General features: G+C 32.2%; 4 protein-coding genes across 4 annotated transcripts; 2 read left to right on the top strand and 2 right to left on the bottom strand.

Annotated features, from left to right (window-relative positions):
- Positions 1-2,285: 2,285 nt before the first annotated feature.
- Positions 2,286-4,643, bottom strand: LOC25482942 (calmodulin-like protein 11). Its single transcript, XM_013611556.3, has 4 exons — positions 4,444-4,643; positions 4,105-4,262; positions 3,934-4,014; positions 2,286-2,616 (listed from the first exon to the last, which is right to left on the bottom strand). The coding sequence occupies exons 1-4, from the start codon at positions 4,517-4,519 to the stop codon at positions 2,479-2,481; spliced, it is 453 nt and encodes a 150-aa protein (XP_013467010.1). The 5' UTR covers positions 4,520-4,643; the 3' UTR covers positions 2,286-2,478.
- A 7,640-nt stretch (positions 4,644-12,283) lies between these two features.
- On the bottom strand, positions 12,284-16,361 carry LOC25482941 (uncharacterized). The gene is made up of 4 exons (XM_013611555.3): positions 15,882-16,361; positions 14,083-14,780; positions 13,446-13,636; positions 12,284-12,904 (listed from the first exon to the last, which is right to left on the bottom strand). Exons 1-4 carry the CDS (start codon positions 16,291-16,293, stop codon positions 12,523-12,525), a joined length of 1,683 nt encoding a protein of 560 aa, XP_013467009.1. The 5' UTR covers positions 16,294-16,361; the 3' UTR covers positions 12,284-12,522.
- A 3,800-nt stretch (positions 16,362-20,161) lies between these two features.
- Positions 20,162-20,692, top strand: LOC25482940 (non-classical arabinogalactan protein 31). Its single transcript, XM_013611554.2, has one exon. The coding sequence runs from the start codon at positions 20,162-20,164 to the stop codon at positions 20,690-20,692; it is 531 nt and encodes a 176-aa protein (XP_013467008.1).
- A 3,274-nt stretch (positions 20,693-23,966) lies between these two features.
- Positions 23,967-28,494, top strand: LOC25482939 (F-box/FBD/LRR-repeat protein At4g26340). Its single transcript, XM_013611553.3, has 4 exons — positions 23,967-24,906; positions 25,000-25,152; positions 25,235-25,524; positions 26,675-28,494. The coding sequence occupies exons 1-3, from the start codon at positions 24,184-24,186 to the stop codon at positions 25,517-25,519; spliced, it is 1,161 nt and encodes a 386-aa protein (XP_013467007.1). The 5' UTR covers positions 23,967-24,183; the 3' UTR covers positions 25,520-25,524; positions 26,675-28,494.
- Positions 28,495-57,868: the final 29,374 nt, after the last annotated feature.

Here is a 57,868-nt window from a genome sequence, read left to right as displayed (position 1 = left end):
AAAAAAAAAATCAAATATTTCAAGTCTTTGCTACAAAGTCAAGAAAATGACAAACTCAAATGAGAATTGCTGTTCCCACATTACATAAGGTTGTGTCACACGAGTAAATGACGTTTTTATCCCTGCAGCAGTTAAATATTGAAGTTTAGAACCGGCTGCGGTTAACTACCGAAGTTCCTTCGGCAGTTAACTGCCGAGGAACTCATCAAATTTTTTTTTCCTTTTTCCTGATATTGTAGAAACTCATCAATTTTATTGTGCTGATATTGCTTTCATTCCTGATATTCCTGGAAAGAAATATGCAATAGATTCAGACGCTGCCCTTGATTTACCATCAAAACCTGAGAAGATTGCCATTGTTGGTGGGGGTTTGCCTTGGAGTTTGCTGGTATCTTTAATGGTTTGAAAAGTGATGTTGGAAGTACCTTTATTTTAAAAAAGGAAAAAAAAAATTGATGAGTTCCTCGGCAGTAAAGTGCCGAGGTTTTTTTTATTTTACTTTTTTCGTCGGCAGTTAACTGCCGAAGGAATTTCGGTAGTTAACTGTAGCCGGTTCCAAACTTCGATAGTTAACTATCGTAGGAGTAAAAATGTCATTTACTCGTGTGACAACCTTATGTAATGTGGGAATAGCAATTCTCAACTTAAATACCATATAATTTCTGATGATAAATCATGTGGTCAAATCTAACCATGGCTTTTTTAGTCAAAGTCCAAGAAGATGAGCCAAAAGTGTTCCCATTCAACATTTAATGCCTCCACCAAAAGGTAGATGCTGTAACCCCACAATTGATTTTCATAAATGTATATATGTACTTTTTCTTTGGTGGAATGTATATGTGTGTTTGGTTCTGAGGTGTGTAGAATTGATTCTGACAGAATTGATTCTGAAAGAATTGATTTTGACAGAATTGATTCTGACAGAATTGATTTATGTTTGGATGCAATAATGCAGAATTGATTAAACAGAATGATTGTTGTTTGGATAGTTTTGATCAAAATTACTTTTGAATGTATAATTACCAAAATAGACATAGTTAAATACAAATAAATAGAAATTACTAAATTAAGATAATTAAGTGCAATATAGTCCTAAAATATAAGGTATTACAATACTAACATCATGAAAATAAAAATTACAAATAGATAATAGAATTTAAAGTGCAATAGAGTATTAAAATATTATTACAAAACTAACATAATGTGTATTATAGTACTAAAATATTGATATAATAATTTAAAGTACAATACTAATTATTTTGCCTGTGCTCAATAATTTCATTGCGGATTATGTTTCGAACGCGATCCATCTCTGACGACGAAACTACATTTAAAACTTGTGATTGATCCAAGTTAGATCCAAGTTGATCGGTTGGAGAAGGGTTAGAAAAATTAATGAGGGCAGGGATGGAATTAATAGAATTGAGGGTGTAGAATTGATTCTAGGAAAGTAAGAAGCTAGGAATTGTAGCTTCAACTAGAATTGCTTTTGGAGGATAAAAGCTATTTTGAAAAGCCAAACCAAACATGTTAAATATTGCAGAATTGCTTTTGAAATGCTCCAGAATTGATTCTGGCTTTGCAAAAGCCAAACCAAACAGAGGCTATATGTGCTTGTACCATTAAATAGTGCAATAATATATTTTTAGATTATAAAATAGGAAAAGGCTAACCAAATGTTACCGATTAAAGAATCAAATATAGTAATATTATATTGAAAGTTGTACTGTTAATGTCTCAAAAAGTTTAAAAAATGTGATTTTCAATTTAAAATTCCATTTTTTGCTTTTCCTAACAATGTCCTTGAGGTATTGATTAAGAAGGTAATAATTAGTTTAGTTTTCTTATATAATACACCTTTCGATCACATTTATAAAAAAAAAAAAAAAAAAAAAGTATTTTTTAGATTCATTGAATATGTAATGTATAATACTCCCTCCAGTCACATTTATAAACAAAAAAATATTTTTTAGGTTCACTTTTAAACGTGAACGAAGGGAGTATAAGTGAGAAGTATCCTCTGCACACATAATTGCGATCTAAATGAACGACAAACTCTCCGTAAGGGCTTTAACGTTGTTGCATGCTTAAGACTGTATTCAAATCCAAAAGCTTAGTTAAGATAGAAGAAACTTATGTCATTTCATCTAAACGCTATTAAGTTTATTAAGTTCTTGAGTAATTAAGTAATACTAAGTAACTAGTTTGAAAAACATTAAATGATACTATTCAACTTGACTTTAGAGAATAATCGTTGGTCGTCTAAAAAAAAAAAAGAATAATCGTTGGAGTTGAACAAATCAAATTATAATGGGTTGGTCATTACAATTTCAAGTAAAATAAAATACCACAAACAACAAATAATAAAACATTTACTATTTCTTGAAAGGGGAATGATTATGAGATTAATAGGAGCCAAATTAAAAAATTTGAATGACAAATGAAATGATATATATGTTAAATGGTGGATAATTTATTTCATCCAATAGTCATCATCATCTTAACAAACTCTTCAAAGTTAACTTGTCCATCACCGTCCAAATCTGCTTCTTTAATCATCTGATCCACCTCTTCATCAGTTAATTTTTCACCCAAATTGATCATAACGTGTCTCAACTGCACAACACATAAATGCACATAATTTAATTTAATATATAGACACACATGTTAATTGTATTTAGTAACAGATAATAAAAACTGAAAAACAAGATTCTCTTTAGAAGAATACTCTAATCAAAGTCAAACCCTAATGCACTTTTTTTATAAAAATCATACAGCTATTATTCATCGATTGCGGAAAGGTACAAAGTACTGTCCTATAGTTTGATTGAAGAAGTGTGCATCATGCACTGAAAATGTGCACAGTCCATGTGTGAAATTAATGTGCATTTTTTTCTCTTTATATATAAATTAGAATTTAAATAAATGTTTGTGACATACTGTTTTTGTACAAGCAACAAAATTCCATAACTCTATACCCTCTGGTCACAAATATAAGCAAAAATCTATGTTTTAGATTCATTCAATAAATGATGTATGTGGTCTTTATTGTAGACAACATACATCATTTATTGAATGAATTTAAAATATAAATTTTTGCTTATATTTGTGACCGGAGGGTGTATGCTTCAAGAAAAAATGTCATAGTTTTAATGGTTTGTTAAAATGCCAAATGTTATAATTATAAGCGAACAACAATTAAAAAATGCTTTATTATATTTTGTAGAAACGTATAAATTGAGCAAAAGTGTCTTTTTGTTTTTGTTTTTGTTTGTAATGAGTAATTCCTTTATTGAGTGTGTTAGTGTTATGCATGTCTAAAATAAGTGGCAAGTATATATATGTTTAAATTTTATCTAGATTTTTCCAATCCTATAACAAAGAAGTTATTTTATACTGTAAACTAATGGGGGCCATGAAGATTTTTTTCCTTTCTTTTTTATGAAGGAGGGAGCCATGAAGCCTATCACAATGTATCGATTTCTATACATCATGTTTCCTTTTTTCCATATACAAGAAAAAAATTTGTTTTCCCTCGTAAAGAAAAGTGTAATGGGAAAGGATAAAAAAAAAAGGTTATGTTAACCGGTGCTTCCGGAGTACTGGTTAAGGAATCTAAAAAAAGAAAAATTAAATTAAAAATGACACTTTTTTTACTTTTGAGAAATTGATTACACAGTTTTCGATGCAAAAGTTGCTATATTTGCTTCCTGGTTAACATTTCCCTAAAAAATTATCAATACTTTTATCAAAATAAAAATAAAAAACAAAGAAGATTGCTAACAACACTTACATGACCGCATGATAACGAGTTTCACATAATTACGGTGAGAATTTGATTTTGACAAAAAGTTTCACTTTATCATAATATATTTCATGAAACTCGTTGTGAATCTAAACATGCATTAACCGGAGGGGAAAATATTTATATACCTCACTAGCGGAAATATAACCATTTTGATCTTTATCAAAAACCTTGAAAGCCTCTTTGAGATCTTCATCAGCATCAGTTTCCTAAATGAGAGGAAAAAACAAAGCTGAATGAGTCTAAGAGAACTAAGAAAAAAACATTATTTTAAAAAATTAAAAGGTTAGAATAATTACTTTCATTTTCTTGGCCATTAAGTTCAAGAACTCAACAAATTCAATGGTTCCATTTCCATCTGCATCAACCTCGTTTATCATTTCTTGGAGTTCTTCCTCTGTTGGGTTTTGATCCAATGACCTAATTACAGTTGCAAGTTCTTCCACAGTAATGCAACCTATTAAAGATTAATAAAAGAGACACATTAATATTATAGTATAAGGTAAGAACATTATATTTGTGAAAATAATTGAAGCATGATCATAAATATTGGCAACAATCAAAGAAGGGTTATAAAATTATATAATTGAAATGAAATATGGTGATATTGTAAAAAGGATATAAATTTTTTTGCTTACCATCTCCATCTTTGTCAAACAAGCAAAAGGCTTCTTTGATCTCAACAATTTGGTCTTCATTCAAAATTTCTGCCATTTGATATGCTTGTATATATGCTTGTTTTTCAAATCAAAAAACTCAACACTCTTTGAAGTTTGAAAGCAGAGAGAGAGAGAGAGAGAGATTTAGAGAAATGTGTTGAGTATAGCTCAATCTTAGCTGGCCTATATGTAGATTTCAGTGTGGGAAAGTCTATCAAAATTTCTGTTTGAATTGTATGTAATTTACTTTTACTTAATATATAAGGGTCAATGCACGCTTATGACTACTTTTTGTGGTCATATACAATATATATTTATCTCAATTTCTAAATATAAGTTTTCTTTTGAATTTTTTTATATCTCAATATAAGTTTCATTTGAAATTAATAGATACATTCATTTAATATGTTTTGACAAACATTCATATATTTTTTGATAAATAGATACAATTTCAATGAATAAACATAGTATTAAGTATGGATAGTATCTTTTTTATTTTGGTAGAAGAGGCCAAAGATATGCATAGTTTTTGTCAAGTAGAGTAGTTGGACTCGCCCATTTTTAAATGTGAATAAGTTGAGAATTTGAAGTTCGAACCTCAATCCATACATATTATTATCTTTATAGCTATCAATTGAGATATAGGTTCTATTTGGTAAAAATAGCGGATGACTGATAAGCTAGCTGATAGCTTATAGTTTATAGCTGATGGCTGATAGCTGATGACTAGTAACTGATAAGCTACTTGAAGTGTTTGGTAAAATTAGCGGTTCAATTAACTGATAGATGTAAAATTACATAAAAGGACATTTTTAATTCATAATAAAGTTTATATCAATTAATGTTTAAAGTATTTAAAAATTAAAAATTATTAATTTAATATTATTATTAAATTAATTTTTAATTCCTAAATGTTAATTTATATTTATTTTCATTTGCCTAAAAAAATTAGATATAAAGTGTAAAAAATTTTAAACGTAACAATAAATAAAATATAGTTTGTACAAATATATATATATATATATAGTGAAGGTAAACGTAACGTTCTCATTTTTTTTTGTTGGAGAAAATTATTGTCGTTGTTCTTATTCTCTACAATTCTGATATATCACACAAAAATAACGTGTCATTTCGCAAAAAAAAAAAAGATTACATTAAATATTGATATAGTCCCACAAAAAAAAACGTAACAATTGTAAAGAAAAAAACTTAAACGTAACGGTAAAAAAAATATCTTTTTCTATTGAGAAAAAAAAGGATATTTCATTCATAAAAAAATAGCATTCATATTTAAAACATATGTGTTTTAATTTATAATATAATAAATGATTAAGGGTAAAAAACGAAATTTAGTAAGAATAATAAGGGTAAAACTGGAATTAAAAGTGAGAAGCTATAAACTATAAGCTCAAACGCTACTTGGAATAGCTTCTGAAAAATAATTTATAAGCTCGTGAAATAAGCTATAAGCTCATGGTGAAAAAGTGTTACCAAACATAGTTTTTTTTATCAAACGAGCTTATAAGCTATAAGCAAAGAGCTAAAAGCTCTTTTTTGGATGTTACCAAACAAACCCTATACTTAAATTTCCTTATGGACATCTATTCCTGTTAATATTAGTGGAGATTTAGTTAAGAATAGACTAGGTCTTTCCTACCATAGGTTTTCTTAATCTTTAAGGGTTTGGTTTAGCCCCTCCTTTTTTGTATTATCAATATTGTTTAATACTATATTTTAGGTGCTGCCCTCCTTAGACACATCAGTTTTAAAAAATAAAAAATAAATTTGATATATACTTGCATGACATATGAATAGTTTTTTAAGGTTATGCTAATAAGTGCCCTAAAAATACTTGTTAAGAAGATAAAAGTGGAAATAATTGATGAGTTTAATAAATCAAAAATCAATTTTTTAAGTTTCAATACAATGCATGTACAATTTTTAAAGATAAAAGTATTTTTTATTATGGATACTTGTTAGCATTTTCTTTCTTGTAATAAAGCGAAAAGTTAATAGTTTATGCATTATTATGGAAAAAAATAAATAAAAGAATCAGATTGCAACTCTTTTATATCTATCCAAATACATTGCGAGAAGGTGGGGGATGTAGATTTAATTAAATTCTTTAATAATATCTTGTCACATATGAATTTGAATTATATAATGGGGGAGAAAAAATGTATAGCTGGAAGGTTTGATATTTAGGAGACAAAAGACATTAATTAGAAGGGTAAGAGGCAAGAGGGAATGGACTATATGAACTTTGGATTATGGGGAGGTGTGTGATTATACAAAGTCATCTCTCTATTGTTTTCAACAATTTCAATGAAATTCCACCCACCCAAAGACCACGCTTGTTTGCCTACAAGAATTGAGATCTAGAAGATTTTTTTTTATTTTTATTTTTTTTGAAACCTAGAAGAAGTTCTTATTTGGAATTTTGAAAAGTTGTTTTCCTTAAAGTATAGATCACTATCAACGCGCTTGTAGGGGAAAAATAATGAAAGGAAAAACTAAAACAGAACACGCCTTGTGTTGTACTTTCCAAAGGAAAATATACATATACTATTACCATGTATACGTGTGGAAGGAGTCAAGACATTAGAAAATAGAAATAGTACCATAACCTTTGCTTGATTTGGGATTTGGAAGTAATCCTTCTCCTCCATATTATAAAAAGAAGAGTTAATAGTACTTTTGTCACTATAATATGGTTTAACATGGATTTAGTCTATCCAATTTGTTTATTATATTTTGTTTATAAGTCAATAATTAATATTTTTAAGAGTTTATTTTAATTTATTTTATTTAGATTTTATGTGTTTTTATTCACTTTATAGAGTTTTGTTACTTCAATTGCTTGTTATTTAATTTCAGGAACAAATATGGTGAAATATTGAGTCTTGGAGCAAAAGAAAGGGTTTTGGAGCATAATTAAAGGATGGAAGGATCTAGAGCATAATTTGGAGCTGATTGAAGACAAAAATATAAAGATCCTGTGCAAAAATATCAAGCATGGTCGTGCCTGACAATGGCACCGGCCATGCCTCCAAGTTATTCAAAGGAGGCCATTTTCCAGAGAAGTTGGCACGGCCCGTGCCTGTGGTGGCACGACCGTGCTCGATGCCCCAGCTCCCTTTTGCTGCTTTTTCTTACAAGACTGGCACGACCCATGCCAAGGTTTCAACTGTTATTTGTTATGTTTTTGGCCTAAAAGCTCATGGATTTCATTTTGGAACATTATAGTGATTTACTTCTTAGGACTTAAGTCAGTTTTAGGCTATAAATAGAGCAGTCACCAGACATATCTCATCATCTTTTGTTCTTGGGAATTCTTTGTGACAATTATTTCCATTGAATCAAATTGATCAAAGCTTTATTTTCTTGTTCTTTAATTTCTTGTTCCTTTACAATTTTGCACTTTTACTTTCAGCCATCTTTTGTTCTTGGGAATTATATGTGACAATTGTTTCCATAAATAAAAGTTCTTCTTTTTATTTCTTTTTATTCTTGCTATTTCCTTTCATATTATTCTTCTTCTTCTAAATGTCTACAATGAACATGAGTAAGTAGACTTCTTTATCTTGGGATTGTTAGATGAGTCTAATGACCTAATCTTATTCAAAGCAAGCCTAAAACTCTAATTTTATGTAACCCTATTTTCTAATCTAATCTCACCGTTTTCAAAACTTAGTAATAAGTATTAAAAGAAGGACCCGAATGTGATGTTTAATAGTTGTTATTTCATCATCTCAAATACTAACCGAAGGATCGAAAGATGAAAGATTAGTATTGGACATGTGAGATTAGACAAGGTTTCCGAAATATGAGAATAGTCTAGAAAACATTGAGACCTTAAAGTTTTGTTCTTAAAGGTGTTTTAATAACAATCAACCATGAGAGTAGGTGTGGTTGTTATTGAAATACATTCATTGAGATCGAAAGGAGACCTCAGAGAAACTTGTCTTTAAAAAATAGGTCCAACATAAGATTTATGTATAGGATTTGGTTTGTGAAAGATTTGTTATTAAGATGAACCAATAATCCAAAGAAGCTTTTATTATTATTAATTTTCAATCAATAAAAATCTCAAATTTTAACCTTTAAACTTTCAACTAATGTTTTTTTTAATGGGCTAGCTCTTAACCTAGTGGGTCAGCCAAGGTCGACCATGTTAAATACATGCGCAGTAGGTTAGGCAAAAAAAAAATACTATCTCCTTTTTCGTGGTTTATTATAGTCTGATACATGATAAATACAGGTTTGATGGACCAACCCGATAGGTCAGATCCATTTTAACAACTCTATTTATGATGTTATAATGTACCGTTTTTAATGACATTTATCAATGCAAAAATTAGGTGGCAAACAAATAGCTTAATTGTATTTTTTTTTTAATGCTTTTAGTCTCTACAATGTTTGTAGATGATGTTCCTATAATGATATTCCTCCACTTATTTAGTTATTCAAAACATCCCTCATTTTGCATTCTAATTATTTTTCTTTTTTAACCCAACATAACATTTCCCACCTTTCTTTGGGTTTAGGGGTAAGGAGGATAAGAAGATGGTGGAGGTAGAGATAAGGTAAAGGAAGAAATGATTATGGTGGGTAGCTGAGAAGATGTCAAAGAAGGCGAGGAAACTTTATTTAGATGTTTTGGTGAGGTTGACAAAACCACGGTGAGCCAGCACTATTTTAATAAAAGTTATTTTGAAACTTCAACGTAATCACATTGTCATCTTTGTATTTTTAAACTCACCTCCAATCAAACCAAATACTATGCCTAGGAAACAACTTCCTCAAAACCTATACAACATCCCACCCCCCTCCCCCCTCTCCATTTAAAGATTGCATTATTTTGCTTCTTTCTTCTTCTTTTTTTTCACTAAAGGTTTGTTTCGTATGATGTATTTTAGTATTTTATCAAGTCTTTTATAATTTATTTTAGGTTTTTCTATATGATTTAGAGTGGGTTATCCATGGTTTTAGGAACAAGTTTGTAATATTATATTTAAGTCATTATGTGTCTTGTAATTACCTAATCATACAACTCTATATGGTGTTTTAGTCTTTTTGGAATAAGTTAGTGGGTTGATCTGATCAGAAGATGTTTGGTATAAGTTATGAAAGCATGAAGACCAAGCACAATGAGGTATTTGAAGTCTATGCAACTTAGGTAAATTTTGTCCCAAGTCCCAAGCACACATCAAAAGTTAAAGTCAACGAAAAGTGAACGAATACAAGGAACTCAACATCAAGTCCATGAAAGAAGGAATTTCTCTTGGTTCTCGTGCTCCCCAAGAATTCCTTCACACGCTTCGTGCTTACTGATGATAGAGAGAATGAAAGTTCTAGTTGAAGCCATATGCCTCGCGCGTGACCTTATGCGCTACACCTAATGGATCATAATGATCACATAAGAATTTAATGCTCCAACTTGATAGTTGTTCAAATAATCATCACATTGTAAAGGTCTTCCATGTGTTCTCTACCTCAACACAAATCACTCAAACAACATGCTAAAGATGCTTTTGCTCGATTATAGTCATAATATCATACTTATGTTCTTATCATTGCATCAAACTAAGCAAGAATTTCTCAACCAAAAAATTGCTCCAACTTGATAGTTGTTCAAATAATCATCACATTGTAAAGGTCTTCCATGTGTTCTCTACCTCAACACAAATCACTCAAACAACATGCTAAAGATGCTTTTGCTCGATTATAGTCATAATATCATACTTATGTTCTTATCATTGCATCAAACTAAGCAAGAATTTCTCAACCAAAAAATTTCTTGTCTTCGAGGACACAATAAAAATATATATTCTCCACGGGAAACGTCTTGGCGACACAAACTCTTTGCAGAAGATGTCTTCCACCAACAAATAACTTCACACAAAAAAAGGCTCAATGCATGAGTTTGACCCTTTATTAACACCCTCTTCAAATACTTCACTAAAACAACTATCCACGTAATTCGACAAGCCTTCTTTGTACTTACATTGCACAAAGTCATCACTCATAGAAAGTAAATGAAGACCAGGGAGCAACTGTTATGGACGACGAGTTAATAAATTGAACGTTGTACAACATTAATGGTAGGAAGTGTTACAAATCTTAAGGATCATAAGCTTTAAGACCGTAGGGAATGTTAGGATAGTAGGGAGTGACGGATGGAGCAACCTTAATGTCTCTTGGGATAAACATAATAAACATTCTAAATTTAAAAAGCAGAAGTGAAAGCAGTCAGAAAGATAAATGGCTAAAAGTGCAAAGATAGAATTGTTTGATTGATTGTGTGTCTTGAAATGAACTCTATAATAAAGTATTTGAAGACAAATCTAGTCCTATTGGTCAAAGCATCGTGACCTACAAAATCTAGCCTTAATCGACTATTTTTGCAGAAAATATATATTTCTTCCCATTGATTAGTGTACTTGGCGCCCTTTGGTTCATTTTTCTCTATCTCACGACATTTCCATTTTCCTTATCCACGAGTGCGCTATTGTCTCTTACCCACCTTCGTAAAAATAGTAGTTCTAGTTAGTGACACTGCAAACATGGAACACGAGAAAACAATAAATTATCAAGTTTCACGTGTTTTTGACCGATTATGACATTCTCACACCCTTTGTAAATCTTGATCTACTTTATAAAGATTTGTCTATTTCGTGTTAGACAGTTTCTAATTTGACTACTCTTTATTTTGCTCCTGGGGCTTCCGCTAATCTTAATTTAATTGTTTGTCATATTCGTCTAATAAGTGTAAAAGTAGTTCATTTCCTCTTTTCTATTTCCTAACCTTATGTTTTTCTTATTCCCAAAATCAATTAAATTGGGTCTCATGTGTGTACTTATGTAACTTACTCATCACCACAAGAACTTAACGACAAGTGACATAAATTTTATGGCTGTCCACACGCTTTTCTCTTTCGGTCGCTGTTCAGATAGATATGGTCCGAAACTATTCAAGGACACACTGTTTAAACATATGCGGAAGCTGTTCTAAAAATAGTTTAAACATACTTTCTTAATCTCAAAATTTAAGTAAAAATGAGTAACATAAGTTGATGTATTTAATACAATTTTTTAATCAAATTTATTGACTTTTGTTGACCAATTTTTATTTATGTTTTGAAACGGAGAAATTATATCTAATATATTTAATCATTGTATCACTTTGTTATCTTATTTATCTATGTAATATTATGTAATTAGTAGAAACATGTGTAATTTTTATTTTTTTGACATTGACAATGAATATCAATTAAACTCAATACTTCATCCTATCCTATTTATAAGAAATATTTGATTTTTTTGATTCATTGCATAAATGATGTATTTGGTCTATATTCTAGACAAGATACATTAATTACACAATGAATCTAAAAATTCAACTTTTTCTTAGATCATCTACAATGGTGGGTGCTTCACCTATTTAGCACCACATTAAATAAGCACCCCATTGTGGAGTATAATACATGGGTGGCTATGGAAGCACTCTCTCTCTTCATTTTTCATGGGCCACATTTAATAAATTTTAATAAAATAAATAAATTTTGTTGAAATATAATGATATAAAATTATTTGTAGGACCTATTTAATAATTTATTTTAAAGTGCTGGGTTGAAGAAAATTGGTGTTTATTAAATATTACAGTAAAATGAGTGATGTGGATATATGAGTGATCTTTTGACAACTTTTTGCATTTTTTTTAATATATGCTTGCATAAACCTAAATCGACACTCATTTCAATACAATGAGTTGTGTCAACCAATCTTAAAGATTCATATTAATCTTGCAACCATTATGTTGTCTTAATTTGGCTGCATATTATATCATTATATTTCACATTGTTCATTTGTTACTGATCACTAACTTGATACATATTGCAAAAGCCACTTTCTGCATAAATTGTAAGTATGCATATTATATCATTATTACACACCATTCATTCCTTAGACTTTCAGAAGAGCTTGATATGATCAATCATATACTCAGTATACTATAACTTAAATTAAAGTTCCTATATTTCATATGGTTTCGGCAAATTAGGGTTCTTGCCTTTCCGAAGGTTTTTGTACTTCCCTGAGCTGAACTGAGTTTTCAAAGCAGTGAAAGAAACCAAAATGAGGGAATCTTTCATACCAAGTATCTTGCATTTCGTGCGTGTCCCAATGTTCACCACTACTGCTCTTTCCGTACTTGTGAACCCATCCAGAACCATTGTGTTGCTCACCCCAGGTCCGGTTCCAGCGCTCTCCGTGCTTACCTTCCCACCATGTCTCTCCCTGCTTGATGCCATGAGCATTTAGATCAAAATTTTCATCCCATTTGTCGCCCCATTTCTCCCATCCACCATCTGTTGAACGCTCAGCCCATTTGTCAGTGTATTTTATGCTGCCACCATACCCGTCATATGTTTCACCCCACCTGACAAAGGAACAGATCACAAAGATTAAAAATAAAGAACAAGCTGTAACTTCTTATTGCTTATTAAAACCTTGGGTAAGGTTTTGGAGGCTGGGAACTCTCAAAGTGACATACATAGCAGCTCATTAAAAAACATTGAGCAGAATTGAATGCATACAAAGAGAAGTTGGAGCCTTTCTTGTAAATTACATGAATTCATATCTTAGAGGGTAGATATTATGACTAAATATATATTTCCTTGATTTAATTCAAGTATAGTGCAGAAGAAAATATATTTGAGTTTGATAGCGTTAATAACACAAATTGAGCTTAAAATAGATCAGTCTATTTCACGATGAGACGTGCTTATATCCTGTTTGTTTTAAAAAATTTCCATTGCAAATGAGCATTTAGTGGCATGAATGTTTCAAATTCCTTTTTGCAAACAAAAGAAATGTTAAACATACATAAGAAATGAAAGATGACTAAACCTTTAAGGACTAAATACTATTGAAAAGAGGATTAGAGCTCAAATTATAATCTACTTCTACATTGTTGTTACCTTTCGTGCCAGACATGAGCATGCCCAGCATCGAGGGGTGTGTTTGGGTCAATACTGCACCATTTGTGTGCCCATTTCTCAGCTTGACCAGATGCATTGTAGTGTTCAAACCATTTTTCCTGCCACTCGTCACCTTTACCATTTCTTCCCCATTTATCTGCAGTTTTCTCCATATGCATTAGCCCGTTTTCCTGCCATTGAAAATCATGCTCAGTATGATTTTATTGAAGTATCCAATACTCTCTAGGTTCATAAGATTCATGAATGCACCAAGGCTACAGTTTGCAAAGGACGCTTGCATACCGACTAATTTATGAGGGAAGTTAAGAATGATTGTACAAGAGCTTAAGAAACATATGCATAGTACATTGGCTACAAGAATGGTAATCCAATTTCAGATAATTATAAATTTTTGGTCTTAACCCTCTTGTTTCCTGAGTTTGGCCGGGTGGTAAGAAAAGTACAGCAAAAGATTGTTTCAGCCAGGAAATGAATTCGGTGTTCCTGATCGATTCAACCTTAAATATAGTCCATTAACCACTTGAGACCATTCACTTGGTTTTCAGGTAACTATATGACACTATAAATTATAACAACGTATTATAATGAAAATCAAAATGTATCAAATAATGCTAACCTGACGCATGGATTCTCTCCAAAATTCACGCCAAACATTTCCATTTGCATCACGTCCAGATTTCTCAGAACCAAGTTCCTTATAGCCAAACTCATCAGAAGCCTCCCAAAACTTCTCTTGCCACTCTAAAGCTTTGTCAGCACTAACACCTCTGATCACTGTCCACCTACAAATGACACCATCAGGTCTTTGCTCAATTCCCATCTCTCTCCACCATCTTGTTCCATCAGGATTCACACCAATAGGTGATGATTTACTGTCCACTTCAAGGGCTCGAACTACTTCTGCCGCATGGTCGGAAGATAACGCATCGCGTTTCTTTTCCTCTTCCACAGAAGGAGACTCTACATTTGAAGAAGAGGTTTGAACCTCTAAAGATGACTGGAGTGGTGGAAGTGTAGGAAAGTTTTTGCTTTGAGTAAGTAAACTCTCAAATGGAATCAAGAGAGACTGCGATGACCTTTCCTTCTCGATAACAGGATTGGACAATGTTGGATTAACTGAAGACTTGGTATCTAACTTCAACCCATTAGCATCATTTGAAGGAACGTCACTATCCACCGGGGGTGTCCATGACCAAAAATCAGGACCTGGGATACCATCTTTCTGTGTTCCTGACTTTGGCACAAAAAGAGTCCCATTTTGTGTTCCGGACTCTCGCACAAAAATACTGTCATTCTTCTTTCCTGAATCTGATTCTGTCAGATCATTGAAAATGAACAAAACAACACATCAACAACCACTAACATCTTTCATGTTCAATATTCATTAACTTAGATGAATGAAAAAAATGAGAGCTTCGTTAGTTTAAAAAAAAAATTAACTTCAACATAACTTGTGTTTTCCTTCCATTTTTTACTACATAGAATATCCTTTTCTTGACTTCGATCATGTTTTCAAATATTTTATGTAAAAAATAATGAAAATACTACATAATGGCATGAGAAAAAAGGGGTATGCGCAGCTGTAAATTAGTTTTACACTAACATCAAATAAAAATTCAATATTTCCCCCTCAATTTTTTTTTCTTCTCAATATTTTGCAGTTATTTTAGTGATGACTGATCTCTACCAGAAACCAGGCTGCCCCCCTATAGTGGAGTCTCCCCTCCCAACCACATTTGTTTTCATCTACGAGGCTCAAACCAGAGACCTTGCTTAAGGGATCCGGGTCCAGTTCCACTCAGACCAATGTAATGCTCGTGCTTATGTGGCAATGTAAGGAGTTTTAATTAGAGTTTAGCGTAAAACCTATGATGGACAGATACTAACACTGGACACGACATGGACAGTGACACGTCAACACCGCCACTAATTTGAGAAAACAAGATAATCCGGTGTAATCATATGTGTTGGTGTCAAACACTGACGCTGAGACACGCCTAATCCGAGAAGTACCCTTGCTTCATAGTGTAAAACTAATTTACAGCTAAGTGCATCCAGATTAAACTCTAAAGAAATTTTGGTGAAAATATTTTGCATTTTCACTTTTAGTGTGAAAATAATTTGTTCTTTCATATTCAATTTTTACTCTTAAAAATAAAAACACATTTTTGATCGCCTAATTTTCATGAAATAAAAGGAAAAATTAGCATTTTTCTAAAAAAAAATCAAAAATAAAATAGTCCAGTTGATTTCATAAGCAACTCAGCCATAGAATCTATCTCTAATTCTCTATCACCAAACCACAGTCCCTACATTATTCAATTAACCAACAAATCCAAAACCCAAGAAACCTAAAAAACAGAACAAAAACTCAAATTCAAAGAAAACAAAAAAGCAATTGTAACAAAAAAGTACCATATTTTTGTAACATATCTCCATCAGAACGAACACTGTTGCTATTAGCATCCTTAAGAAGCGCTCTAGCAGCAGCAATTGCAGCAGAAGCACGATCAATAACCTGTAACCTCTGAATCCTATCACGTTCCTCACTCGAAACCTCTAGAAGCTTCTGAAAGTCTTGAGTTTTCTTCTCTAAATTCTCTTCCACGCCGCTGTCGTTCGAAGCGGCGAGTTTGTTGAAGTTGGTTGTGTTTCTTTCTCGTTCTATGGCTTTCTTCCACATTTCGAGGTATGATGATGAGGTTGCTCGAATTTGAACCCATCTTGTTGGTTTTGAAGATGGCTGGTTTCGGTGGTGGTTGTGGTGGAGATGGTGGAATGATCTGTATGGTGTGGTTGTGGTGAAGGGTTTCAGGTGGGTCGCCATTGCATGGAGTTTGTGACTGTACTGAGAATGGTGAATGGTGGAAAATTTGTGTGTAGTGAAGTGAAGGACTGTTTTTTCTGGTTGGTGTTTAGTTATTTATATGACTTTTTTTTTTTTTTTTTTTACAATTTTTTTTTCTATGAACAAAGAAAAATATGTTTTGGTACGGAAACCAAAACAATAAAGAGAAAGTAAAAACGTATGAAAAATAAAATTATCATGCAATTGTTGTATAAATATTATTTATCTAATCATAATGAATAACGAATTTTTTTTAAGAGATTTAACACCCTTGCATTCTCGAATGGAGGATTTTTCATTGTTTTTTTTTATTAGAAGGTGTAAATATCACTGCATTTGTATATGGTTATTTTAGAATTGAAGTTAATTTTATAATGCATAAGTGAGATAAAGTATGTATCATATATAAGATTATTTTTATAATTGGATCAATAAATTTTATCATTGGATGAAATTAAATATGATGAGACGTATTAAATCCAATAATAAAAAACAAGTTTGTGTATGGAGCAAGAGAAGTTTATAAAAAAAATACAAAATTTATTCAAATGATATAATAAAGATAGGACAATCAAATTTTTTTTGACAAAATAAAATGACAATCAATTAGGGCATACTTCATCTATATTTTAATATCAAAATTGGTCATTAAGAATGTCCTAAACACACTAAGGATACACATAAGCATTTAAAAAGAAAATGAAAAAAAAAAAAACCTTAACCCTAAAACTCCAACAAATTTCTTTCCCACATGAACAATGGTTAAGAATAATGCAAGATCTACCAGAGACGATCAGGATATTCTTTGTACTTTGTCATTCTTTTAGTTAATTAATAATATATTTCATTTTCCGTTAAATAAAAATGCAAGATCTACCATCTTAAAAGTCATTCATCTTTGGGAGGAAAAAAATGTCGTGTTTGGTCATATCGACTATAGTGGGCTCTCATTAGATGTCAATGTACAACTATTTTTAGTCGTGATGTCTAAGTTGTTTCGGAAGAATTGTGAATAATTTGTCCACTATCCAATGAATATTAACCACATGAATAAATTTTAAAGTGAAACTCACAAACTATTTTTTACTACACACAAATTTACTCGCGATTCTTCAATGTTAACTAAAAAAACTTTTAGGAATGAAGGTCATCTAAGATAAAAACACATTTCTAAAAATATTTCTTCAATCTATTTTGTAAGTACAATTCAATTCGTAAAAGATTACATAAATATCTGATATATTAAGACATAGAGTTTTCCATTAAGCTATTTGAAAGCTTATCAAATGATGAGGGTAAAATGTTAATAGCAAGGTTTTGTGATTAAAGACATGAACAAAGATGAATGTGAAGAGTTGTTTGATAAATAAAGTACTTTTTGAAAAGAGAAAGAAAGGAAACATTTTCTTTGGCTTGAAGTTAAGAATGGAAATTTGTAGGCAAGGACTCGGAAACATTTTTCCACTTTTAACGGTTCTCCATTAATTGTTTGCTTGCATCAACAGGAGTCACGTGAAGAACCTAAGATGGACTATGACGATTTTTGTTGCAAAAATAGTGAAACTATTTTATTTGATTTCAATTGCAATATTTTTATACAAAAAATTAAGGATTAATAGGTCTTTATCCTCTGTAATATAGGTCATTCTCGGTCATCCCCTCTGTAAATTTTTTATTTTGATTGACCTCCGGTAAAATATTTTTGTTTTGATTTATCTCCCATTTTCGTCTTTGTAATTTGAAGATTTCTGATTTTGGACCTTTATGAATTTTGACAGTACAAAATCGACGATATGGCAGGGGGGCTAAACCAAAATTTGCTCAAACTAACAGGGGGTAAACCGAAATTTGCTCAAATCACAGGGGGGGGGGTTAACCGAAATTTTCTCAAATTACAGGGGGCGAAATTTGCCATGAAGGTCCAAAACAAAAAAAATCTTCAAATTACAAGGACGAAAATCAAACAAAAATTTTTACAGGGTGGAAAACCGAAAATAACCTATATTACAGGGGGTGAAAGACTATTAACCCTAGTTTTTGTTTGGCCTATTAAGGGAATAAATCAAAACAAAAATATTTTACAGGGATTTACAGGGGAAAAACCAAAAATGACCTATATTACAGGGGGTAAAGACCTATTAATCCAAAAATTAATCAAAAATATATATTTTAAAGGAACTGAATGGAGTGTGTTTTCCATCCTTTGTCATTTTCTAAAATAACAAGTTTTTTTTACCCAACTTTAACAACAAATGTTAACTAATACTATATTATTAGTATTAGATTAGATTCAAATGCGAATTGAATTTTCAATCATCTTATATTTTTATTTTTTAATCCTATAATGCATAATAGATGTAGGGGATGATGTTCAAATTCTAGACATCACTAATTTATTTTAAGAAGGTAAATTTCAAATCACTGGAATACTTGACCAAAACAAAAAATCCAACAATAAATTGATAGTAACGGAAGTGAGTGAATTTTAAAGGGTACTTAATGGATCTTTGTAGAAAAAGAAACGTGAATTTGAATTTTAGTGTTTGGGTTAGATTGGATGCAAGTAATATTATTTTGTTAACCTCCAATTCTCGAGAAATGATCCTTGTTAAACTCTAATTCATGTTTGAGGTAAAGCTAATATAATTTGATAAAGACTCTCTCACATAAGAATCAAATTTTGGATTTTCAAATAATTCATCCCTTAAAAAAACTCATTACCTCTTAATTTTAATCATCCGGTTACTTTGGGTGTAATATAGTTCTCAAGGGTTTAATTAGTATGATGAGCAAGTGGAATCTTTTTTTTTTCAAGCAACAAGAAGACAAGTATATATTGTTACTATCAAGTGAATTTTACATGAGAAGTACTACATAACAATAACAATGATGCGACTCATTTTAAAATTTTCTCCACACGTTCTATTGTACCGACTTTCCCATAGCACTTACCAATCAATTGACACAAATCAAAATACTTTACGTACTTACCGACTTGCAAATTTAAGATTCCATTTCAAAAATAAAAGAGACAAAACTTCTAGAACTTGCACTAGGAAGAAAGGCCGACATATATTATATTAATAGGATCGTAGTAGAAAATATTTGTAGTACATCGTTCACGCAAATTACCAATTACCAATATGTGATCAGTGTAAGAAAACACATATTAACCCTTTAAATAAAACTCATGGATGCCATAGTCATTGAGATAATACTAAATAGATTAAAATATGATTTTAGTCCCTGCAAATATGCCTCGTTTTGGTTTTAGTTCCTGTAAAATAAAAATTTTGTTTTTGGTCCCTGCAAAATTTTTTGTTTTTGAAAATAGTCCCTGACCCCACTTTTGTGATGATTTGCATACGTGACACATTATAACTGAACCAATTTTGTAGTTTTTGGTCCCTGCAAAATATTTTGTTTTTAAAAAAGGTCCCTGCAAAATTTTTTGTTTTTGAAAATAGTCCATGAATAGTCCCTTCAGGGACTATTTTCAAAAACAAAAAATTTTGCAGGACCCAAAAACAAATTTTTTTTTTACAAGAATTAAAACCAAAACGAGTCATATTTACAGAGATTAAAACCATATTTTAGCCTACTAAATATATAAGCAACAAAAGTTATAGAAATAGACAAATACTAGCAATGAAACCACGTGTTGTGCTAAGAGATACAAGAGGAAGTTCATTTTGTGTTGGAGGATCCAATAGCTTACAAGTGTTTTCATCATGCAACAATTCAATCCCTTGTATCCCTACCATACATCCCACCACCCTATTTAACATTTCAAATTACCACCACCCTCAACTTAAATTACTACTCCATGATTATTACACAAAACATCATGTCATCATCATCAATCTCTTCATTAATCTCATCCTCACTCCTAAAGAAAACCACCATCCCAATTACCAAACCTCTCTACACCACAAATTTATCCTCCAAAAAACCTCCATCATTACTTTGTATCCCTACATCGGCTCTTTTCTCAAATAGTAATAATATACCCGAATACCCGGGTAAAGGCCCACCCGAATTCCCCTTTAAACCCGAAACCGAACCTCCTTCATTTCCTAAAGAGAACCCAACCATTCCAACACGTGAACCTGAAGTAGACCCAAGTGTGCCACCCGAAATAGTTATTGATCCTCCTCAGTTCAACCCGTTTCATGACCCGAATCCAAACCCGAAACCGGATGCTCCAAAACCACCACTAACTCCTCCTGGACAAGATATGCCGTTTCCCATACCGGATGTAGTACCGCCGCGGCCACCACCGGATGTCGTTCCTCCGTGTCCTCCTGGACCGGATATTGTTCCACCGCCATCTACTCCGCCGATACCACCACCCACAGGACCAAGTATTATTTTGTAGGTAGTGTATTATATACTAAGAGCTAAACTTGGAAAATGCATGTTATTTATGTACGTATTCATGGCATAGTATAGTATCATCTAGAAATTTGGCAGTTTAGTTTAGATAAGAGAATTTTATTTACATGGTTGTATTATGTTCATTGTATATCATATCATGAAGGCTCTTATGTCTTCTAACCTAAGCTCGTTAGGATTGGTTTGTTTTTGACTTAATTAGGTTTATTTATTCACGTAAGGGTAAGGATTGGATCTATAGATTCATCAGCATCCTGACTAGAGACTATATTTTTTCTCACACATAACCTCTGTCATACACATACAATGTTTTGGGTAATTGGTTGACGCATGGAAATGATCTTCGTCAAATTTCATAGGCGGTTTTGGTTTGTCTTCAAAAACTAAGCAAATTTTCTTCGATTGATTTTTGAATTGTATCCCTAAAACGTTTGATGCTACTCTACAAATCTTCTATTTATCTGTGTTAATTACCATGAGTATGTGTAATTAATCTTTTTAAGTTGAGGTTAGGTTTAGTTAGCTATGATGCTAATGTAAACTCCTAATCTGGTTGGTCATTTTGTTTAGAGAAAATAGTTTATAGTTTTTCATTAGAAATTAAAAATCGAATACAAGAAGGTACAACATTAAAAGTTTAGTTTGGTGACCAGCTCTTCTGCAAGAGTATGATCAATCATATTCGTTTGTTTCCTATTAAACTCAACATCGTCGTCTACAATCATCAACGATTGGGCGCCGAATTCGAAAATATCATTGCTTCTCTTATTGTAATAATCTACAATCCTTTTGGCATCCAACTCAAAATCATTGCTTTTCTTAATTGTAATAATCTACAACCCTTTTGGCAGCTCAAAATCAACAATAGTGAGTTGTAGCTTATGTATCCATTAGATAGTATTTGAGAGACCCAAAGCTTCACCTATATTCGGATCACACAGGACTAGACCGCAACGTCTTTGCTGCCACAAACTGTCCAACTTCGTCCCTCATACACATTTCAAATCCAATAACATTCAAGGAACTCGAAAAGCCACGTAGGCATTACACTTAAGCCTTCCCCTCCGTGGTTTTTGCTAAATGCTAACTGATGTGTTGTTGTTGCGCTGATCTGCTACTTCCAGCTGATACGGTACTGGCAGCACACATAACAGGCTCCTGAACACCTTCACCCAATCGAGCTTTGCAGATATTTGCTTCCTTCCATCCCTGTAACAGCTTACGCGCGTGTTCTAATGTTGCTTGACAGGTATCCGACACATTTTGCCAAATTTGCATATTCCGTGTCTTCCAAATACTCTAAACAGTTACAAAGTTTTCCAGCATTGTTTGTGGCAGATTTTGCATTAAATGGAAAACGATTTCTGCTATAGCATTGTTATTCTGCGTTGCAACTGTTACTTCATTTTGGAGCTGACTGACACGCCAAACATTCCTTGCCTTGCCGCCTTGGGACAGTCAAACAACACATGTATCGCATCCTCGTAGTTTCTTTTGTACAACGCACACGTAGAGGTACAATTAACACCTCTATCAAGAAGTAACATGTCACGAGTTGGCAGACACCCTCTATAAATTCTTCAAATTAAATTCTTCACCTTAGGAGGAGCTTTCAATTTCCAAATGTCTGCCCAACAGTCCAGCCTGTGCAAATATGAATTATCCTCTATTTCTTCCATACACAAATGATACGCGCTTCTTCCAAATCTAGTTGGTCATATATAGTCCTTGTTTCACTTTATCGATGATTTATTCATTCACTTAATGTTTTTTCCGTGTTAAATCCAAAATTAATTATTTGATTTTAGAAAGTGCTCGACATGGATGCTCTATCTAAATTAGGATCTGAAATAAATTCATTTGTAGATGCTACTTACTAGACATAGGACTGTGCTTATGCTTACAATCACATACACTTTTGAGTTTTAATGCTATTGTATTGATTACATAGATGAACCATCAGAAGTTAATAGGAATAATGAATCTCTTGTCATTTGTTGGATGGGAAAATGTATGATGTGTGAAAGGTGAAGGTACAGTTGAAACATTGAAAGTATATAATAGATCGACGAATATTTAGAAGTAACGTTCAGAGTTATTCGAAATATTTCAAATCACGCAAATTCTAAAAACTTCCATCTAAAGAGCATCCAAGAAAATTTTCAAGCCTTTCGGATCTAAGGATTCGAATTCAAAGAAAGAGTTTTGCAGAATAAGTTACTTGAAAATTAGAAGACACTTGACATCCATGCAATATAAGGTTAGTTTATCATGTTGTAAATCGTAAGATCAAATTTCATACAAACAAATTCATTTCCCTTCGAAAAAAAAAACTTTGCTTACAAGATATACACTCGCCCTCACATGATAACATTCTTACTAAATATGTTTAAAGAACGATGTATGATTGAGAATAAGATAGTTGGAGAAGGAAGGAGAAAAAGTTGTCCGTTGACTAACCAACATCAATCAAAAGCGTCAACGTCATTGTCCACAACAAAATTAACAGGGTTAGGTGACAAATATTAACAAAGTGACCAAATTAATAAATGTTTGACAAATACATATACTATTTTGAGATATTAGTAAAGTCGGTCACTAATTTAAGAGGAGTTACAAAGACAATGACCAACTTGATGATTTACTCTTTCTTTGGACTAACTTCTTTTCACATTTTGTATTTTAAGGAATTCTTTTCACTTGTTGCAATGTGGGTCAATATTTTTCTTATGATATTTTGCATCCATACTAATAACAAAGTGAACATTGTAATCTTTTTGTATAAATAAATAAACACGTTGTCATTTGTTTATATATCACTTAAAATTAATTTCTACAAAAAAATAAACTTAAAATTAGTCAATACTACCTCCATCTATATATATAAGACCCTTTTACCAAAATCAAGGAATTAAGAAAGTGAACATTTATTCATAAGTCCTAGCTCAACTGGAAAAATGCCGAAATTGTTAGGTCGGATGCCATGACCGAGGTTCGAACCCCGGTACCTCCACTTGTGTATGTGAGTTTATAATGACTTTGTCATTTCGTCTATCTAAAAAAAAAAAAGTGAATATTTGCATTAATCTTGTTTGTTATCACTGATGTTTTTACAATTTTATCATTTAAGAGAGATAGTTAGTTTATATTTTCATGTTTTTTTAATTAGACTCTATTAATAAAACTTTGTCACGAAAATACAAATCTTTACTTTTTCTTAGCAATAATTACACAATTTTTCGATGCAAACTTTCTTATTTTAATACTTTAGTCAATATGAATGTCATATGAATAAATATATGCTACATCTTTCTTTCATTCAATTTTTACCTGTACCAAACAGCTAAAAAATCCTCCTTTTCACTTGCTTTCTATTCACCATTATTACTGTTTCCAGATCTATTCTGATTCAGTTATAGGAGTTCATTTATTGAACCCTACCTAGCTTTGAATCTCATTCTCACATGAAAAAAAATGTCTTCCCCGCGTTCGATTCCAACTGTTGACAGAATCAGCGCTTTACCGGACAACATTATCTGCCACACCCTCTCATTTCTTCCTACCAAACAATCTGCTGCCACAAGCATCCTCTCCAAAAGATGGTACCCATTGTGGCATTCAGTTCTCACTCTCGACTTCGACGACCAAAACTTTACAGATTTCGCCACTTTTAGTCGTTTCGTCTACTCCGTCATGCTCTCCAGAAACATCACACTGCCCCTCCAAGCGTTCCGTCTCAAATGTGGCAGCTCTTCTGGCTTCAACCCACATGATGTCAATATATTTATTGAGGCTGCTGTGCAACGTGGAGTTGAGAACCTCGACATTGACATGTTCCATAGGGGTTATAGCTTTAAGTTACCTCTTTGTGTTTTCAGTTGCAGTAACTTAACTGTTCTTAAGTTGAAGGCGATGAAAATGCATGAACTTTTTCATGTCAATTTTCCCTTGCTCAAAACTCTTCATTTGGAGGCAATTGATATCAAAGACAGTAATGGTCGCAGTCTTTGGATTCTCCTTTATGGCTGTCCCATTTTAGAGGAATTGCAAACAAATGGTTTCTTATTTCGGCGTAAGTTGAAGGCTGGTAGAGACTTCAATGGCTTACACAAATTGGTCAGAGCAAATATTATGAACTTGGGTTGCAGTGTTCCGTTTGATTTGGTTCGTAATGCCAAGTTTCTACGTGCAAAGCTGGTATGAACAATGAAAACCATGGATCCTCCCTAATAACATAATGTTAATACAAATTTGGCCTATTTATAATGTTTGTTTTTGCAATATATGCAGAATTACCCGAACTACGACTACCAAGTTCCCACCTTTCCTAATTTGACTCACATGGAGATTGCATTTGATACTTATGAATGGCCTGGGAAGTGGAAGTTGTTGACTGAAGTGCTCCAAAACTGTCCTAAGCTTCAGAGTCTTACTATTCACGAGGTCTTATTCGCGGATGTTAAATGTTGATAATCTATTTAATTATACTTCCATTTGTTCTAAGAAAATTGTTTGTTGTTGACAGGATTATAAGTATAGACAAGAAATTGGCATTGGCGATAACAATTGGGTGGACCTACCAATTGTTTCAGAATGTCTTTCATCCCAGCTTAGAACATGCTCGATTATAGGTTATAAAGGCATGAAATGTGAGCTTCAGTTTGTAGAGTATATATTGAAGAACGCAAAAGTATTGCACACCATGAAAATTAATGCCTCTCTCGTGGATATAAATATGAAGTACCAAATGCTAATGAAATTATCTCTGTGTCCAAGGGGCTCTACTACATGTGTACTTTCATTTGATTGAGCAAGGTTAGGGCATGTCTTCTTTAGTTACATTGTATTCTAGAATCTAGATATGCCTCAGTAACTTTGGATAGTTTGAAATACCTGAATTCTGTTTTATTTGGTCCTCGATGTCATATCTCTTCTAATATATATTTTTATTCTAGCTCCTCCAAACTTTGGTGAACTTTTTCTCCTTACTGATAATTGTTTCTTTCTGCATAATTATGTAGAAAAATGTGTGATCAAGTTTGTTATTAGCTTAGTCACATGGAGAGTTTATAGAAAGGGGAAGGAAGCAAAAGTATTAAGAAAGAGTCTTAATAGCTAAGGTTAGAACTAATAAAAAGTTAAAACATGGCATTGTGACTATTCAATAGCTACCTTGCCAATTCAAATTGGAAATGGTTATTTAGGTTCCCTACGACCTCAAAATACTGATTTAAAGTGGTATGCTAAGTTTTAGCAGCAGACTTTGAGCATAACTCAAAGTGACACTACGTAGGATTCATGTACCAAAACTCTAAAAAAAGAACTTTAGAGTCGGAACATTTTCATTGCGGTTTTCATTTGACAAACCATAGCTGAGTTGGACCCCTCTAGAACACCAAATTCATGATGTTAAGGCTTAAAGGGTCAAAACTCAAATCTGATATTAAAATGCCTCAAATCCTTTCCCCACAGTCCATGTAGGAAAAAACAAACGTGGATGCAATGGAATGAAACAATTAGAGTTCCAAGTCCTTAACTTTAAAGCCCTTATATTGTTTTTCCCCTCCAACTATCTTAATTTAGCATTCATCATCAAACTTCTTTGCTACTTAGTATGAATGATATCATACGTGACAAGACAAAGCACGTAAAGTGTTTTTCACTTTCTAATTGCTTCAGTCAAATGTTACCAATTACCAAATATGACAAACATTTTCAAAGTGATCTTCAAAATGTGTTTTTCTGTTGCTGGTGGTCTACTTTGATTTTCTGTTTTTGATGTTGCTGCGTTTTTTCTTTCTGGTATGTAGGCAGTTTGGGTCATTGTTATGTGTTGTTGATGTTTGTGTTGGGTGTTATTTAGCAGAGCAGCTTGAGGTGCTTTCAGTTTTTTCTTTGGCATGAGTTTGAATTGGTGCGAAGATGTTACATTTTTCTTGACTTTTTGAGTGACTTTGTGTTGTAGAGTCCGAGGAGCGTTGGGAGCGGCAATGGACTAAACTTTCAGGACTAATAAGAGTAGACACCACATCTCCACCCAAAACCTTAAGGCATAAACTTTCAGGACTAATAAGAGACCTACAGGTATATGGGTGATACTAGTTGTTGGGGAGTCTGGGGAGCGGTGGGAGCGGAAATGGACTAAGACTTAGACACCACATCTCCACCCAAAACCTCAAGACAACAGGTATATGGGTCCCCTCTCTTATATATCTAACGTTTCCTCCATTCCTAGTCGATGTGAGACATAATCACTCACACTTGATTTCCCAACACTTTGTAGTCTCTTATCTGCTATCGGGTACGACTACTCTTTCAGAGTGATCTTAATAAAATTTTGTCATTTAAAAAAAAATATTCCATCGATGTCAGAATCATAAGCTGATCCACTTCAATAATTATTGTATTGAACTTTGAAAAAACTATTTGAAATTATGCAAAAAAAAATTTTTTTTTTGAAATAGAAAAAGTTAGTAATTAGTATTTATTTTATTCTTTTACGAAAACAAGCTTAATGCATTTCATTTATAATTAAAGTTTCGATGCATGATGGAATATTAATAAATATGTGGAAACTAGCCCGAGCTAATCTGTGAACGACTTCATTGGCTTGTCTCCTAATGAACCTAACATCAGAAGTTACAAGATCAAAAACATGGAGAGTACAACAGTCATTTATGATGGCACCAAAATCCAAATTCATGATCCTCTTCCCATAGACACTGTCCACAACCAATTTCGAATCCATCTCAAAATCCAAGTTTTGTAACTGTAAGGCTGTGAGGAGCCCAAGTGCTTCACCAATATCAACATCGACTAGAGGGGATAACCAATCAGTTCGGGCTAGAACAAAACTGTCATGTCCATATCTGATACATACACCGATATCTACTTTATTTTGTTTGCTCGAGAATGAGCATCACATTACATTTGTACCGACCTACTACCGGTTTCTGCCACCATACATTGTAGGCTATGACAGGGGGTTGTTGCCCATTTTGTTTGATATTTTGAGCGCTGCCAGCTTTCCAGAAGGCTATCAGCTCGCACGCAGATTCTCTGGCAGGTCTCACTTAGTTTGTTCCAGATTTTGTTGTTTCTACTCTTCCATATACTTCATACGAAGACACAGAAGGTTGGGATTTGGATCTTATTCAATTTCTGCAATATAGCGAACACAGCCTGAGAAATATTGTTGTTCACATGAATCACTGGCACGATAGTACTCCAAAAACCTGTCCTTTGCTAGCATCTCTGACTCTGTCACAATGGAACAAAATGTGCAGACTATCTTCATGCTCTTACGAAAAGCACATTGCGTATCACAGCTGACTCTCGCGTTTGAAGCCTAACACGTATAGGCAAATAGTTCCTCCTTACTCTCCACATGAAGTTCTTAATTTTGGAAGGCATCTTGGCTTGCCAAATAATTCGTTATTCCCCTGCTGTTCTGTGTTGGCATAGTGACTCGTCATAATCAAGTGAATTTTGTGTTATGATGAAGATGATTTCAATTCGAATCGGTTTTGAAAAAATCCATTCCATTGATATTTTTCAAATCCAATATCAAAAAATCCTTCAGACAATATAAAATGGCTATGCACTGTTTATTGAAGTGTTTAAATTGCTATTACTTTGTGTTGTTGCAGTTAGTCTAAGCACTGTTTATTGAAGTTGAACTGCATCATCAACTTATGTACTTTACAATTGAAGAACTTTATGCCATGTAATGGCTATGACACTTGAAGCACTACTTCCAATTGAAGATAACTAAAGCCTTTATGATTTTCTATTGTGTCTAAATATCAACTACTATTTTAATTTATGAATTATATGACGTAGTATATGAGATTTATTTCCTTGATTCAACCTAGACATAATTAAAAAAGTTGATTTTTCCAAGAAAAAATAAAATGAAAGTTGATTGATATTTATTCTCTTTTTCACATGAAATATTTAGTGAAACAACGTAATATCTTTTAATAGTAAGTGACACCTAAAACAATCTTTAATGTACGAAGCTTTTGTTTTTTTTTTTTTTTTATTAGCATGAGACATTTTTATTCATAAAATCTAATGAAAAATAATGTTTTGTTGATGTTCTACGTGAGGGTTTTACTAGTCTTATTGTTGGGCAGGCCTTGTGAGACAACAACATAATAGAGAGAAATTTTCTCTATAGACCCCTTTAAATACTCACATGCACCTAAAAAATCTGAAAAAAACCCTTCTCGGGTTGTAACTCTCAATTGCTCAGGTTTAGGGGTTACGACCCGATCATCTTTTTTTTCTTTATCAAGGATCCGGGGGTTACAACCCGAAGGGTGTGGGGGTTAGGATCTGATTCGTTTTTGCATTTGGCTGAAACATGTATTATAGTACCACCAATCATTATTCAACAACCACTCATAATTCAATAACAATAGTTTAACAACGATGTAGATAGATTAGAACAACCATTGGACAAATTGAAAAACATAATGCAAATTGACATCACATTTTAAAATTACAACACCATTTAACCAAACTCTACTAACATTTTTAATATTTACAGTTTGGACGAACCCGAAGATATAACACTCCCTTTTAGATACCATGGTAATTAAAAAATATGCGGCATACGCGGAATCATCATTAAGAATCTTTGGATAATGACAAAATGATATCTTTGTTGTTATCATCCTTGTGATCTATGTATGAGACCTACGTAATGAACTGAAATATGAGACACAAATTGATTTTCACGAGATTCATGAAAAAAAAATGGTTAAGTTGCCTCTCCAACTCAGTCATCTTATATGCGGGTTTAAATACATCACAACCATCTATTTTCAAAGAATTGAATTTGACATGAGCTTTGACTGGAGGCATGCTTAAGAGATGTAGAGACATGAGATCTTATCGTAACCCTCAGACAACAGTGAGCGAAAGTTAGGACCCGAGAGGGTTCGGTTTGTAATTCTTGATAGAGGCATTAATATTTTGGATTTTCAAAGGCCTTTAAACGTTTAGATGGACCTATTAAACAATTTTCTTAGGTCTAATCGGTCAAATTGCATAAATTATATAGATATTTCTTCTAAATTCTGCTATAGTTCTGTGTTTATGTCTCGTTTTTGTCTTTACTTTGAAAAATAACAATCTTTGCTGCCTTTGGATGAGCCACAATGAGTACTTGTCTATACATATTAAATTGTCTTTTATGTATAATTTTTTTTTTTTTTGAGGGGATGTATAAATTATTAAATATGAATTTTCAATTCCCAAATAAATTAATAATAGTAATGATAATAGTAAATATATTTTCTAATAATTTGAAATAGTAGAAAATTTATGTACAATTCCTTATGTGCTTTTCGTATGGTTCTTAACTAAATTCACTATGATTTCCTCAAATCCATAATTTTCTCAAAGTTTGTTATATCCAAAAAAATATGTATTTTTAGTTAAGAACCATACGAAAAGCACCTAAGAAATTGTACCTAAGTTTTCTCCTTTGAAATAAACTTGTATTTTGCGATAATGTTAAAAAGAGTGTATCCACAAGTCATAGCTCAACTGACAAAATGCCGAAATTATTAGGTCGGATATCAGACTGGGGTTCGAACCCCGGTACCTCCACTTGTGTGTGTGAGTTTATGATGGTTTTGCCATTTCGTCTATCTACCTAAAAAAAAAAAAGAGTGTGGCGAATGTCATAATTCTAATTTTGTCGACACGCTTCTTCCATTTCTAGGGTTTAACTATTTGGGTTCATTTGGTATGCTATAAAACAATGGATTAAACAAGATGACTTCAATTGTACTATGTTTGATTGTAAAACTGTTATAGAAACAACACAAACCGGAGGACAAAAGACATGACAAAAACTGAAATACTTATCTTTCACTAAACCACAACTTTTTGTCTCAACTGTAAATTGTCTAAAATATCAAAATAGTAATTTGTCCATCAAACATCGTATAAGACAAAAAATTATTTATTACCATAAAAGCTTTTCATGTGTTGTTCTCGTGTATTGTGTTATTCTATTTTGTTATAACAGGATTGAAATCTTCTGACATGAAATTTACAAGTGTATCACACTTTGAATTAGGTATGAACCATGATTTACTCCAATGTCTTGGTCGTATTTGGATAAGCTACTTGAAAGCATCTTCATTAACTTATTTGATTTCCTTTTATCTCCCTTTCCCATGCATTTGGATATGGCCTTACCATGTCTCCTCATTACTTCTTTCAACTTTTTACCAAGAAATCTTTTTTCTAAAACTATTGTAAAAGGTGTCTCACTCAAAATCTTTGATCCACCCTAAGCAGCAATTCTTCAATAGAAGGAAATAGACTCTACATCACATTCAAGATTATCAACATCTTGTATATACAAAAGAATAGAAAAACATAATGAAAATAAATTGAAAATACAACATTATTGATGACTTATAAAAATGCATGTCTTAACCTAAATCATTTATTAGAGGTTCCAAGAACAAACTCCAAGAGTCCTTGGTTTTCCCTTCCACTATAGCAAATGGTCTTGGAAGCATTTGATCATTAAGGTCTCTTCCAATAACAGCTAAAATCAGCCCACCATGGTAGCGTTTGAGGAAACACCCATCCATCGAGTTCAATAATGGATCTGCACTTAAATGTACGATTTTAGGAGTTATGAAGGAAACACACAAATTAATTAAGCGACCAAATGTCTAATTTAACTTTAAATTATGGTTTAGAATTCTCATAATTTGAACCAGTACCATCCTTAGGTTGTTTGCCTTTCAAGTTTGTCCAATCCAAAAAGTTTAAAAAGTAAAGTAAAAATAGGAATACTAGCTATGAAACACTGACACTCCTCGGATTAGGTGTGTTTCGGTGTCGGACACGTGTCATATCCAACACGATACAGACACTTACAATTACACTAAATTATGTGATTTTTTCAAATTATTAACTGTATCGACATGTCAGTGTCCATGTCGTGTCCGGTGTCCGTGTCCATGCTTTATAGAATACCAGTAATAATAAGAGCGAAAGAAGACATGGCAAGATGGGTAACTGTGACCAATGAAAGCTTTGTGTGTCATAGTCAGTATTTCAAAAAGATTCTTCTATGCTTCATCAAATTCCATGAACTTTAGATCAAGGCATGCAGCTTGATTGCTATTATGCTTTTAATGTTAAATAGGATGCAACTGTTCCTTTGATAATTTTTTCTTGTTCTTTTCTCTTTAACCTTAAACTCTAGAAAGAATATAATCACAAAAATAGGAAGGAAAAAAAAACTGATCATATAATTAGGATAATGAAAATATCAATTAACTAAGAAGAAAATAGATCTCATTACTGAGAGATTTAAAACTTAATATCTACCCTCAACATAATATTAACAATACTTACACTTGTTGTAAAATAATAGGGTTACACTACTCTCATCAAATCCATTTGATCACATTACACAATACTTGAATTTAATTGGACGTGTAATATGTTTGTTTTCTGCACATCCAACAAAAAATTATTCATTCATGATAAAAGACGGGTTTAGATCCTCTTCTACCATTTTTGTTATGTTGTTGGTGCTGCATTAATCACAACCATTCATCCATCTCTTTAGATTAGAAAAAAGAGGGATGAATGGAAAAAAGAAAAAAAAAAACAAGAGAGGATCCAATTCCATAACTAGACATTAGTACACAGATGTGTGACAAAGAGAAAGTAAGTGTAATAGTAAAATGAAGACAGCTACTTTTTCTATTCTATAAATTTCTCATGCGTCCGGTTCAGATTCTAAAATTCAAAATATTTTAACGTATTTTGATAGATTTTATAAAGTGTTTATGTCGTTTGAATTTTATAATCCAAATTACATAATGCACGCGAGAAACGCAATAAGACGGAAAAAGAATGTGTTTAAAATGAAACCAAATAGTAAAGTGGCTCTCAACTTACTACCATAAGTTGGCTCAAACTATCAAAGTCCAATTCCATAATGTAATGGACCCACTACATAGTTAGTAGTAACTCCTACCCTGACCTTATATTTGTGGTTGACACAGTCAGGTCCCCGTGGTCTAACGTTATTATCTAGTACTTGTTATTAGGGGTGGGAATAGGCCAGGTCAGGCCAGGCTTTGATAGGCCTGAGCCTGGCCTACGAAAAAATTTACAAGCCTGAGCCTGGCATGTGGCCTATTATAGGCCGTTTTTCTTGGTCTGGCCTGACCTATTTAAAAGTCTGGACTAGTCTGAAAGCCTACTTACAGGCCTACTTTATATTAAGGCCATCAAATAGTTCATTTGGCCTACTAAATAAGCTAAACATGTCTTAAAGCCTACTTAAAAGCCTATTTAACTACAAGTAAATTTTAACTAGATTAAAGCCTACTTAAAAGTCTATAACAACAAAGCCTATTTAGGCACTAATAGATAGAGAAAAAGATGTTTATATTTTTAATGTATGCAATTATTTTAATATAAAAAATATTTTTTAATAAATAAGTATTAATAGGCCGGCCTATTAGACTTAACAGACTTTTCTTGAAGTCTAAGCCTGACCTATTTAACTAAACAGACTTTTTAAAAAGCCTAAGCCTAAGTCTATCTACTAAACAGGCCAGGCCAGGCCAAAACAAACCAGGCCGTAGGCCCCTGTAGGCCAGTCTAGCCTATTCCCAACCCTACTTGTTAGCCTCTATTTGGTTATTGATGAGATTTCCGCATTTACATGTAACCACCGCGAAATTTTTGGTGAGGTCTGCGTTACCTTTGTTGAATTAGGAGTAATTTACCCTTAATAATAATAAATATGATTTGATTTTGAAATGAAAAAGATGGAGATTGTATATTAAATAAAGAAGATGAAAAAGTTGATTCTCTTGAGATAAAAATGGGTATTGATTGTAAGAAAAAAAAACTATCAATGAGGATTACATCACTCAATGATGAATTTGAGGTAGTTTACTCATAATGACAATTATGATTTGATTCTGAAATGAAAGAGATGAAGATTACATGTTGAATGAAGGATATGAAAAAATTTAATGTTTTTGAGAAGAAAATGACAACTCGTTGTAATAATTAAGATGAAGAAAATGAGTTTTTATTTTATTTGATACGGGTGAATTAACTTGCATATGTTGCGATTTATCTCACTTGCGTACGAGGAACAACAAGCTTTTAAGTATAAGTTAATACCACCAGACCAACCTAAAATGAATTCTGTACAACCAAAATTAACCTTACTTTGTTACACAAAATTAGGATAACATGGTTTTACACGGAAAATTGGGCTTTAGTTTTGATAGAAAATAGTTTAAAAAGTATATTTGATTTTGAACGAATTATCTTCATTGATCTAAATAATAAGTTATACTTGTGGTCGTTGTGCTCAAGTCATGGCACAAATTCAACCAGAAACATTATTAACGTTTGTAGAGTTTATCTTGTGATAGAACTTTTTGTTGTTGTAAAAAATGACATCACCTTAATGGCCCCATATTAATAAACCCATTAGGTGGCCCACATATCAATCATCACCATGATTCTTTCAACACCGTGTGGATGACAACAGTAAACTATGTCATGACTTCTGAGCACAAAACCTCAAAAATCAAATCAAATAAAGGCAGCAACTTTAACATGAACCCTTGTTTAAGGCTTTTGACATAGAGGAAAAAGAAATAAGAAAACCATTTTACCAAGAATGGTTTTGGTGACGACAAGGAATGATGGCATGTTATGTATGGTCTTAATTTACACATCATGTCTTCATACTTCATCATTTCTCATTTTATGTTATCCTGATCCGTAACCGAGTTTAAATGGTCAATGAATTCTCTCTAGAACAATTAGTTTATGAGAACTCGAGTTCGATTCTTGATGGAAACAATTATTATTGTATAAACTTTACTTAATTATTTTCCGAACAAACTCCCGGATTACTAATTACCTCTTTCCTTAAAAAATCGAGGGTTAACACACAAAAACGAAGTGTAATCTTTTTGTGAGCACTCGATCGTCCATTTTGCAACTGTTGGGGGATCGATAGTACGCCTCTCTCCGACATTGGCATGCATTCTATTTAGTTTGGTGGAGCTTACATGTCCAGAAAGAAACCTCGTCAATTTTTTGCTAATATTTGGATCATGTAGAAGGAGTGTAACATCGGATTTTTTAAAACAAAGAGTCACTTACCTTTAAAATGATTGATATTTGAAAGGGTGAAAATATATTATTTGTGGTGGTTGAAGGCTCATAAGCTTAATATCTGTTTTGATTTTCATGCTTGGTAAACTAATTTTCATGCATGTTTAAGATTCTCCACCTTATGATGCCGCTTTTTGGCTACCCGTTTTGTTATTTGTTTTTTGAGATTTAGTTTTGATTCCCTTTTAGACACATCTTATGTTTAATTTTGGTATTCTCTCTTCTATTAATGTATATCTTTTAGCCTCATAAATAAATATAATTATTTTAATTTCATCAAATTTATTTTTTAATTATCATTCTCTCTCATTTTTACACCAACTGAAAGGCTACGTTAATGCACAAATAATAATTTTGAAATTAATTACTATATTAGTTTTTTTTGGTAAGAACCCCAATAATAGTTTAGGATTAAATTATAATTTTTTTAAGTAAAAATGTCAGTATGTTTACTTTAAATTGAGACTATCAAACTAGTCACCAATTTTTGTTGCAATTGATACAGACAAATATGGACATTTATAAAATAATTAAAAAAAAAATCACCAATAATGAAGCAACCATTCAGCATGGATCATGAATGAGGTGTACAATCATTTTCTCATTCATTTAAAAATAAATAAATAAAGATTATATTTGGTAAAGTAAACCAACCCATTGGGCCAACGGCGTGTAAATATGAAGAAAAGCAACCTCTAATATATATATATATATATATATGTGTGTGTATGTATTAAAAAGTGTTACGGATATCTTCTTTCATATATTTTCTTTAACACCAATATTTATCTTATTAGGAGAAATTTATGAATTCTCACATTTTAGAAGTAGATACCATATAAATGATAAGATCCACATGAGTTTTATCTGGTAAAAGAATGAAAATCAAATAAAACGAATATTGTTAATCAATGTTTCTAATATTTTTTGTGATAAGATAGGCAAAGCAAGGTACAAGGATAACTTTCGAAGAACTATTTAGTTTTGTACTCTCCTTGTTCCCTATAGTTTATAGTTTATATTTGCAAGGCACCACATTAAAATAATGAGTTGATAAGAACGGGTACATAATTAAAATAATAATTTTCTTGTTCTCCTAAGTAATGGAATTAACAAGGTCAAGCAAAATATTTTGTTCTATATATCTCTTAGGTGAACCAGCCATTTGTCAATCAATTTAATTAAGTGGGACCATTTGCATTTGGCATATGGTGTCATTTAACTTGGCTTATTTCTTTTGCACATGCAATACACTATATAATTAAAGAAATAATAGTGGAACAACCATTTTTAAATAATTTTTATGATAATATTTGTATATTTTTTGTGACAATTTTATTTCTTATATTTTTGTTGTACTCTTATTCTTTCTCTTATTTTTTCATTCTCTATTGTTATTGTCCAGTAAAAAGAGGAGAAAAAGGTTATCACAAAAGTCATTTAAAATCAGTCCTCTTACATGTTATTACTTCTCACATCTTTAGGGAAGGAAATTGTTGTGCAGATTTGCTGGCTAATATGGGTCACTCGACACAAGACTCGGTTTGGTTCTCAGTGTTGCCTCAGACTCTTCAGATTGATCTCTTCTTGGATCGGAGTGGGTTCCCTCGCTCTCTAGGTTCCCGTAGACAGTTGCTCTTTTTCTGTTTTCTGTTTATTTTTCTGTTTGGTTGCTTTTTGTTTCTTGTTTTTTTTTAGGGTTTTGGCCTAGTCCCCCCTCATGTAATCTTTTCCCCCTTTTTTTAATAAAATTTCTTGAGTTTGGCGGCATAGGATGGGGGTTCTGCGGGTGCCAATCTAGTTGGGATGTCGTTTCTTCCCCTTGATGCCTATCCATTCTCTTGGTTTAGCAAAAAAAAAAAAAAATTGACTTTGTTTCTAAGTCCAACATTTGAGCTTATGATGTTTTCACGGATTTTTATAGTTTTTTTTAACTAGTTTAACACGTTTTTTTATAAACTATTTCAAATGGATATATATCGTTTTTATTTCAATTTTACATTGTAATCTCAACGGAAAAGATTAAATATTAATTATATAATATTTTATCATTTTATATTTATCAACTAGTTCAATAACTAATATTACCAAATACTAAAGAATAAATGTGTAAATTTTTCACCTAACCTCACCCTTTACTAGGCTTATAGCTAACAGAATGATAGAATGTGCTAGGTTACTATATAGATCTCCAAGTAGGATGTTTGCTCTCTCTTTTGCCCTTGCTAACACAGAGCATACGGTTACAAGCACGGGTTGAATAACGTATCTTGTAAAAAAATTGTTCCAAAGGAAAAATGAGCAAATTAATGAATATTGCACAAACTCGAATATTCTAAATAAATCAATTTTGCTGTATTTTTAAAAAACTTTGTTATAAAGGAGAAATGAGCAAATTAAGGAAAATAGCTGCATTTTTCTAAGATTTTATGTAGGAAAAGAGCATGTTCTATTTTGTTCAAGAGATTATGAAAAACAACATTATAATTAACATGATACTAATTGGAACCAACAAAGGAACCAACAATGTGCATATTAACGTTACATAATAGTTGGGTTTATAAAAGAGACTGCAAGTGTCATTGACTAACCAAAAAGGTATTTTTGCCAATATTTATGTAACATCCCGTTATCCCAAAGCAATTAAATAAATAATAAACATACTTCAGAGTATATCTCAAACGGGCATGTCACACTACTTTTCAAAAAAAATTAAATAGATTATAAAACTATTTAATAAAAAACAACTTAAACGGTTTCATCAAAACTTTGCAGCGGAATATTTTCAACATTTAAATAACAACAACATCCAACATATTAATTCTCCAATAAATAATCTTGGCAAAAGCCTCATCAATTACTTCAACAACCAAATAAAGGACTACATCAACATGTTCCAGAAATTGATACATAGGAATGAAAATAAGAAAATAAATCTCATCCCGTACGTATCAGAGCCCTAGACACTTGAGCCACCACCTACTACTCAGGATCACCTGCAAGTTACCCATAGGAAGGGCAACATTTTCAAGCAGAAGGGGTGAGATTCACAACAATAAATATAAATACAAAATTCATCAATTGAATCTAACACCCTAACATAATAATAGTTATCCAATATGAACATATACTTCATAAACAGCAACATCAGCAATAATGGTAATCACAACCAATAACACGACTCATGCAACTACTCGACAACACCACTAAGACTCCTCGACAATGCACATGCATGTGGTACCAATTAACAGGGCATAAGCCCTCACCGGATATTGGTTGGTTAAAGCATTCATCAGGGCATAAGCCCTCACCGCTTTGAACAATAAGTGTTCCAGGACATGAGTCCTCCCGCTTTGAACGACAATGCGTTCCAGGGCAAGAGCCCTCCCGCTTTATATGCTTATGCAACTGACTCCACTTGTGTATATCTACATACAACTCAACAAATGCATATATATGTATATGACTCACAACCCACAATTCAACAACATGTATGATTTAATTAAATAAAAGCATACATCACAGTCAACAACAGATCAGTATAATTCAATCCAACAATTTCAGAAAAATGCACAATTAATCATAAACATGCTTAAACATCAAGATCATTCAACAACATTCGAAACAGAATAAACAGCTCAAAATCTGGGCAGCTCGCCTCGCAAGTACATCTACTCGCTATGGCGAACTCAAGGATTAGGTTGCTCGCCGTGGTGAACTCAAGGCGAATGAGAAAAAGGGTGCTCTCGGGAGTTTTGACATTTTTCTCACTAAATCTTCATTTTTAAGCTCCCTATTCATCTTTTTAATCTGAAAATTGTCCCAGTCCTCTCTAAAATCATCTAGGCACTCAAGACTATCCATATTACAGCTTATAACAACAATTCAAAAATCATGATCTCTCAGGCACATGATCGCCATGGCGAGTGGTTCTGCTCGCGAGGCGAGCCATGGAGTTGTTCACTCGCGAGACGAGACTAGCTACTCACCGGGGCGAGCGATGAACGTCAGCACGGGCAGAATGCAGGTTTTTCCCCAAAAATCCAATTTTCTCACTTTCACTCCCCAAATTGGTTTACAGATGTAAAACTAAGTGATGTATGCAACCAGAACCTAATTCTAACATCAGAACAGCAATCTCTACACCCATAACTCAATAATTCATCAATAACCTAAAATCCCCAAATTCCACCAAAAGTTTGTTAAATCAAAATCAGAATTTAATAACTATACTATTGAAGCAAATCTCACCCTTACCTTAATTCAGAAGAAAAATGCACAGCAATTCAGGTTCGCTTGGCTCTACTTGCTCTTCTCTCCCTTTTCTCCCAAAAGCTCTGTTTTCCCGTAAAACGTTTCTGACCTTTCTTTTCCTAACTCCCCAAAATATAACTCCCCTTTATTTCATTTACTCCCCCTTAATTCTATTAATTCCTAATTAACTCCCCAACCTCCAAAATATTATTAATTCCCACTTATTCTAATTATTATTAAAATAAACTATATAATAAAATATAACACACCACATAAACCACAAATATTATTTAAAATCATACAAAATACTCTAAATAAATCAAAAATAAATAAAATAACGACTAGGGCGTTACAATTTACATCAGACAAAATGAAAAGAACAAATGGCATCCCAAAGTCAAGATAGTTTACGATTACAGTCCAAACCGATATGTCAAAATAGTAGAAGTTCAAATAGTTCAGCAGCAAAGATCTATTTTGGAACAACTCGAACGTGCAAATTCTTCGATGACTTTTCGAGATCAAAGATGAGCTTTCCACCTTCTTCCATCACACGTTCTCTGTAGAAATTGAACCAATGCCCACCTAAGTATTTTTCATAGCTTGCTCTTTCGGCGGTAATGACGCGACACTTATACTTTCTCTGTGTCTGGTCATCAATGAGAGTGATTGTTTTGCGCTTTTCTTTCAGAATTGTTCTTGACACCTCGTTTGGGAAATGCTAAACAGGGAAATAACTGCAATATTAGTCTAATGCATATTAACATGGATAAGATGTATGCAAATATAGTTACATATAATTTATAAAATGAAGGTAGCATAACTGATTTTAAGCTAAAGAAAATGTACCATGACTTCTAATTTATCTTCCTATAAAGTCTAGATAAATGCATGCATGTGGATTATATGTACCCCGTTGGCCAATTAACATTGTTGAAACAAATGGAAATTAAGCATCACTCCCACATTTGCAATTATAGCTAGCACCATTTGACATTGATGTCTTCGAACATTTGGTGCAACTCTCATAGTATCATCCAAACTGGTTAGGATTGAATTTAGTTGTTTTCCAAATAGTGATGCAGTATGTATCCTAACACAAATTATGCACATGAAATAAAGAATAATGCAATATATATTTTTAATTTGTGCATAAAAAAACTCAAAGCATGTTTGTGCATAAAAAAAAAAAAAAAACAGACCTTGACTAAGTTTATAAATTCAGCAATTGGCCTAATTTGAGACAGATTGGAAAAATCGTTGTACGAAGTACGTTGAGAAGAAGCCGAACTCTGACTTAAGTTTTGACTGATGCTTTGACCTTGAACTTGAGAAGTGTTAAGGTCACGACAACAATTCAAGAACATGGTAAAAAAAAAATCAAATCAGATTGTGAAATAATAAGTTACTCTAACATTGTATTGTGAAATCATAATGCAAACTTATTAAGTCTTAAACTTCTTAACAACCGAATGATGTAGGTTGATGAGCAGCCTCGAACCTGACCAATTGTTACATATATTTAGGTTGCCATTGACTAAAAAATGGAATCAAAGAACTTAATGTAAATAGATGGCAAATGAAAAAACTACGATGGCTCTGTTTGGTAAAAATAGCGGATAGCTGATAGCTTTTAGCTGATAAGCTAGCTGATAGCTTTTAGCTGATAAGCTAACTGAAGTGTTTGGTAAAAATAGCGGTTCAATTAGCTGATAAATGTAAAATGACATAAAGGGTATTCTTAATTCATAATAAAAATTATATCATTAATTTAAGTATTTGTAATTTTGTAAACTAGTTTTTCTTTAAAAAAAATACTTTAAATTTATTAATTTAATATATCCTATGTATTATAAATTAAATTAAATTTTATTCACTAAAATTTTATCTTATATTTATTATCATTTAAGTGTTTCTACTTTATAAAGAAAATAACATTTACCTCAAAAACAAAAAAAAAAGGTAGCACTAATAGAGTAATACTAATAACAGAGAATAAAGAAAATAACACTTACCTCAAAAAAATAAAAATAAAAAGTAACACTAATAGAATAATAGTATTTTGTTTCGTAAAAAAAAAAACGAAGGTATATATATATATATTTTTTTAAAAAAAAAGGCCAGCTGATATATATACAAAAATTGGAATAAAGGGATAGTAGTCTTTATTACGTAGCTTATTATAAAAATTATAATGGATAAAAATACAATTTAAATGAAATAATAAGGGTAAAATTGAAAGAAAAAGTGAGAAGCTATAAGCTATAAGCTCAAACGCTACTTGGAATAGCTTCTGAAAAATAGCTTATAAGCTTGTGAAATAAGCTATAAGCTCATGGTGAAAAGTGTTACCAAACAGAGCTTTTTTTATCAAACGAACTTATAAGCTATAAGTTAAAAGCTAAAAGTTCTTTTTTTGGGTTTCCCAAACAGACCCGATGTATTCATATGATGGTAATAGAAAGAAGAGTAGTAGTAATATAAGTGTGAAAAAAGACATCTCAAGATATGTAACTGTGACCTTAAATATGAGCAAGAGTTTTTGGTGTTCTGACAGACCAATGAAAAGCTTTGTGTGTCATAAACAACATTTCGAAAAGATTATTTTAAGCTGCACCAAATTCCATGAACTCTCTAGAGCTTGTTATTATTCTTTTAAATGTTAAATAGGATGCAACTGTTTCTTTAATACTTTTTTCTTGTTCTTTTCTCTTTAACCTTGAACTCCAGAAAGAATATTAACATTGAGACGCAAAAATAGGAAGACAAAAAAGGAAGTTGATCGCATGCATAATTCATAAAAGAAAAATATCAATTAACAAAGAAAAAAGAGATCTCTTTCCCTATCTCTTTTCTCATTCTCAAACTCTATCGGTTACAACTTTTCTTTTTCTTGATTTTCTAAAGAGAAATGGTTTATGATCAAGTTTGGTTCAAAATCACCCTTCCAGATTGTTTTTCTTTATCTTTTAGTTTAATAAGTGATTTTCAAATATTTTAAATTTTCGTTTGTTTTTTATTTCGTCGTCTAACACGACTTTATTTATTTTGATTTTTCATCTTTGTGCTGTGTGTTTTTTATTTTTCAATTTAGTATGGTGTTTATTTGATTCAGATTGAAAGATTAGCTTGATCAAGCGTAGATTCAATCATTGATTTTTGCATCATCAATGTTGAAGATACGAAAACGAGTATTTCGGTGGCTTGAACATAGTCATATTTGTAGCCATATGTATTATGCCGTTTTATGTTATTAACATGGATGTTGTGAGTTTGTTCGCAGATTCATCCTTTTTATTTTTAACGACTTTGGATTTGTATTGTATACTATTGATGTATTCTGGTCAATTTGAATGGAAAAAAAAAAGAGAGAAATTTGATTATAGAAAGACTTGTTTAATATCTCATTATAGAAAGAGATACTAACATTTGTTGTAAAATAATAGAGTTGCGTTATACTGTTCTCATCAAATCTATTTGATCACATTATTTTTCACCTAACAAAAATTTATTCGTCCATGATAAAAGGTAGAGTAACTAGACAGTAGCTAGCATATGTGTGACAAGGAGAAAATGAAAGTGTAATAATACAATGAAATTAAAGGAACAGTAAAGTGGTTTTCTTCAACTGATTACCATTTACCACACATTGGATCGAGTTGGAATTTTGGCCTAGATAAGTCTTAATTAAGCTTTTTTTTTTTTTTTTTAATTTATAAGCAAAAGTTTTTATTAAAAATGAGAAACCAAGTTTTAGATTAATGCATCCATTATCTTCCTTCTTAAAATCGAATCGTTACACAAAGAAACGAGACAATTAAATCTCTATTGTAAAATAAACCGTCATATTTCTCTAACATTTCATTCTTATAACATCTTTACTATGTAAAAAAATATGTGAATGCATAAACAATTCAAGCTGATAGTTCAATTAAATCTCTATGCTTGTAAACTATTTATTGGAGCTTATAGTTTAAGGGTGGTATTTGAGAGGGAGTAATAGTTCAAAAACCAAATTGAAAGTCTAATAACAAAAATCTTACTCCGTCAAAATATAAACAAAATTTACTTTTTAGGTTCATTCATTTAATGATGTATGTAGTTTATAATATGGACCACATACATCATTAAATGAATGAACTTAAAAAGTGAATTTTGCTTATATTTTGATACAGAGGGAGTAGTATTTTTACTTTAAATTAATACTAAAATATGCTATAGTCACTAAATTTTGTTGCAATTGATAAAGACAAACATAGACCTTTATAAATACTTCCTCCGTCATAATTTATAAGCATAAAACACTAATTCACACTTATTAAGAAAACTAATACTTAATGATTTGAGGTATAATTTTTTGTATTCTCCTTGGAATAAGTTTCATGGAAAGAAATAAAAATAATTCTCATTGGTTAAAAATTATAGAGAAAATAAAAAGGAGAACAAATTGAATACAACTGCATTTAATTTTACATTGAAAAAGATGTTTTGTTTGAAAAAACATAATAACAGCATAAAAGTTGATCTTTTTTGTTTATATTATTAAAAAAAAAAAATTGCTTATATTTTAAGACAGTAATAAAAAACACACACAAATAATGAAACAACCATTCATATGGATCATGAATGAGGTGTCCAATCATTTTCTCATAAATCTAAAAGTAAATTAATTAAGATGTGACCAACCCATATAATTGGGCCAGGTGGCGTGTAAATATAAAGATAAACAAAACAATTTATTTATTTTGATAAGATAAGCAAATCGAAGTACATGGTAATCTTTAGAACAATATATGAATTTATACACTCATTGTTACCTATAGTTTATAGTTTATATATATCTGCAAGGCACCTAAGAAAATACTGCCTTGATAAAAAAGCACACATTCTTGACAACCAAAAAAAAAAAAGCACACATTTATCCAAGATAAAAAAGAGAAAGTGCACTTGATTAAATTGATAAGTTTGTGGTTCTCCTACGTAATAAAATAACCCGCTTGAATTGTTCTAGTGGTATTGGCTTGGGACCTGAAAGTGTGCTCTTGTCTCAGATTTGATTATATCTGGTGCCATTGTGCTAATTTAATGGGCTAATTTAACTTCTTAAAAAAAAGTCAAGCAAAATATTTTATTAGTGGAGGTAAATTAATTAGTTAGTGGAGGTAAATTAGTAAATTAGTTAACATTCTTGACCCAAAAAAGAAAGCAGACATTTATATATCTCATAGATAAATTAATTAGTGGAGGTAAATTAGTAAGTTATAACTATAAGAGCATTTCTCTTTTAAAAAAAAAAAAACTATAAGAGCATTTCCGGTCAAACAAAAATTACGAGAGCATTTGTTAAACGCATCTTAAGATAACTAGCTTCTAGTTTGATCTACTAAAAAATTAATTAGCAAGTGTAAGTTAATTAACAAATTCTACAGGGATTGACCTATTAAAACTTGTCTAATACACACCTTAAGATGAAACTTCATAATTTAAATTTTGACAAATCAATGAGTATCAAACTAGAACACCGTGTAGAAGAATCAACCATTTTTTAAGACATTAAACCATATCAAGTTGCATCCTTATCCATAAACAAAATATATACATTAAATTCAATATTATTCACACCAAGACATCCCATCATTCTTTCTTTAGTAAACAAAATATTATCTCAACTTACACAAAAAGTCTTCTTCCTATCTTTGTTTTAAGCTCAAAGAAAAGTCCTTTGTAGTGATATGAGTTTGTAAATCACCTTCGTGGATCTCCTGTTAAAAAAAATAAAAAAATAAAGAGGCAAAAAGTCATTAATTTCTAAATTGAATAATGTAATATGTTCTTCAAAAGATAAATTATTGGAAGATAAACTCTTTTTTAAAGACTACAACAATATTGGTTGCTAGGTAACCTCCTGAGATTTGCTCGCACTAGTATTCCTAAAAACTTAAAAAAAAAAAAATAATAAAAAATAATTGACCTAGACAATAGAAATCCACACCACAAATTTACCCAAAAAATAGCACTTTTTTAAAAAAAAAATTGTTTGGTGAGGGGATTTGTGTTTGATGATGATATGTGTTTATATTTGTTTCCTGGTTTTTAATCGTCTTAATGCAGAACTACACACATTGAAAGCCATGGGTTGTTGGTGGTGGTGGGATGGGAGGCAAGGGAAGGAGAAGGAGATATGATATGGTGTAGTGTGGGAGATATATGATATGATTTTTTTTAACGAAAGGGAAAATATATTAAATAAAAATAGAGAGATACAGAGACTGGGGGAATATTAGACCTCATTCAAGTATAAAATATATCGTGCTAAATCGTACCAAGTGGACCAACCCTAAACTATCGTAACAAAAATTCACTTATCACTAACGCAACTCAGCGAACCTGCTTACAGGCACGAAACCAAGTTACAAAAAACATAAAGAGTGAACGTTTGCAAAAAACAGTTAGAGTTTAAAATGGCGAATGGATCGACCGCCAACACGGTACAAAATCCAAGCGCCAACAACTCCCTGAAAACATCAGCAAGTATAGAAGCTCTTTCGAACATTAACAGTACTCGGGTGGAGGTAGACATGACACCTTGAAGCCTGTAGATCTAAACAGACCTGGAATGCCAGAGAATCGAATATGTCATACCACCAAACACAACAGTTTTAAGCATATGCGTAAAAACTTTGATTCAATACGTTAGTAACCAATCAGATCCTTTCGAGTTAATAGAACCAGACCCTTTCGGGTTAATAGAACCAAACCACCGCGAAAGTTGCCACGTCTATTACCCTCCAATCTCTAATCAAGAAACGAAACAACAATACGAACACACAACAACAGTATGATATGATTTAATAGAACTGTAAAATTCAATTATTCATAATAATCTATATGTTGAATGGCACCTTTATGATGCTTTTGATGACAAGCTTGGAGACAGAGAGAATGAGGGCATAGAGTAGTTGAAGCCATTGGAGGGACATGGAAGCTTGAAGACGAGCCTGTTGATGCTTCCCCCAACATTCATCAACCCTCTGTTGTTAGTCATGCATCTCATGGGTAACTAAACTCTCTTTTATGTTGGAATTAGATGTATATAGCTATGAATTTATGTAGTACTCTTAATCTGGTTTGTTGTATATGATTTATCTTTTTCAATATAATTTTAGTTAAAATTCGTTCTTAATGTTTTGAAGACGATATAGTGTTCCACAATTGATCTTTTGATTTAGTCAGGCCCTACAAGACTGGCTATCTAAGGGACATGGTTTAAATTATGTATAGGTGTTATCGCACGAGAGATCGCGAGTAAGTCTAAATTCATGTATAACTTTTTGAGATTATGCCATAGAAACAATCAACTAATTTGTCATTGTGCATCAGAAGTCCATTGTTTTTATGGATCTTGTGTCGCTACCCTTATCCGAAAACGTACTATGAGGAAATGGTTGATTATATATGAGGCATAAAAAATATACAATCGTTGGATTCAGTTTTCCGTTGATTTAAACCACTAAAACACTTTTATAAATAGTTTGTCCATAAAACCTGTTAATAGGAACTTAAAATAACTAAGTGTGGTCTCTGTGGATATGATATTTTTATTTGTTTGATAAAAACTGGCATACTTACCACTACGCTAAGGAATCCCCAAATCCAGTTTTATCAAAATAGTGTCGTTGTCGAGGACTGCATCTAATTAGTTTGCAAAAATAGAGTTTTTGTTCAATTTTGACATGTAATTTCCACTAAGCACACCCATGTGCTCAGTGAACCAGATAAAATATGTATATATTAGTTTATGTCCTGAAAAATTCTCTAAGCATGCAAAGCCAAGAACCGAAGAAAATCATTACAACAAGCTACAACAAATATGGCCAACACTGACGAAACATCAACAACAACAATAATGAATAACAACAGGCCGAGGAGATACGCTTAATCAGCCAAACCTGGAAATAATCAAAGGCAAATGGAGATCAACACGGGAGTTATCCAACTTATGCATGCAAATCCGTTCAGCGGAATGGATTATGAGGATCCTATCAACCATCTGACAAAGTTCTATGAAATTGATGAACGTCCAGGAGCATTAGACAGCGCAGAGGAAAACCTATACCTAAGGTTATTTCCTCAATCCCTCATCGAACGAACCAAAGATTGGTACTTAGACCAATCATTCACAATTCTAACAAATCAGAACACTTTGGAGGACAAGTTCATCAAATAATTTTTTCCTCAACGCAAAATTTATGAAGCAAAGACATTAATCATTGTTTTCAATGAGACGTTATGTGAAGCATGGCAAAGATACAAGTCCATGCCTCGCAAATGTCCAAGTCATGGATTTGATGACATCACGCAAATTCATATTTTGAGAAATGGTCTTCAGCAGTAACATAAACTATTTCTTGATGCAAGAGTAGGAGGTGCACTGATGTTAGAAAGTTCTGTTGATGCCATAAAGATGATCGAATCCATGGAAGCAATGATCAAAATTCAGAGTATAACAAAGATCATCATGCAAAGAAGGATGGTATATTTGAGCTCGAAACGAACGATGCTCTACTCGCACAAAGAAAACTCCTAACCAGTATTGTGGAGGAATTAACCAAGCCAGTGGAAATAGCTAAAGTACGCTTTGAAAAACCCTTGCTTGATTTAGGCTCAAGCAACAATTTCATTTACTTAGAGCATTTCAAAGATAAAGATGCAATTCAACCTACATCAAGAATCTTACAGTTTGTTGATAATAGAACATATCCTAATTAACTTTTTGATATGTTCTATTATCAACAAAATTTTCTTTTATAATTCCTTATCCAGTGCCCCCGGGGCAGGGGGCACTGGTTAACATTTCCTTTATAGTTTATTAGGTCTTTTTGAAAGAGTATAATTGATCATGATCAATTATCAAGCACATTAAAGAAAAACATTGTCTATGTTCTTTTAAATTCGCTAGGCAAGGAAAAATAAAAACAGAACATGCACATAAATAAAAGATAACAGTCCACTAAGTGTAGGGCTGGCAATGAACCGAACCAACTTGACAATAGTTCGGAACTCGATTCGATAATTAATTCATTGAACTTGGTTCATGAACCAAATGAGCTGAACTTGAGCGGAAAATTAAGTTCATTAAATAAATGAGCCGAACTTGAGCTGTATATAGTTCGACTCGATTGGTTCATGAGCTGACTCGATAAAATATACACATATATATATTTAATTTATTACAAGCTTCCTCTTATACTAAAATCATATGTATACTAATTATAAGAAAAGAGATCCTTAAAATAAATAAGAAAAAAGAGAAAAAAAAAATAAACTAATGATAAACTAGTGCAAGCTTAGGCTTTTAACCACACATATATATACTATATTTTGTCCCACATCGGTAAGTTTACACACGCCAGTGAGGTCGGGTAGTTATAAATAGAAGCACATTAGTCTAGACAACACAACAGTATAAGGTGCGCGTGCTCTTTTCCTGGGTGGAGAGGCCAAACAGTTTAATATTATTTTGTTTATTTGAAAAATAAATTAAAAGGTCAAGATATACACTATTTTGACAAAAAGAAAAAAACTTTTGAATTATGTTACTTGAACATTACGAGTCGAACCGAGTTTTTCGTGAACTTTAAACGAGCCGAACTTGAGTCAAGAAAATGGTTCGTATCAAACTCGAGTCGAGTTTTGAGCCGAGTCAATTCTTATTGAGTCGAGTCGAGCTCAGATGGATTCGACTCGATTCATTTCCAGCCCTAACTAAGTGCCTTTATGTCATTCAAAACTGAGGAAGAAACATAAAGATTCAGATTCTTGAATGACATTACTACTTGGTGAGAATATTACAGCATCTACCATAAGTTCTTGCATGCATGCACACCTTAGTAAGATAACATCTCAAGTATCCATAGTTTTGCAAAAGAATCACTTGTGCTCATCATTAATCTTCATATGTATAATGTTGATTTTCAAATAGAAATGAACTCTAAAAATCTTGCAAGTGATATTTCATCCTAAATCATAAGTGCACTTCATTATGCATTTACATTCTTTCATGACAAAACTCCATACGTGCATTACCATGACCACTTAAATGTAAGAAAGAAATTTTCTTGAAAATAAAAACTAATACAAGAACATATACAAGAATTTTCTTTTGCATGCATGATAAATATTAAATGTTCTTTTTTTTTTTTGAGCAAAAATATTAAATGTTCTGAAGCATGATATAATATAGAAAAGACAAAATATGAGCTTAAAGGGATCGGAGATTAATTTTTTCCATAACAAGATGATCCGCTAAGCGAATCAGCCTCGCTTAGCGAGTCGGTAGCACCTGAAATGGACAAATCTTCAAAACTATGAAATGCCTATGGATCACAAGACATGAAATGCCTATGGACAAGTTTCTTTGAGGATGCATGCCGCAAAAAGATTCAAAGGACCTGAGCAGCAAGAGCAATTTGTGCAGCTTTCAAGAAGAAGAATTATGCATAAAAAAAAGTTTTATTTTAATTCGATGGGTGATTGCATACATGTATCCAACATGATACTATCAAGGAAAGGGAATGTCCTAGTGAATCCACCAAGAGAGTTGCACTACGAGTTTATGAGAGAATTTTATGCTAATATAATGTATTTCCTACACAAGAAAATCCTTTCAACTATTCCACAACGGTATGGGGTAGAGTAATAAGGGTTGACTAGGAAGCTATCAATACCTATTCATAAAGCTTGTATCATGACCATGCAGATAAGTTATGCCAATTTTCAAAACAGTTGATCACGATAGGTAACTAAACTCTCCTTTGTTGGTCATGCATCTCATATCTCATGGGTAACTAAACTCTCTTTTGTGTTAGGATTTGATGTAAAAAGCTACAAATCTATGTAGTACTATTAATCTGATTGGTTGTATACGATTTATGTTTTCAATATAATTTTAGTTAAAATTCATTTTTAATGTTTTGTCGACAATGTAGTGTTCCGCAATTGATCTTTTGATTTAGCTAGACCCTAGTAAGTATGGCTATCTAATTGGTTTAAATTATGTATAGGTGTTATCACTCATGAGATCGTGAGTAGGTCTATATTCATGTATAACTTTTTGGGATTGGACGTTAAAATAATCGACTATTTTGCCGTCGTGCATCGGAAGTCTATTGTTTCTATGTATCTCACGTCGTTAACCTTAGTCGGAGATGTACATTGAGAAAAGGGTGGATTATATATGAGGCATAACAAGCCTACAATCAATGGAGGAGAAACATATGAGAAATAGTTATTGAAATTCAATCCCAACACAACTCTATCTATATTGATTCAATTTTACTTTGATTCAAACAACTAAAACACGTTTATAAATACTTTGTTCAGAAAATCTGTTAATGCTAACTTAAATCAACTAAATGTTGTCATTGACTACAAATCAACTTATTTGTTTGATAAAAACCTGCATACTTACCGCTGTGCTGAGGAAACCCCTGATCCTCTTTTATCAATGAGCCGAGTCGACGGCAGAACTATAACCAACGGAAACTCAGCCATACCGCAGTTTAAAGCACCGGGGCAAGCACGAGCCGCATACAACGAACCCAAAAAATCAAATCTATGAAGACATGGGGCTAAAAACTGACTGTGAACGTGAATCTGCAATAAACACAAACCATAACCAACGATCCCGCCGCTAAGGACAGAGGATGATCTAAAAACTTTTGTTGAACCGACCTAACTTAAAACCCAACGTGAGAAAACAGAGGTGGTTATCGAACTTGTAAAACTATATCAAACCAATAATCACTTCCTAGAATGGAGGTGGTGTCAGTAATAAGTGGGTCGCAATGGATCCAACGATCGATTGGGTGGTGTTTCCATGAGGGAATCGATCGAGTCTACATAGAAGTATTTCGTAATTTATCATAACTGATATTGTTTATACTATTTTTCAAAAATATAAATGTTATCTTGATATGATTAATGTGGATCTATTTTTATCATATGACTTATATGAGAACAACCTTTTATTAATATGGTAACTTTTCTTTCAAAAAATTAATATGGTAACTATTTTTTATTTTTTTTTACAAATATTATGGTATAACTTATTAGTGCATGTTTTAGTCAATATGACTCATTGACTCGTCCATTGCAAGAGTCAGCGATCTAGTGTGTATTTATATTAGCAACAACCAGATTAACTCTATCCCCTCAAGAAATAAAATAAAAAATAAAAAACAAATTAATTTATATTTACTTCAAAAAGATCAGACTGCTGGGCTTAATTTTGAATGACCTATTTGAGATTTTTGGTTAAATATACTTTTAAAATATTTGGTCTATTTAATTTAATAAATAAGTTTAGCCGTATCTTAACATTATAGCAGAAACAAGTTTTCAGTGTGACCCTCTGGAGTATATGGAAGCATCGAAACAATAAAGTATGGAACAATATTACTGAAACAGCTCAAGTTATTTGTGCTTGTGGAGGATCTCTTCTTACTAGTTGGAGGATTGCTCAGACTATTCGTCATCATATCCCTCGGCATCCCGCTACCTCGAACGACTTGAAATAGATTAAACCAACTCCCAGCAGATTTAAATGTAATGTTGATGTGTCTTTTTCTCAAACTCAAAATCGGGTTGACATTGGTGTGTGTATTCGAGATGATGAAGGGCGATATGTTTTGGCCAAAACTATTCTTTGATTGCCTCTCAAAAAAAAAAACGCTGATTGTGTAGGACTCTGATTAAAGAATAGTAAAACTGACACATAAGAAAATATGTGCTTTAAAATACATAGGAAAATGCATTTAATTTATTTTTTTTGTACTACTTTTTTCTTTTCAATAACATTTCAAAAATGATACTACCTCCATCCCTAATTATAAGATCCTTTTGAAAAAATAATTTGTCCCTTTTTATAAGACCATTTTGGTATTTTCAAGTACATTAATTATTTCTTTACCAACATATCCTTATTTATTTTGTATTTTTTTCTTCAATCAACAATAAATATTATATTGAAAATATAAATTAACTCTCTCTCTTAAGGATAAAATTGTAAAAATAATAGTAATTATATACAAATTTAATACTACAACCAATTTTCTTAATCTCCGCAATTTTGGCAAAAGTCTCCTATATTTAGGACGGATGTAGTAATTATTTTTTAATAAATTTAAAGAAACAAGCACAGTCCTAAATGAATATATATGACAAATATACAAAGGATTCACTATTGTGTTTGATACTATCGATACTCCATCGAAAAACTTATTAGACGCATAAGAAGTATTCTTCTTTCAATTGAATTTTCTGCTACTACTTATTTAAGGTGTCTTAAGGCCAACTGCATGTTAGTCTGTTTTTGGGGCTTCAATTTTTCTATGAAATAGAAACCAATCGAACAAACTAATTAATGTTATGATTTATGGCTACTTTAGTTTTTTTAGTTCTTTTTTAACCCTTTAATCTTTAGAGGAAGTGAATTCTGATAATCTAAAGTTCGGTTGAGGAGTAATTAAAATTTTAACAAAAAAATTGTTTTATCTAAGAATCAAATACATCCTTCAATAACATTTTTTTATAAAGATTATTAACCACTTGGATTTAATTACTTATTTTATTATACATTAAATTTTGGTATTAGCAACATCTTTTTATCCCCATCTCTTAAAAAAAAAAAAAAAAAAAACATTTTATCCCCTTGGAACTGAATAAATTTCACAAAGTTCTTTTTCTTTTTAAATTTCACAAAAGGTTAGTGCCATACTCAAGATCTCACCTAACATATTAGTGTAACTTTTCTTCAAGTCTCATAAAAGTAAACCTAAGCACTTTAATTAACTTTAAAACTTTTAAAGAGCCAATGGAGTTATCAGACTAAAAATGCTAAAAAAAAATGTTGCAAGAGTATTATTTAAGGATTTTATAAGAAGAAATTTTGTTTTGAAAATATAAATCAAATATATATAAAAATAATAATTACACGATTGCAATGCAAAAGTTACCATTCTTTATTGCTTAAATAATAATACAAAGATACCTCTTTTTCTAAAAGAATGCTCTGAAGGCACTTAATATTTTCCTATTTCTTTTTTCAATACACATCAACAGAAGTTCACTAAAAAAATGCAGCACTACTACACTTGCATTATGGAAAATTAAATCCAAGTGTTTTAGTGACAATAAGCTTTAAACATGATAACGGATTAGTACTAATTGCTATCCCTTTCCCTTTTACTAACATCATCAATGAAAGAACATAAAAGATGCTTATATTTTATAGGTTAGTGTTTAGTCTCTATAAAAAAATTAAATTTCGTTTTTTAGTCCCTTTAAAATTGTTCATCAAATTTTAGTCCCACAAATATTTTCCGTCGCTGTTCTTGCTCTACGATTTTAAGTAAAATGTGTATATTTTTTTATAATTTGAATTATTTTTTGTAGTAATGGTTAGTAAATTATAGCAATCTCCCTTACAAAAGTTTAAGTTTTTTAAAAATTAATTTTTAAGTTATTAATGTTTAAAAATTCATATTTTGTTAAACAATTCTAAATTTTTGTGCGAGACACTGTTATTATATTATGAACATTCATGTAATAATCCAATCAAATATGTGACAGGTACGTATGAGCTGACTTAAAAACAGACACTAAAATTAATGACAGAAAATATTTGTTGAACCAAAACTTGATGAAAAAGTTTAAAGGGATTAAAAAGCGACAATTGAAAACTTTATAGAAATTAAAAACTTATTTAACTATAATTTATATTCAGGAAAATGTTAAAGAATATCTTTAGGGCACTGTTTAAAAATTAAAAGATGTAATTTTTACATAATAATTATGTAATTATTATTTTGACAAGTCTTTAACTTTGATTTCACGGAGAAAATAAAACTTATAACCAATGCCGCTAGGAAATATGTTAGCATGCCCATTATATTAATTATACACAACCAATATAGTGCTAAAGTTTTGATGTTTAATAAAATTATCGTGAACACAATAGTATCCGTGTGACCAGCAATTCCGCAGATTTCACATGGTGGTGAAACGGACGGAGGTGTGACAACACTAACAATTAATTTATCAATTTTTTGAAAAAGGGTGTTCACCTTAGTAACTAGATGATCAAGAGCAGAAATCTCACACATACCTACCTCTTTTTTAGAGGGTATAGGAGCAACAACGGTGATGGCTCTCTCACTTGTTCACTGGTAGTGGTTTTGAGTCATATCTTCAATCAAAGCATATGCCGCTGTGTAACTTTTGTTCATCAAGGCTCCACCTGCAGATGTATCAACAGTCATTTTTGTGGTATATAAAAGACCATTGTAAAAAGTATGGACAATCAACCATTTCTCTAAACCATGATTGGGGTAAAGAATTTGCATTTCTTTGAAACGCCCTCACACATCGTAAAGAGATTCCCCATCTCTTTGAGTGAATCGTGTTATTTGATCCCTCAATTGAGCAGTTTTACTAGGGGAAAAGAATCGGGCAAGGAATGTTTGCCTCAGCTGATCCCATGAGTGAAAGAACCATTTTGCAAAGAATGAAACCATGCACTCGCTTTATCCCTTAACGCGAAATGAAAGAGGTGAAGCCTTATGGCTTCCGGTGTCACTCTATTCGCTTTTAAAGTGCCACTAAGTCTTAGAAAAGTAACGATATGGAGGTTTGGATCCTCGGAGGGGGATCCAGAAAATTGATTTTGTTGCACTATGTTAAGTAGCGCAGGTTTGATTTCAAAATTGTTTGCATCAACTGTTGGGTGCACAATAATAGCTTGTGGCTCTTTCGTATAAGGGGTTGCATACTCTTTGAGAGTATGTTCCTCAGCCATATTGTTTCTATTATCGCGTGCTTCTCTTCTTCTTATATGAAAGTACCTTTCAATCTCAGGAATAAAATCGCCAAGACTTTTGGTTCTTCACATTCAAGTAAGTAAGGAAACAATTGACTTCGTGACTTAAATCATCCCAAACTTCATTATTCTCGCACCTTGGTAAGGTAGACGATGATAGGGTTGTCTGTTTGTAGAACTACCGAGTGGGAGGGTGTGTTGTGTACTTCTAAGACTCATAGATGAGAGAACCTTTAGAAACACTAGCTAACATACCTTTGGAAATTTAGGAACTCTAATTTAAGTTTATGTTCCAATTATCCTTGAGGGAGTAAGACCCCACATGTAAGGATCACTGTGTGACCAGCAGGTGCAACTCAACAGACAGAGGGATAGACCGAAATCAACCAAGTGAGTAAGACCCTGCACGTAAGGATCATCGCACGACCAACAGGTGCAACTTGACAAACTTGAGTGCGGAAAAATCTCATGACCGGCCCCACTGGCTTTAGGAGATATATATGTGTATCTTGGAATAGGAAGTCATTGAAAGTAAGAGTATCTTCTCTAAGTATGTCTCGCTTGCATGGAAGTGGTGAGCTATTCAAGTCGGGGAGTGAGAATAGTAACAATCTAAGCACGATCTCTGGAAAGGTATGTTCCAAATTCTTAAATTCATGTAAATTCTAACTTCTTGCTATTTTTTTGCTTGAGGAGAATCAACGATTTAAATTTGCGATTGTGATGATGGAACATCATATGATATTTTAGGTTATGTTTTTATATATTTTCTTTGCATTTGCAGGCAAATTAGAAGTCATTTACAAGAGTTGTCAATGGTTTGAGGAAGTTTTTGTATTGTATTCATTTGAATCATTGTAATTAAGTTTTATCCAAAATCATGCAACTTCATAGGTGTTTTGTGTCTATTTAGTGATAAATCATGTAAATCGGCAAAACAAGAAATCATGTAAAGGATCGAGGATATGAAGATTCAAGATCAATGGTTCTTAAAAGTTATTTGAAGCAATACAATGTGAATAAAATTCATTTCAAGTTCCAAGTCATTACAAGATAGGATAACTCTCGAAAAATGGATGAAAACTACAAAATTCGCACATGTGGGGTTGCCAAAAGTACACCAGTACTCATGCCATGCACCACTTCATCCCAGCTCATGCACCATCCGCATGGTGTACAGACAGGGACTGCATTTTGCTTGTTTTTCAAGTTGTTTTGGTTGAAAACCCATATTTTTCTTCTCTTAACCCCTAAGTAATGATGTATTATAAATTGAGACCTTTCCACACTATTTTATCCATTAAGAAAGCTAGCGGTACAACGCAATTGTCAAACATCAGAGTTCCAAGGCAGAGGATATTCACCCTCCTCTTGTTCTCTCTAGGGTATGCTTTTCTTTTGTTTTGTAATGATGTATGTTATCATGTGCAACTAAACCTCTTTGATTAAGTAACCACGATGAATCCTTCCTTATTTGTTGGATAGATTTAATAAAGTTTTTTATTCATTTTAGGATCTAAAGTCCAATTTAATATGTATATGTTTATTTGTATACCATATCTCTAAATGGAGCTTAGTAGGATTGACGACCTGAATTATATTTGAACCAGCAGATAGTAAATTGTTTAGTTTATAAATTAAATTCTTTTAATAGAATCTAAGTATGAATTTAAGTCTATGACTCATCTTAAGGGAACCGTGCAATTGTAATTGGTTTAATTACATCGATATTAAATTAAACTTATAAATTTGGTGAGTTTGTTCGCTTCATATTTTGTTTCTTCGTTTATTCTTATTTTGTTATTTACTCTTTAGGGTTGGTCCTAGAAAATGTAGCTTGACACTGACTGTATTGTCCTTTAATGCTTGTTCATTACACTTGTATGATATCAATGGATCGGGTATACAACCCCCCAATCTTTTGTACTTTTATTTTTGTTTAATATATTTAATTTCTGCTTAAAAAAAATTTTGATTGATTCATCACTGGGTTATGTTCTTCTTTCTTAAATCCAAAACGACAAGTAATAAATTAATAATTTATCGAGTTGATTCCAGCAAAGACGGATGAGGGATTCAAGGATTCCCTAATCATCGTTATACCTCTGAATCACAAAACCTAATCTCGCATTGGGCAGTACAATTAAAACCTTGAACCACTTTTCAAGCTCTTCTTTTATTTGCATTTTGAATAAATTACTTGATAAGGTTTTCGCAAGTGTACCAAAACTATCGAAGTAGTAAATGAATTCATATCCACGGGGACCGTTGTTAACTTCTACAAAGCAATTTCATTATCAAAATGATGTATTAAATTCAAGGTTGCCCTAAGCAGTTGGATTAGTTTTTGTAACAAACTATTTGAAAACGATAAAAACTTGGTTCTGGAAATTAAAGAGAAATATGATTAAGACCTTCGAATCCTCCGATGTTCTTCCACGGTAATTTGCACCCCAATTCAATCAATATTCATCTAGTTTAACGACAGATTAACAAAGTAATTCTACCCAATCTCTTGACCTAGAATTCTCTCTGCAAGTGACAACCCTTAAATCTCTTAAGTGAATTTGAAACTGTTGGAGGTTTTAACAGTCCGTTAATCCATGAGTCATAACCTAATAATTTTCTATCTCTAACTTAATTACTTAGGTTAAAACTATTACCTAGATCAGATTCAAAAGCCAGAGCTAGTGGTCATTCAAGTTCTAAGATCAATTTGCATATTCAAAAATGCTAGTGCTAGTAGACAATATAATAAACATTGAAACAACATTAAACACAAGGTAATATGAATTAAAACTGGATATTCAAGGGAGTTCATAC

Source organism: Medicago truncatula, chromosome 1, assembly GCF_003473485.1.
Source record: "Medicago truncatula cultivar Jemalong A17 chromosome 1, MtrunA17r5.0-ANR, whole genome shotgun sequence".
NCBI classification, from domain to species: domain Eukaryota; kingdom Viridiplantae; phylum Streptophyta; class Magnoliopsida; order Fabales; family Fabaceae; genus Medicago; species Medicago truncatula.
The sequence above is the reverse complement of the archived record's forward strand: the minus strand, read 5'-3'. Positions and strand labels throughout refer to the sequence as shown.

Excerpts from the sequence above, each read along its gene's own strand:
- LOC25482942 (XM_013611556.3), bottom strand. The coding sequence starts at position 4,519 with ATGGCAGAAATTTTGAATGAAGACCAAATTGTTGAGATCAAAGAAGCC. Across the intron at positions 4,263-4,443 it reads GTTTGACAAAGATGGAGATG|GTTGCATTACTGTGGAAGAA; the intron begins GTAAGCAAAAAA and ends AATCTTTAATAG. Across the intron at positions 4,015-4,104 it reads TAATGGCCAAGAAAATGAAA|GAAACTGATGCTGATGAAGA; the intron begins GTAATTATTCTA and ends CCTCTCATTTAG.
- LOC25482941 (XM_013611555.3), bottom strand. The coding sequence starts at position 16,293 with ATGGCGACCCACCTGAAACCCTTCACCACAACCACACCATACAGATCA. Across the intron at positions 14,781-15,881 it reads AGATATGTTACAAAAATATG|AATCAGATTCAGGAAAGAAG; the intron begins GTACTTTTTTGT and ends ATGATCTGACAG. Across the intron at positions 12,905-13,445 it reads GCTCATGTCTGGCACGAAAG|GTGGGGTGAAACATATGACG; the intron begins GTAACAACAATG and ends TTCCTTTGTCAG.
- LOC25482940 (XM_013611554.2), top strand. The coding sequence starts at position 20,162 with ATGTCATCATCATCAATCTCTTCATTAATCTCATCCTCACTCCTAAAG.
- LOC25482939 (XM_013611553.3), top strand. The coding sequence starts at position 24,184 with ATGTCTTCCCCGCGTTCGATTCCAACTGTTGACAGAATCAGCGCTTTA. Across the intron at positions 24,907-24,999 it reads AGTTTCTACGTGCAAAGCTG|AATTACCCGAACTACGACTA; the intron begins GTATGAACAATG and ends CAATATATGCAG. Across the intron at positions 25,153-25,234 it reads AGAGTCTTACTATTCACGAG|GATTATAAGTATAGACAAGA; the intron begins GTCTTATTCGCG and ends TGTTGTTGACAG.